A 72,089-nucleotide genomic window follows, 5' to 3' on the forward strand; every position below is an offset into this window, starting at 1 on the left:
ACACCATCATGTGGGGCGAGTAGAAGCCATCGCACTATCTTGTGAGGCGAGTAGAAGGCATCGCACCATCATGTGCGGCACGTAGAAGCCATCGCACCATCATGTACGACGAGTAGAAGCCACCTAGCCTTGGCCTTGGCCTGCCCTCACACTCACTAAACAAGCCCAACGCCCAAAACCGGTCAAAACACGAAAAATACAAAAACACTTCCATACTTAAAAAATAAACTAAGTTCTTGGGGCTCAGAATCTTCGGCAAATAAACCGCCCAACATTGGGCATAGCTCATCCAACGATCGACAAAATTGCCCTTACGGGTAGAAAACGGCAGCCATGCCCGTGACTCGCCCGTGCGCACCGCGCCATATCTCAGGCGAGCCTCATCAGCCCCCCTATGCACGGAGACCAACCGCCTAGCCCGACCTACCGTGCTACGCAAACTCTCCACGCATAACAATCACTCAAGTATTGGGCTTGACCACCAACATGTGCGGCCAAGAGAAGCCACACGCGTCCATATATAGCCCGCGAGACACTGTCCCTCTTTACCCGAGCTAGAGCAGCCCGCGCGCCCCGTGTGCGATAAACCCCAGCCAACCTGAACGATGCGAGGCCTAACAGCCACGCCCTAGGCATACTGGGTACAGCAAACACCAACGCACCCCTCATAGCTCGCCTGGCACGCCGCACAGCCTCACGCTGGCTCACCCCCGTGCGCAGGCATCAAGGGCGGCAAACAAACAGCCACGCCTATCATACCATCACCAATTTTATCTAACTCTAAAGATAATTATCATCAGCCATATCCACGTGACGAGGCATGGCTCGGTTGGCGGGTGATACACGCACAACTTGGAACTAAACGTGGCTGTTGTTTTAATGCCACTAAATGCCAAAGCAAGTGGAGTATTATAAGTGGAGTGAGTGGATGTTGTTTTAATGACCCTAAATTCCAACGGTAACTTTTTGCCCATTTTATTTTACCAACTCCAAACTAAAGGGTGACATCATCACTCATCACCATAAAACAAAAGCCAAGCCTCACTCAATTAATTTGATACACAAAACAAACGCCCAGCCTCACTAAAAAACAACCGCCATCTTCTATAACCCACAAATAATACCCTCAAAACAACCGCCATATTTTTATAAACCCACAAAGGTGCAAATACTTAGAATATTTTTCACCTATTTTATCAACTCTAAGAAGTATTATCATTAGCCACATGTTACCCCATCAATTACTACTTTTTATTCCACCAAACACACAAGCCTCGAGACAGCCAGTCTCGTATATTTGGCGTGGGGCTAATGTTCGGGCCCCCTTGTGGGACCCACTTTTACATAAATTGCCAAAATACCCCTTCCATGGGAGATTACTCAAATACCCTCAAACACAAACCCCTTGATGGACTCAGACCTTAATTTCGGGGCCCATATCTCAGCCTCCTGCAGGCCCATGATTTCATACCCCTACAATTGGTCATATTTACTAATAATGCCCTTCGGTATTACTATAAATATGACCCACCTAATCATTACTCAGGTATGCAATTATGATTCCCAAACTCCCTCTCTGACTACTTTCTCTCTCTAACTAGGACTGACTTGAGCGTCGGAGAGGGTTTTCTCGGGAACCCCCCCGAGCCAGTTTACGTTTGCTCCCTTTTGTAGGAAAACGACAGCCGATTGGAGGAAAATAACAGCCAGGTTGACGAGGCTTCCCCTATTTTCACACTTAGCAATTTCTTCGCAGAAACACTAGGTACGTATAATGAGAATGTCAACCAGTTTTCCCCCCTAAAAATAAAGCAAGCACACATAAAAGTAAATTCTATTGACTTAAAGTAAATAAAAAAAATGTGCAACTTCTTATAGTTAACTAGCTTTTGAGCCCGTTCAAAGAACGGGCAATTATACATATAAGGATTATTTAACCGTCTTTAAAGTTCTAATTTATCAAGGGTGTGTTATTTTAGTGGGAATACATGATTTAAGTAAATGTAGAATTTGAAGGTTGAAATATTATATAAATAAATTTAATGGTAAATTTATATCGAGTGTTAAAAAGGGAGATGAGGTGAAAATGTTGATGAATAAATGTATTAAATAGTAAATTGATGTTGAATGACAATAGTAAAGTGGAAGAGACGTTAGAGTTGTAAAAGCAACAACAAAAGGGAAATTGAAAAAACTAAATTGATTGATGAAAGAAGAAGATGCCACGTGGCATCTAATAAGCTATGGTTATGTTTTTAAAATACTACGTATAGATTTTTCAACTTTAAAGGAAGAAACCACAACAATAATCATAAAGTACAACATTGATAGCTAACATTTTAATCTTTTTTTTTATTATTAAAATATCATTTTGGATAAGTTTATATTAATTTTATAGTAAAAGTAAATGAAAAACTAGTAAAAGTAAATAAAATTAGTCAAAACGTAAATGAAATTCTTTAAAAGTAAAGAAAATGGGAATTCATTTGAAAAGTACATAATTATGAAAATGTCATTAATGATACATGAATTATTTGGATCATTGAATTTTGTTGATCTAAAGGCCTAGATTGATTCTTAGTTCTCATTTTAGGGTATGGTTCTATCTATTTGTACGAGGATCGTGATTTAGGTTTTAATTGACCACGTTAGAGTTATCTTATACTAAATATGTTTTATCAAGTTCTTTACACTTATTATTGCACGTACTCCAATGCAATATTTGACCGTAAATATGTATGAGAAAAATTGAAGTTGATATTTTGAAAATAAATACTCCCTCCGTCATGGAATACTCGAAACACTTTCCTTATAAGGCCGTCCCAAATTACTTGCAACGTTTCTAAAAATGGAAACTTTTATTTATATTATATCAATTTCTTACTTACCCAAGGACCCACTTACATCCCTACTCCCTGAAAATAAACATTAAAAAAAACTCCACTATCTCACTATCTATATTATAAAAAATAAAAATAAAAACTTCACTACCAACTACCATCTAATTAAATAATAAGTCAGTTACAATGCATTAAACTTTGTGTCGGTCAAAATATTTCGAGTATTCCGGGACAAAGGGAGTATTAAGAAGACTCCAACAACATCTCATAAGATAATACTTTATTATATGTAATAGCGCGGACAAAGGGAGTATCAATGTATTTCAATTTTGGACACATTTTTCAAATCGTAAAGAACTTAATGAAACAAATGTAATACTTTGTACGTAGCATATGGGTAAGTGATGTTAAAAAGTGTATAATTAACATGGAAATGCTAATACTACATACTTCCTCCATTTCAAAATAATAGAAACACTTTGATTTTTTACACTATTCACAAATTTCTATTTGACTATCATTTGTGATTTATGGGTATGGAAAAATAAAGTTGTGTAAGGGTCTTGTTTGATTCGTGATATGTACTTTCAGAATATCAACTTTTTATAATTTTTACGAATACAAAATTAGGGATATTAATGTCCAAACATTTACATTGGCAAACATAAAAAGGTAAATTGTCCCTATTATTTCGAAACTTGGAGAGCATGTACTTAAAATACTTTTCCATTTCCCCTTTAATTGATACTAGTTGTTGGACTGTGCTATGGCACGCACAGTCCCCCAAGTTATATAAAACTTTCTTGTAAAAAAGTTAAGTAAAACACGACCACCTACAAATTTATATTAATGCTTTATATAGAAATTACGATTAGCAAATAAACTCATAATACAAGTAAAAAACGTTTAGGTCTTTTAACTTAATATTTATATTTTTATTGCGCAAGTTAGACAAGACTAACAAACAAAATTGACTGAGTGAGAACACAATAAATCTTTAGTCGCACACATGCCTATTTTAGTTGCCTAAAAACCATATTCTGCACTTGAGCATCAAACTATGTCATGCCACTCTTGCAGTCCGGCCACATTCATAAATATATCCGCCATACAGTCTCTCACCTGGTAATAAAAATAAGAACTTACAAATCATATAGAGTAGCAAGATTACAAGAGTCTGTATATTGAGACCTACACTACTTTCCAACTACGAGTTCAACCCGATATACAACTGTCCGAGAAACCTTACAAAATCTTACGAGCCACTTGTACTTTGGTTGTGTCTGTTCAACAGGTAGCCAAGTATGAACAACACGTAACCGGTGCTCTAGCAGAGCATGAAACGGCATCACATATTCGCCGAATGGAATTTGCAAAAACTGTTCTCTAATTAGTGTCGCATGAAATTTCACGTACGCCATCACAGTAAAAATTAATTTACATAGTTTTAAAAACTACACCAAGCTACAACATGATGAAACTCCAAATGCCCCTTCTTTCAGTCATTTCTAAAAAATTTTGTCTGGTTACTTCTCTTATGAGACCTACAAATAGGAACGCAAGGCAGGGCAGGGAGGGGAGTGAACAATCGTAAATTGTTTAGGCTCTAACCTGTATACATTCAAGATTTCTCTATCCTAAGTTGTTGTAGTGAATCTGGTCCAAAAAGGAAGACACGCTTTGAAGCTGGTATCTGAAAACTACTACTCCCTTGTATGCCGCCCTGGGGACACCATCCTGATCCAACAAAATATTATAATCATGTACAAGAAGTATAATTTTCAATCTGTCTCGATTAAAGGAAAAAGCCATAAGCTTGCATTTACGGGGATCAACGGGAACTGCTCGGCATGCAAAACTTATTCATAGCAGGAGAAACAACTTCAAATTACAGCAAACACAAACAAGCTACCAAGATTATGAAAGAAAAGTAAGTAGCAACGACTCTTCCCAATGATCATACCAGGAACATACCTAACAAATATCCTTATTGGCAGGCTACTACTATGAACAATGTCAGAATTTTGACACGAGGCAAAAAGGTAATTGGAGCAAACAAAAGATAATCTAGAATTGAGAATGTTTTTTCTACATCAAATAACCCAAAGCCTATATTAGCTGAAAGAAAATTAAAGACTGGTAGGGGGGAGGAGGGCACTGAATAATGCCTGCAACGTTGTAGCCTTACCTTTATTGTAACAGAGAAAATTGTTCCCAATTGACCCTTACTCGAAAGCAATAGTCTGATACTTCTAAGAATAAAAGGTGCAAGCAGTTAAATGAGCCCTTTATCCCATTATATAACCCAAATGCCAAAGAAGAGAACCCTTAGAAGCAAACAAGTTGATTAAAATAGTATACAGAGATAACAAGCACTTAAATACATATTAGTTTAACTAATAAAATGTTATCCTTATTGTGACGAGAACACCGAGGCATGGCCCTGAACGGAAATTAAAGACTAATTTTAATTGGAGGCATGGAACAAAAAGTAAGAGATCTAATTGCTAAAGAAAGTATGAGCGTTAACATACCTTCCATTCTTCAAAAATACTAAATTGCCTGGCTATGCTTTCAAACTCTGGATGATGCGAATACTTGATGCGTACATCGCCACCTACACCATTGGCCTTCACTACAGCATCAACACCATGTATTGGTCTAGCCTTTTTCACAAGGCTGGAAAAGTATTCCAAATAGTTGTCCTAAACATCAATTAATGAGAGTACATGAAAACTGAAACAACATTGGCCTTCATAATAGTTGCAAAATCTACTGAGCCAAGAACTCAAATGCAAGAACATCAGTATTAATGACCTCGTTGCTGTAAGCTAACTGAGTGACTTTTACACCATACAACTGCAGAGGAGACAAATCATAAGACGATTTAAACAACTATTTACTTGCGTTTGGTGAATTTAAGGAAAAGGAAAGAGGACATACAAAAAAAATAATAGGTATTTTGGCATCTGAAATTAAATAAATATGCACCAGAAATGTCTCCCCTTTTAAAACCTCAACTTCATTGTTGTGATGAATGGAATTGCAAATTCATGTTGAAATTAAGACTTGATAGACTCCACTGTGAGGTGCAACAGATGTTAAAGACTATAAACATCATGGAAGCTGAAATCTAGGACACTCTTAATGGACAATATACCCCTCCTCATTTCTTACGTGTGTAAAGACTGTCATAGAGGCTGCAAAAGCACGCTTCGACCTTCTAGATGCCTCAATTGCAAGATTTAAAAATATTTTTTCTTAACTCTTAAAGAAGCTGAGTCATGCAAGCCATTTAACAGTTTGTTTAACAGGCTGCAAGCCATTCCGAAGATATATGATTTAAAAGAGGATGAGATTAGGGAGCAATTTAGAGCTTCCCCTTATTTTCAGACAGGTAATTGTGCAAATAAGAAATGTCATATCATTTCATTTACAAATGGGGAGTAAGGCCATCCTAGACCTCACCTGTGTCTTCCCATGACAAGAACTGAGCTATAATACCTAGAAGGTGGGAGGGGAGTCATCATTCTGACATCTGAAATAAGATGTCTGTAGCAACTTGTTTAATATGTTAAAAGTATTTTTCTCACACTGATTCAAATACTAAACAACAAAAATCACTTCATATTCCCTAGAATCCATCTTATGTCGTTTATTCACACTATATGCTCTATTTTTAGGGTTCTCCGATGTTGGGCGAGCAATCAACTCTGTGGAATATATCTGTTTCAGATTTTCAAACTACAATCTCCAAGTATATTAGTAGAGTTTCCTAAGAAGCCCGACAATGCCTTATGGTAACAGTATAACTATGCAAAATATGCCAGTCAGCACTATCACTTGTATTCAAAGAAACTGTAGGTACAAACCTCGCCTCTAAGATGAAGAAGACTTCTCCAAATCCACCTGCACTAATCCTAGTAACCGTTGTTGACAGCTCTTCGTAAAGAGAACTCCATAGAAATGGGCATATATATACCTGAATCACCAGCTATATGTCCAGCTTGACTAAAGGAACCTGCATGTTTAGATAAGAACCCACATATTCAATAAGAGTTGCATCTCCACCAAGTTTGGTTTCTTACTTCAACAACTTTTGTTATATAAATATGGGTTGAATACAAAAAATGTAACACAAAACTTACTTCTATAGATTGTAATCTGGTATCACTGTAAGAAAAATTATAATTGTCAAATATCAAAATTATCATACATACGGATTATGAAGAAATCGGAGTTCTAGGAAGGATAAAGATAATTACCAGGGCCATAAATGAAGAATGCATCACGAAGCATAGCTACAACAACACGAAGCAAACGAATTCTTAGGGAACAACTAAGTTTTGCAGAACAGAGCTACAGCAACACGAAGCAAAAGTACCTTGGGGGGAACAACAGTAGCAGTTTTAACAACAAGAGGGCGGAAAGACCTCTGTCTTAGCCCTTGTCTAGATGGCACAAAAGCAAAAACCTTGAACGATGAAGACCTAAGCCCTTCAAAAGTGGGTAAACATCTGCTCGATACGGTTGCTGCTGTAAGCTGAGCTGCTGCCATTTTCCTACTTACACAATTCAAAAATTAGCTACCTATAATTTGTTTTCCATCTTATATTCTTATCCCATTAATCCACGAACAAAAATGAATAGCAGATACTATACAAAACTACCAAAAACTCAAAATTAGCTCAAAATCAGCTCAAAGTCTCATTCAAACCAATTATGCCGTTAGCAAAAATGAAGAGCATTTACTGTACATTACTCCCCACAATTACAAATTATATTTTAAAATCCCATTAATCCATTAGCAAGAATAAACAAATAAGATTAAAATTTAGCAAAAAAAACCAAATTTACAAACCGGCAAAGATGAAGGGATTATTCTACGTAATACAACCCATAATTCAAAATTACCGGACAAAAAAACACCCATTTACCAATCAACAAGGTTGGATATATAAAATTGATGAACACACATGAAAACCCAGATAATTGAAATGTAAGGGATGATCAATTACCTCTTCAATTGATGAGTAGAAATGTGAGGAGAGTGTGAAGACTGTAAGATTGGCCTAACAAAAAACTTCCACGAATTATTATCGAACCCTAAACTAATTAGTATCATGAAAACATCCAATTAGAAGAGGAGGAACATAGGCTGAAGTCGCAAAACCGAAATTGCAAATGAAAAGAAAAATTACCTCATGTGTAACTCATTGAAATCATATCCCGCCATTGAAGCTTGGTTCTGCAAACGTAAAACCTAAATTGGTTATGGATCTAGAATTTTCAGCTGCCATTGTTGTGATGTTGGAGGAGAGAGAAGGAAATGTCGACTGGAGGAGAAGAAGAGAGAAAATGAGGCATTTTTGTTAAAAAAAATAATAGAGGGAGGTAATATCGAAGAAGAAAAAGGTAGCCATAGCAGATCTTGTTACTACCATGAGAGAAGAGGAGAGGGGAGGAAGTAAAAACACATATCTGATATGTGTGTCCAAATACATATCAGAACACAAGACAAAATAGGAAAAAGGACAAAAAAAAAATTAAATGGTACTTTTCTAAACATAAATGGTACTTTTTTTTACAGAATGGTATTAGAATGGTACTTTTTTTACATGAATGGTACTTCCTTTTTTGTCTTTTAGCTGTTTGTCTTTTAGTTGATATGTGTTTGTTGTTGCATGCCCGGTATCCGCCTCGACGCACTCGAGGAGAGGGAGAGCTGATGGCAAGGCGAACGTGGCAATAGATTGGGGCAAGGGCAGAATGTAAAACAAAGAAGAATTAAGGGTATTATAGTAATTAACTGTTACAGGAATAGTAAATCAAGTTCAAGCCTTTATATGTGTTAGGATAGGTCTCACATTTCCTTTTTACTTTGTTTTCTATACCAAGAGTTAAATAATATTTCAAACCCACTTCATAATTCCATATTTCTTAGGTCACTAAAATAGAAAGAATGAGTCAACCTTTAAGAGATGAGGAGGGTACTCCCTAATTCCTATGTTCTCGGATACTTATAAAAGTGTGACTTTTGCACTATTTATATGTTAACTTTGACCAATTTCTTTTACTACTCCCTCCATTCCCTTTTGTTCTTCCCCTAAAAAATGTTGGGTGTGGTTTAAGAAAACTGAATCTTAGTTTGTATTGGAATATGAGTAATGATTGGGTGTAAGAATAATGATTGTGTGTAAGAGATTGAATAAAGTAAAGAGAGAGAAAATATTAAATTAATTGGGGGAAAAGTAGATATTTATTAAAGTATTGAATAAATCAACAAACAATTTCAGTCACATGGGCTGGGGGACCCAACAGAAAAGATATGGACCAATCAAATTACAATGAGTCACGTTTTTTTTGGGTGAAAAATTTGCCCAAATTTCTGACTCCCAATTTTCCCTCCAAAAGTTCCATGAAAATTTCCCAAAAAATTAAACAATGACTTTGTTTTTCCCTCCAAAATTTTGAGGGATTGAAAAAGTGATTTGCCTTTATAAATAGGGTCACTTTCCCCACAAAAGACCAAAATTTTGATCCAACTCATGTTCAATAAATACAAGGACACACCAAAAATTCTTCCTCAATTCAGCATTAAAGAGCTAAAAAACAGGGGACTTAATGGCTTCAGATCAAGAGGATGATGATTTCCTCGGTTTTTCTGATGATGAAGGCGACGACATTAACTCCGATTCTGACTCGGAGGAAGGTGATGATGCTGCTGACTTGGTACAAGCTTTTGAAAATACTGATGCTGATTTTGGGGACTTTGAGTTTAATGAAGATGTACCAAACAGCACTGAAGATGTACAACAGGTACCAGAAGTAGAAGGGGAAGTGCAGCAGCAAAATACCAACTTTCAAGAGGTACCATTTCTTTTTTATTTGAACTTTCCACCACCATCAGAAAATGCATCACCTCATCATCATCAAACAGCAACACACAGAACAGATCATCATAAGCCTAGGACTCCTAGAATAAATAATGAATTGAGGCTTGAAATTTTGGTGTTCCTACTGAATAGAAAAATTCCAGATTCAGAAACTCTCTTGTATGGGACAATAAGGGATGCATCCATAGAATTTGATTACAACAGAAAACCCATAGGATCAATATGGGACAAAGCAAAGAAGCAGAAGAAAGCAATGAATTCATATGTGGTGGAAAGTAAGTATCACAAGTGTGGCAGGAAAAGGGTTGAAGTCACATATGACTCTATTGCACAAATAGCCATGGGGGACAGAACATGCATTGTAGATCTTGCAAGAATACTCAATTTGGGACCAACAACAGTATGGAGGCTCATAAAGAGGAAAATTATTAAGCCACACTCAAGTCCCTTGCATCCAGGCATTTCAGAAGCATGCAAAATGGCAAGGATGAGGTGGGTACTCAGACTAATAATGGATTACACTATACCACAAGAACCAACATATTGCAGCATGTATGACTTCATTCATATTGATGAGAAGTGGTTTTATTTGACTCAAAAAAACCAGAGAGTTTATCTTGCAAACAATGAACCCTATCCACATAGAAGTGCAAGTTCAAGAACCAAGATACCAAAATTCATGTTCATGGCAGCAGTAGCCAGACCAAGGTGGGGTGAAAATGGGAATTGTGAATTTGATGGTAAAATAGGCATATTTCCATTCGCAAATGCAGTTGCAGCTAAAGATGGCTGTGGGCCGGGCCAGCCCGAAACCCGACCCGACCCGGCACGAAAAAAGCACGGCCCGGCACGGGCACAAAGTCGTGGGCCGTGGGCCGGGCCTGGGCTTTACTTTTTTGGAAAAAGCACGACAAGGCACGGCACGACTCGACCCGGCACGACAAAGCACGTTAAATTTAGTCAAATTAGCCTTAGGCACGACGGGCCGGCCCGGCACGACACGAAAGCACGTGGGCTTAGGCTGGGCCTGGGCCTTATTTTTAACTTTTCGGCCAGGCACGGCACGGCACGAAACAACGTGGGCCTGGCGTGGGCCCGTCACGGTTAGGCCCACGGCCCGTGGGCTCGGCACGAAGCACGGCCCGGCCCGGCCCGGTGGACGGTGGTCGGAGTTTGAGCTAGAAGTGCCCACAGCCATCTTTAGTTGCAGCCAAGAGGACATCAAAAAACAGAGTAAAGGGGACCATTGAAACAAAGCCAGTGAAGTCTGTAAATCAAATTGAAACAAGGGCAATGATGATCAACATGCTAATTCCAGCAATCAAGGCAAAGTGGCCACCACATGAAGGGGAAAAGGTCATCTATATTGTTCAAGAGAATGCAAAGGCACATATATTGCAAGATGATCCTGAATGGCAACTACATTACAAACAAGATGGGTTCACTTTTGTGTTGACTCAACAGCCAGCAAACAGTCTAGATTGCAACATCTCGGACTTGGGATTTTTCAGGTCCATACAATCACTTATGCACAAGAAAATGCCTAAAACTGTGGAGGACTTAAGTGGAGCAGTGTATGATTCTTTTAATGAATTGCATCCTAAGACATTGTCTAATGTGTGGATGACATTACAGTTTGTTTCTAATGAGATTCTAAAACACAAGGGCAACAATGATTACCAACTTCCACACAACAAGAAGAAGATACTAGAAGATGAAGGCAGACTGCCAGAGCAAGTCAAGGCACCTATATGGGTAGTTAATGAATGCATACAACTCTATGATGAATGGAAAGCAAACCAGTGAAGCAAAGAGCAAACAAGTAGATAACTTTTTGTGTTTTGGGGACATGTTTTGAAATTGACAAGTAGGACCAATGTGTCACTTTTGTAAGCTTAAATGCAAGCATAACATGTAGGCAAAACATTTTGTAAGCATATCTTTTGAAAGCATCAATGAATGAATCTCATGTTTAAGTTTAGTAAAGTTTTTTTTCATCATTCTTATTCACATCAATATAGACTAATCAACGCAAGGCAATAAACAAGGCAGAAGTGGCAAAACAAGAACAAGGCAGCATTGGCAAAACAAGAACAAGACAGCATTGGCAAAACAAGAACAAGGCAGCATTGGCAAAACATGAACAAGGCGGCAATGGCAGAACAAGAACAAGGCAGAAGAGGTAAGGCAGCATTGGCAAAACAAGAACAAGGCAGCATTGGCAAAACAAGAACAAGGCAGCATTGGCAAAACGAGAACAAGGCAGCATTGGCAAACCATGAACAAGGCAGCAGAGGCAAGGCAACAAATAGGCAGCAGAGGCAAGGGGACATGCAAACATAAAGACAAGTCAATCTAATTGTTATTCTCAGTTACAAGTTGGTTTTCATCATTGAATCTTATGACATTAATACCCTCTTGCCTAATGGAGCAAATTACTAACACAATTTAAAAAGGTTAAGGAAACTGACTCCATTAAGCAAAGGATACTAAGGGCCTAAGAAACTCAGGACATACAAATTCACAACTATAAACACATCGGCTTCGAAGTGGAAAGAAAGAATAAAATGAAGGAAATAGTGCCCTTGGTCCAAGTATGCATATAATATTAAGTCTAATAAATGCGGTTCAGTATTAATTAACAAGTTAATAATTCAGTGAGATCAAGTGAGCTCAATGCCTGACTAGAGGCCGCTTCAGTTCAAGTGGAATTAATTATATTAATCCACAGCTTACTCTTGACTGAACCCGTAGGGTCACACAAATAGTACGTAAACGGATCAAGTATTTAATGGCATTAAATACTCCATCTATGGATATTCGGAATCGACGGATCTTGGTTTCAGTGGGAGCTGAGATCGTCACAGGCAAGAAATGAATACTCCGGAAACGATGATATTGCCGGAAACGGAAATATGGATCGTATCGGAAATATAAATATTATCCAAGTCGTAGATGTTGCCGGAAACGGAAACATGGTACGTATCGGAAAATATTATCGGAAATGGAAATATTGCCGGAATCGGAAATATTGCCGGAAACGGAAATATTGTCAGAATCGGAAATATTATCGGAATCGGAAAATAATTCCGGAAACGGAAATATTAAATATTTGTTCAAAACGGAAATTAATTCCAGAATCGGAAATATTAAATGTTGTTCGTATCGGAAATGAATTCCGGAATCGGGAATTTAATCGGAAGCGTATCGTACGAATTAGCATCGGACGAGGCCCGCTAGACGAAGGCCCAGCACGAAGCCAGACCATCGCCCAGCGAGCCGCACGCAGCAACGCACGCCTCGACCAGGCCCAGCGCATGGCCAGGCCCAGCCAAGGGCGCGCGCGCGCGCAGCACCGCACATGGGCTGTGCGCTTGTCGTGGGCCGCAAGGCCTGCGCGGGTGCACGGCTTGTACGATGCGTGTGCGGGAAATCTTAATCCTATTAGGATTCGTGCGAAGATTAAAATCCTAATCCTATTAGATTTGCTTTGTTATTTAGAGTCCTAATAAAGTTCTAATTAACAAATCCACATCCTAGTAGGATTACAATTCCTTTTCCATACCTCTATAAATAAGGGCCTATGGTCATTATTTTTATATACGATTCAAGTATTCAAAGTGATTTTTGAGACCAAAAATTCAGTCATATAATTGCCTACAATAGCCGAAAATTCTAAGTACCTTAAGGGCGATTCTAGTTGGTCAAGCCTAACTATGACTTTTCGGAGGTTTTAGTTTTTCGAATGCAAAATTTCGTAAATTTAAGATGTTAAATTAAATATTTGCGATTCTTGTTGATAAATCTTGAATTTTTGATTGACCTACTGTATATGTTTAACAAGTTTGAATGCCTAGCCTTGTTAATTATGCAATCTAATTTGTAATTATGATTAATTTGTTGAAAATTAGAATAATTTAGAATTAATTCTATTTTCATAATTAGTTATAATTTAATTAGATACCTATGATTAAAAACCACCATAAAAATTGTAAATTTATGTTAAATTTTAAATTTTTATGACCTAGACTTGAATCCATGTTATTCGGAAATCAATTAAATAATAAATTTTCGATTTTTCGCCCTAAAATTATGAAATTAATATTATTTATTAATTTGTCATTAATTTTGAATATAAATTTTTAATTTTATGCGACTCGCTCATATAACTTGCACGCACAAAGCAATGGACGCTACGTGTTACCCTTAAGGGGTGTTGTATAGTGCGGGCATGCGACGACGAGCAAGGGAGCTCGTCGCCCATGCGGTACGAATGCAGCAAGCAAAGGCATGGTGCACGAGCACAAGGCAGCAGCCCTGCCTTGTGTCGTGGGCTGTGAGCCATGGGCGTGTGGGCAGGGGCGAGAGCAAGGCACGAGCAGTCGCGTGTGGGCAGAAAGCGTGCTGCGCCACAGCGCGCACTGCCTCGCGCAAGCATGCGGAGCCTCGCGCGCAGCGAGCGCAAGCTCGCGTGCCACGAGCGCTACGCACAGCGTCGATGGCTCGCGCACAGCGATCGCCAGCTCGCATACTGCTGCCTCGTGCGATGAGCGCAAGCTCGCGTGCGGGAAAGGCAGGCGCGCAGCGAGCGATGGCTCGCATGGATCGAGCGCTGGCGAGCGAGCGCAGCGAGCGATGGCTCGCGTGCATCGAGCGCTGGCGCGCGCAGCGAGCACCAGCTCGCGTGTTCGATTGATGCCTTGCGATGGTGAGCAGCAACGATGCGACGCAGCGCATGGGCTGCGCGCACATGGCCAGCGATGGTTGTGTGCGTGTGGCCCATGGGCGTGCGTTGCGTGGGATTGTTGCGTTGCGATTAGATCGTTTTGAAATTTTAATTTGAAATTTTCAGTTTACGTAATTTTAATTAATTTTAAAATTAATAATTTAAATTATTTTCTTGGATTTTAATTTTGAATATTGTAATTATAATAAATTTTATTTATTCTAATTATTTTACTAAAATTAAAATCATGAATTAATTTAAATACGACTGAAATTAAATTAAACTTTTTGGATTCAATTATAAATTTATATGAGCTTTAAATTTTAATTAAATTTGTATGTTTCCGGTTAGACTAGAAATACATTTTTATGTTTAAAATTAGTAAAGCATATGAATTTATTGGTTTAAGTGGGAGCCCTTTTTAGTCATAAACTCTTGATTAAGTCTACAAATCCTTAAGGTTAAAACAACTTGATTAGAATTAATAAGGACTGAATAATTTGTAGATTATTGGTGCCCTTGATTAATTGCTGCAAATGTTTATGTGATGCATAATGTGTTTTACTAACCAGCTATGTGGGCCATTCATGATAATGAATGGGTGAATGGTATATATTGTATATGTACTGTTTTGCAGGTTATGAAGTGACTAGTATGGCCCAAATAGGATATAAAATATGGTCTGCGTACCATTAATTTGAATGTAATTGGTCTAAAGTACCAAAGTTGTTTTTCAATTCAAATATGGTCTGCGTACCATCAAATAGTTGTAATTAGTTTTAATTATAGCTTATCCTATTTGAAGAAAATGGTGCCTCCCACGGAGATTTTCAAGACGGACTTTGAAGTTAAAGCTTCAAGATGAAGTCGGGCCATACTAGATCACATTTATCTTATGCATGTTTTAAGTTATTTATTGATTTTAAATATGTCTTAAAATGCATGAGATCAAAAGCTTGATTATGTTGCATGATTAAGGATTTTAGTTCACTTAAAATCTAACCAACATAGTAAGAGCCTTAAGTTCCAAACTTAAAAACTGAGTTAAAAGGTGCCATGCCAAAATATACACTTGCTTGGATATCCTTTACATCAATCTAGTAATAGTTTTCGCTCAGCGAGGTGTTACTTATTGGTCCTAAAGGGGCAAGGTACACAAATAATTGTGAGTACATGTTAGTTTTAGTGAAACTCAACGATATAAGTAAGGAGTCCTTTTATGTCGTGGCAAAATCGATAGGTTTACCTAATAAGTTCTTAGACGTACCTATCAACCAAGAATAGTTTCTAGACTATTAGCAAAAGGCTTTTGCTTACCTAAGATGTTTTAGGACTAAGTCGACAAACTGTGCTTAGTTCTTCAATGATTTTAGGATCTTGGAATCATTTTATTAACACCTGCCGGAACACATAACTTGAATAAAATGCTTAATGAACATTGAATTATGCATGTATGCTAGAATTTAAGTTTATTAAGAGAAACTGTGAATGGTTATTTATTTGTTTATTCTTTTCAATTGTAGTTTTAAATATGGCAAACAACAATTCATTCAACATTCGATCAATTCTCGAAAAGGAGAAGTTGAGCGGGAAAAACTTCCTTGACTGGCAAAGGAACTTGCAAATAGTTCTTATGCAGGAAGAAAAGGAGTATGTCCTAGAAGAGGCGATGCCCGAAGCCGCAGGCGACGGGGTCACTCAGGCAGCCCTCAATCGTTGGATTGATGCCGACAAGGATGTGAAATGTCTAATGCTCGCCACCATGAGTGCAGATCTGCAGAAAACGTTCATCAACTCAGATGCTTTCACAATCATCAGTGAGTTGAAGAACATGTTCCAAGATCTGGCTCGAGTCGAAAGATTCGAGACTCATAGGCAAATTCTTGAGACCAAGCTTAAGAAAGGCGAGCCCGTAAGTCCATATGTTCTCAAAATGATTGGACTCATTGAGAATATGAGTCGGCTGGATCAGCAATTTTCTCAGGAAATGGCTATAGACACCATCCTCCATTCTCTTCATAGCGGGTATGATCAGTTCAAACTGAACTACAGTATGAATAGTCTGGACAAAACGCTCACTGAGCTTCACGGTATGCTGAAGACCGCTGAAAAGACGCTCAAAAGTGATAAACATGATGTGCTTATGGTGCGTGGGGGCAAGTTCAAGAAATCTGGAAAGAAGAGGAATGCTAAGAAAGGTGGCAACAAGGCCAGCCCAACTAAGCAAACTGGCGCCAAATCTGTAAAGAGGAAGGTCAGTCAACCCACTTCTGAATCCGAATGCTTCTACTGCAAGAAGAAGGGGCATTGGAAGAGAGATTGATTGAAGCTAAAGGAAGATCAGAAGAACGGAACAGTCGTTCCATCTTCAGGTATTTTCGTTATAGACTGTATACTTGCTAATTCAACTTCTTGGGTATTAGATACAGGTTGTGGCTCACACTTATGTTCCAATCCACAGGGACTAAGAAGAAGTAGAAAGTTAAGCAAGGGTGAAGTCGACCTACGAGTGGGAAATGGAGCACGGATTGCTGCATTAGCTGTAGGAACTTATTATTTGTCGTTGCCCTCCGGGCTAGTTTTGGAACTGGAAGAGTGTTTCCATGTTCCAAGTCTTACTAAAAACATCATTTCAGTTTCTTGCTTAGATGCAAAGGGATTTTCCTTTTTAATAAAAGACAACAGTTGTTCGTTTTATTTTAAAGAGATGTTTTATGGATCTGCTAGATTAGTCAATGGACTTTATTTATTAGATCACGACAAACAAGTATATAACATAAATACCAAAAAGGCCAAAAAGGATGATTCAGATCTCACCTATCTGTGGCATTGTCGATTAGGCCATATAAACTTGAAACGCTTAGAAAGACTTCAAAAGGAAGGAATTCTAGAACCATTTGACTTAGAAGATTATGGTAAATGCGAATCATGTTTACTTGGAAAAATGACAAAGCAACCTTTCTCTAAAGTTGGAGAAAGAGCAATTGAACTATTGGGTTTAATCCATACAGATGTATGTGGACCAATGAGTACAAATGCTAGAGGTGGTTTCAGCTACTTTATCACTTTCACTGATGACTTCAGTAGATATGGTTATGTCTACCTAATGAAGCATAAGTCTGAATCCTTTGACAAATTCAAGGAATTTCAGAGTGAAGTAGAGAATCAATTAGGCAAGAAGATTAAGGCACTGCGGTCTGATAGAGGCGGTGAATATCTGAGCTATGAATTTGATGACCATCTGAAAGAATGTGGAATTCTATCAGAATTGACTCCTCCTGGAACACCACAATGGAACGGTGTGTCGGAACGGAGGAACAGAACCTTGCTAGACATGGTCAGGTCAATGATGGGTCAGGCCAAACTTCCATTAGAATTTTGGGGACATGCACTAAATACAGCTGCACTCACTATAAATAGAGCTCCATCTAAAGCTGTCGAAAAGACTCCATACGAATTATGGTTTGGAAAGCCTCCAAATGTGTCTTTTCTTAAGATTTGGGGATGTGAAGTATACGTCAAACGATTAATTTCAGACAAAATTCATCCAAAATCTGACAAATGTATCTTTGTGGGCTATCCAAAGGAAACAAAGGGGTATTACTTCTACAATACATCTGAGAACAAAGTGTTTGTTGCTCGAGATGGTGTCTTTTTGGAGAAAGATCACATTTCCAAAATGACAAGTGGGAGAAAAGTAGACCTCGAAGAAATTCGAGTCGAACAACAAACTCTAGAGAATGCTCAAGATGACATTCAGGATGAAACTCAGAGATCTTTAGAAGAATCTGGTGAGAATCATGGTCAATCTAGAAATGTTACCCCGCGTAGATCGCAAAGATATAGATCTCAACCGGAAAGGTACTTAGGTATTTTGACGAACGAGAGCTATGACGTTCTATTACTTGAAAGTGATGAACCTGCGACTTACAAACAAGCTATGACGAGCCCTAGCTCCAAGCAATGGCAAGAAGCCATGCAATCTGAATTAGACTCCATGTCTGAAAACCAAGTATGGGATTTGGTCGATTTGCCAGATGGCTACCAAGCCATTGGAAGCAAATGGGTTTTCAAACTGAAAAAGGACAAGGATGGGAAACTTGAAGTTTTCAAAGCTAGATTGGTTGCAAAAGGTTACAGGCAAGTCCACGGTGTGGATTACGATGAAACCTTTTCACCAGTTGCAATGCTAAAGTCTATTCGGATAATGTTAGCAATCGCTGCATATTACGATTACGAAATATGGCAGATGGATGTCAAAACTGCTTTCTTAAACGGCGTTTTAACAGAAACTGTGTTTATGACACAGCCTGAAGGTTTTGAGGATCCAAAGAATGCTAAAAAGGTATGCAAGCTAAAGAAGTCAATCTACGGATTGAAGCAGGCATCTAGGAGCTGGAATATACGTTTTGATGAAGCAGTCAGTGACTTTGGTTTCATCAAGAACGCAGACGAATCTTGTGTATACAAGAAGGTCAGTGGGAGCAAAATTGCTTTCCTAGTATTATATGTCGACGACATATTACTTATCGGAAATGACATTCCTATGTTGAACTCTGTCAAGATTTGGCTTGGGAAATGTTTTTCGATGAAAGATCTAGGAGAAGCACAGTACATATTGGGCATCAAGATTTACAGAGATAGATCTAAAAAGATGATTGGACTCAGTCAAAGCACTTATATCAATAAGGTGCTTGATAGGTTCAAGATGGCAGACTCCAAGAGAGGCTACCTACCCATGTCTCATGGAATAACTCTAAGCAAGACTCAGTGCCCAAAAACACTTGATGAGCGTAGACGAATGAATGGGATTCCATATGAATCATTGATTGGTTCAATAATGTATGCTATGATATGTACACGCCCGGATGTTGCGTACGCACTCAGTGCTACGAGCAGATACCAGTCAGACCCAGGAGAGGCGCATTGGACTGCTGCCAAGAATATTCTGAAGTACCTGAAAAGGCACAAAGATGACTTCCTGGTCTATGGTGGAGATGATAAATTAATTGTTAAAGTCTATACGGACGCAAGTTTCCAAACCGACAAAGATGATTTCAGATCACAGTCTGGGTTTGTCTTCTGCCATAACGGAGGTGCAGTAAGCTGGAAAAGTGCTAAGCAAAGCACCATTGCGGATTCTACAACTGAAGCGGAGTACATTGCTGCACATGAAGCAGCAAAGGAAGCTATATGGCTAAGGAAGTTCATAGGTGAACTTGGTGTAGTCCCCTCCATTAAAGGACCAATAGCCCTGTATTGTGATAATAACGGAGCTATTGCACAGGCAAAGGAGCCTAGACACCACCAGAGCGTCAAGCATGTACTTCGTAGATTTCACCTTCTACGAGAGTTCGTTGAAAGAAAAGAAGTCGAGATAAACAAGATTGGAACTGATGACAACATATCAGATCCATTGACTAAACCTCTGCCGCAGGCGAAGCACAACTCGCACACTGCAGCTATGGGAATCAAGCATATTGGAGAATGGCTTTGATATTCCTGTTTAATGTTTTAAAGATTTAGAGTTTAAATCTTTGTAAAATATTATTGGTTAATCATTCACAATAAATGAAAAGAATTCATTTTTCCATTTAATTTGTGGTTTGTTAAATGATGAGTCCCTTCAATTTGACGATATATTCAAGATAGACTGTCAGGACCAGTCCTGTGACTAAGAAATGTCTATCAAGTGAACTTGAATGTCAAAAGTTGAAAATGGTCCCTAGTCGGAGTTTTCTATAAAATTGGACGCATAGAAAACGTTAGACGATTAGAATGCAAGATGACTAGTAGTTCTGTTTATTGAACTATGTGGACATGGCAATGTCATAATCATTTGCATAGATACTTACTTTGGGAAGACTAGTATCGGACAAGACCTATGAAACTTTACTGTAAGAGATGAAAATCTGTCATAAGTAAATTTCATTAAAATTATTAGACACTAAATCCTCAATACCCGAGTGATTTGAGATTACTTGTTTGAGAACTGGTTACTTTGACGTTGACCAACCGTCGCACCGTAAAAGGAGGCTATAAAGGCAACGCTCAGGTAATCACCTATCAAACGAAGTCTAATCTCAAGATCACAAGATTGGGACTGTCCTCCCATAAATCGGGATGAGATGCTTAAAAGTTGTACAAGGCCACTCGGAGAGCTAGAAACTGTAAAATGCATGTAAAATGTAAAATGCTAAATGAGCACGGCCATGCATTTCACAGTTTCTAGCTCTCCGAGTGGCCATGTACAACTTTTAAGCATCTCATCCCGATTTATGGGAGGACAATCACAATCTTGCGATCTTGAGATTAGACTTCGTTTGATAGGTGATTACCTGAGCGTTGCCTTTATAGCCTCCTTTTACGGTGCGACGGTTGGTCAACGTCAAAGCAACCAGTTCTCAAACAAGTAATCTCAAATCACTCAGGTATTGAGGATTTAGTGTCTAATAATTTTAATGAAATTTACTTATGACAGATTCTCATCTCTTACAGTAAAGTTTCATAGGTCTTGTCCGATACTAGTCTTCCCAAAGTAAGTATCTATGCAAATGATTATGACATTGCCATGTCCACATAGTTCAAGAAACAGAACTACTAGTCATCTTGCATTCTAGTCGTCTAACGTTTTCTATGCGTCCAATTTTATAGAAAACTCCGACTAGGGACCATTTTCAACTTTTGACATTCAAGTTCACTTGATAGACATTTCTTAGTCACAGGACTGGTCCTGACAGTCTATCTTGAATATATTGTCAAATTGAAGGGACTCATCATTTAATAAACCACAAATTAAATGGAAAAATGAATTCTTTTCATTTATTGTGAATGATTAACCAATAATGTTTTACAAAGATTTAAACTCTAAAGCTTTAAAACATTAAACAGGAATATCAAAGCCATTCTCCAATATGCTTGATTCCCATAGCAGCAGTGTGCGAGTTGTGCTTCGCCTGCGGCAGAGGTTTAGTCAATGGATCTGATATGTTGTCATCAGTTCCAATCTTGTTTATCTCGACTTCTTTTCTTTCAACGAACTCTCGTAGTAGGTGAAATCTACGAAGTACATGCTTGACTCTCTGGTGGTGTCTAGGCTCCTTTGCCTGTGCAATAGCTCCGTTATTATCACAATACAGGGCTATTGGTCCTTTAATGGAGGGGACTACACCAAGTTCACCAATGAACTTCCTTAGCCATATAGCTTCCTTTGCTGCTTCATGTGCAGCAATGTACTCCGCTTCAGTTGTAGAATCCGCAATGGTGCTTTGCTTAGCACTTTTCCAGCTTACTGCACCTCCGTTATGGCAGAAGACAAACCCAGACTGTGATCTGAAATCATCTTTGTCGGTTTGGAAACTTGCGTCCGTATAGCCTTTAACAATTAATTCATCATCTCCACCATAGACCAGGAAGTCATCTTTGTGCCTTTTCAGGTACTTCAGAATATTCTTGGCAGCAGTCCAATGCGCCTCTCCTGGGTCTGACTGGTATCTGCTCGTAGCACTGAGTGCGTACGCAACATCCGGGCGTGTACATATCATAGCATACATTATTGAACCAATCAATGATGCATATGGAATCACATTCATTCGTCTACGCTCATCAAGTGTTTTTGGGCACTGAGTCTTGCTTAGAGTTATTCCATGAGACATGGGTAGGTAGCCTCTCTTGGAGTCTGCCATCTTGAACCTATCAAGCACCTTATTGATATAAGTGCTTTGACTGAGTCCAATCATCTTTTTAGATCTATCTCTGTAAATCTTGATGCCCAATATGTACTGTGCTTCTCCTAGATCTTTCATCGAAAAACATTTCCCAAGCCAAATCTTGACAGAGTTCAACATAGGAATGTCATTTCCGATAAGTAATATGTCGTCGACATATAATACTAGGAAAGCAATTTTGCTCCCACTGACCTTCTTGTATACACAAGATTCGTCTGCGTTCTTGATGAAACCAAAGTCACTGACTGCTTCATCAAAACGTATATTCCAGCTCCTAGATGCCTGCTTCAATCCGTAGATTGACTTCTTTAGCTTGCATACCTTTTTAGCATTCTTTGGATCCTCAAAACCTTCAGGCTGTGTCATAAACACAGTTTCTGTTAAAACGCCGTTTAAGAAAGCAATTTTGACATCCATCTGCCATATTTCGTAATCGTAATATGCAGCGATTGCTAACATTATCCGAATAGACTTTAGCATTGCAACTGGTGAAAAGGTTTCATCGTAATCCACACCGTGGACTTGCCTGTAACCTTTTGCAACCAATCTAGCTTTGAAAACTTCAAGTTTCCCATCCTTGTCCTTTTTCAGTTTGAAAACCCATTTGCTTCCAATGGCTTGGTAGCCATCTGGCAAATCGACCAAATCCCATACTTGGTTTTCAGACATGGAGTCTAATTCAGATTGCATGGCTTCTTGCCATTGCTTGGAGCTAGGGCTCGTCATAGCTTGTTTGTAAGTCGCAGGTTCATCACTTTCAAGTAATAGAACGTCATAGCTCTCGTTCGTCAAAATACCTAAGTACCTTTCCGGTTGAGATCTATATCTTTGCGATCTACGCGGGGTAACATTTCTAGATTGACCATGATTCTCACCAGATTCTTCTAAAGATCTCTGAGTTTCATCCTGAATGTCATCTTGAGCATTCTCTAGAGTTTGTTGTTCGACTCGAATTTCTTCGAGGTCTACTTTTCTCCCACTTGTCATTTTGGAAATGTGATCTTTCTCCAAAAAGACACCATCTCGAGCAACAAACACTTTGTTCTCAGATGTATTGTAGAAGTAATACCCCTTTGTTTCCTTTGGATAGCCCACAAAGATACATTTGTCAGATTTTGGATGAATTTTGTCTGAAATTAATCGTTTGACGTATACTTCACATCCCCAAATCTTAAGAAAAGACACATTTGGAGGCTTTCCAAACCATAATTCGTATGGAGTCTTTTCGACAGCTTTAGATGGAGCTCTATTTATAGTGAGTGCAGCTGTATTTAGTGCATGTCCCCAAAATTCTAATGGAAGTTTGGCCTGACCCATCATTGACCTGACCATGTCTAGCAAGGTTCTGTTCCTCCGTTCCGACACACCGTTCCATTGTGGTGTTCCAGGAGGAGTCAATTCTGATAGAATTCCACATTCTTTCAGATGGTCATCAAATTCATAGCTCAGATATTCACCGCCTCTATCAGACCGCAGTGCCTTAATCTTCTTGCCTAATTGATTCTCTACTTCACTCTGAAATTCCTTGAATTTGTCAAAGGATTCAGACTTATGCTTCATTAGGTAGACATAACCATATCTACTGAAGTCATCAGTGAAAGTGATAAAGTAGCTGAAACCACCTCTGGCATTTGTACTCATTGGTCCACATACATCTGTATGGATTAAACCCAATAGTTCATTTGCTCTTTCTCCAACTTTAGAGAAAGGTTGCTTTGTCATTTTGCCAAGTAAACATGATTCGCATTTACCATAATCCTCTAAGTCAAATGGTTCTAGAATTCCTTCCTTTTGAAGTCTTTCTAAGCGTTTCAAGTTTATATGGCCTAGTCGACAATGCCACAGATAGGTGAGATCTGAATCATCGTTTTTGGCCTTTTTGGTATTTATGTTATATACTTGTTTGTCGTGATCTAATAAATAAAGTCCATTGACTAATCTAGCAGATCCATAAAACATCTCTTTAAAATAAAACGAACAACTGTTGTCTTTTATTAAAAAGGAAAATCCCTTTGCATCTAAGCAAGAAACTGAAATGATGTTTTTAGTAAGACTTGGAACATGGAAACACTCTTCCAGTTCCAAAACTAGCCCGGAGGGCAACGACAAATAATAAGTTCCTACAGCTAATGTAGCAATCCGTGCTCCATTTCCCACTCGTAGGTCGACTTCACCCTTGCTTAACTTTCTACTTCTTCTTAGTCCCTGTGGATTGGAACATAAGTGTGAGCCACAACCTGTATCTAATACCCAAGAAGTTGAATTAGCAAGTATACAGTCTATAACGAAAATACCTGAAGATGGAACGACTGTTCCGTTCTTCTGATCTTCCTTTAGCTTCAATCAATCTCTCTTCCAATGCCCCTTCTTCTTGCAGTAGAAGCATTCGGATTCAGAAGTGGGTTGACTGACCTTCCTCTTTACAGATTTGGCGCCAGTTTGCTTAGTTGGGCTGGCCTTGTTGCCACCTTTCTTAGCATTCCTCTTCTTTCCAGATTTCTTGAACTTGCCCCCACGCACCATAAACACATCTTGCTTATCACTTTTGAGCGTCTTTTCAGCGGTCTTCAGCATACCGTGAAGCTCAGTGAGCGTTTTGTCCAGACTATTCATACTGTAGTTCAGTTTGAACTGATCATACCCGCTATGAAGAGAATGGAGGATGGTGTCTATAGCCATTTCCTGAGAAAATTGCTGATCCAGCTGACTCATATTCTCAATGAGTCCAATCATTTTGAGAACATGTGGACTTACGGGCTCGCCTTTCTTAAGCTTGGTCTCAAGAATTTGCCTATGAGTCTCGAATCTTTCGACTCGAGCCAGATCTTGGAACATGTTCTTCAACTCACTGATGATTGTGAAAGCATCTGAGTTGATGAACGTTTTCTGCAGATCTGCACTCATGGTGGCGAGCATTAGACATTTCACATCCTTGTTGGCATCAATCCAACGATTGAGGGCTGCCTGAGTGACCCCGTCGCCTGCGGCTTCGGGCATCGCCTCTTCTAGGACATACTCCTTTTCTTCCTGCATAAGAACTATTTGCAAGTTCCTTTGCCAGTCAAGGAAGTTTTTCCCGTTCAACTTCTCCTTTTCGAGAATTGATCGAATGTTGAATGAATTGTTGTTTGCCATATTTAAAACTACAATTGAAAAGAATAAACAAATAAATAACCATTCACAGTTTCTCTTAATAAACTTAAATTCTAGCATACATGCATAATTCAATGTTCATTAAGCATTTTATTCAAGTTATGTGTTCCGGCAGGTGTGAATAAAATGATTCCAAGATCCTAAAATCATTGAAGAACTAAGCACAGTTTGTCGACTTAATCCTAAAACATCTTAGGTAAGCAAAAGTCTTTTGCTAATAGTCTAGAAACTATTCTTGGTTGATAGGTACGTCTAAGAACTTATTAGGTAAACCTATCGATTTTGCCACGACATAAAAGGACTCCTTACTTATATCGTTGAGTTTCACCAAAACTAACATGTACTCACAATTATTTGTGTACCTTGCCCCTTTAGGACCAATAAGTAACACCTCGCTGAGCGAAAACTATTACTAGATTGATGTAAAGGATATCCAAGCAAGTGTATATTTTGGCATGGCACCTTATAACTCAAATTTTAAGTTTGGAACTTAAGGCTCTTACTATGTTGGTTAGATTTTAAGTGAACTAAAATCCTTAATCATGCAACATAATCAAGCTTTTGATCTCATGCATTTTAAGACATATTTAAAGGCAATAAATAACTTAAAACATGCATAAGATAAATGTGATCTAGTATGGCCCGACTTCATCTTGAAGCTTTGACTTCAAAGTCCGTCTTGAAAATCTCCGTGGGAGACACCATTTTCTTCAAATAGAATAAGCTATAATTAAGACTAATTACAACTATTTGATGGTACGCAGACCATATTTGAATTGAAAAACAACTTTGGTACTTTAGACCAATTACATTCAAATTAATGGTACGCAGACCATATTTTCTATCCTATTTGGGCCATACTAGTCACTTCATAACCTGCAAAACAGTACATATACAATATATACCATTCACCCATTCATTATCATGAATGGCCCACATAGCTGGTTAGTAAAACACATTATGCATCACGTAAACATTTGCAGCAATTAATCAAGGGCACCAATAATCTACCAATTATTCAGTCCTTATTAATTCTAATCAAGTTGTTTTAACCTTAAGGATTTGTAGACCTAATCAAGAGTTTATGACTAAAAAGGGCTCCCACTTAAACCAATAAATTCATATGCTTTACTAATTTTAAACATAAAAATGTATTTCTAGTCTAACCGGAAACATACAAATTTAATTAAAATTTAAAGCTCATATAAATTTATAATTGAATCCATAAAGTTTAATTTAATTTCAGTCGTATTTAAATTAATTCATTATTTTAATTTTAGTAAAATAATTAGAATAAATAAAATTTATTATAATTACAATATTCAAAATTAAAATCCAAGAAAATAATTTAAATTATTAATTTTAAAATTAATTAAAATTACGTAAACTGAAAATTTCAAATTAAAATTTCAAAACGATCTAATCGCAACGCAACAACCTCACGCATCGCACGCCCTTGGGCCACACGCACACAGCCATCGCTGGCCATGTGCGCGCAGCCTATGCGCTGCCTTACATCGCTGCTGGTCACCATCGCAAGGCTTCACGCATGGTGCTCGCTGCGCGCGCCAGCGCTCGACGCACGAGCATGCTGCCGCAGCCCATCGCTGGGCGCAGCGCTCGTCGCACATCGCAACACGCACCCGCACACCATCGCTGGGCGCAGCGCTCGTCGCACGCACAACAAGCACTCGCACGCCATTGCTGGGCGCAGCGCTCGTCGCACGCACAATAGCGCTCGCACGCCATCGCTGGGCGCAGCGCTCGTCGCACGCACAATAGCGCTCGCACGCCATCGCTGGGCGCAGCGCTCGTCGTACGCACAACAGCGCTCGCTGCGCGCGAGCGATTGATGCTTGGCGCAGCACTCGTGACACGCGAGCTTACGCTCGCTGCGCGCGAGGCTCCGCACGCGTGCGCGAGGCAGTGCGCGCTGTGGCGCAGCTCGCTTGCTGCCCACACGCGACTGCTCGTGCCTTGCCCTCGCCCTCGCCCAGTCGCCCATCGCACACAGCCCACGACACAAGGCAGGGCTGCTGCCTTGTGCTCGTGCACCATGGCCTTGCTCATTGCTTTCGTGCCGCATGGGCGACGAGCTCCGTTGCTCGTCGTCACATGCCCGCACTATACAACACCCCTTAAGGGTAACACGTAGCGTCCATTGCTTTGTGCGTGCAAGTTATATGAGCGAATCGCATAAAAATTTAAAATTTATATTCAAAATTAATGACAAATTAATAAATAATATTAATTTCATAATTTTAGGGCGAAAAATCAAAAATTTATTATTCAATTGATTTCCGATTAACATGGATTCAAGTCTAGGTCATAAAAATTTAAAATTTAACATAAATTTACAATTTTTATGGTGGTTTTTAATCATAGGTATCTAATTAAATTATAATTAATTATGAAAATCAAATTAATTCTAAATTATTCTAATTTTCAACAAATTAATCATAATTACAAATTAGATTGCATAATTAAGAAGGCTAGGCATTCAAACTTGTTAAACATATACAGTAGGTCAATCAAAAATTCAAGATTTATCAACAAGAATCGCAAATATTTAATTTAACATCTTAAATTTACGAAATTTTGCATTCGAAAAACTAAAACCTCCGAAAAGTCATAGTTAGGCTTCGAATTTGAGAATTCTTGGTTCGGCCGAAAAAAACTCTTTTTTGTCAAAATTTTAGAATGCCTTTTACATGCGGAATTGACACAAAAATCACTCAATTTGGATGAGTAACGAAGAAACTGCCGAAAAACTGCGTACGTATAATTAAATAAACGCAATTTGCAATTAATTAACAATTACGAAAATTAATCACCCCTTTTAATTCTTGCAAATTTGTAATATTTAACCATGTTCATGCAATTTAGATTATGAAAATAATAAGAGGTTCGTGATACCACTGTTAGGTTATGATACATATGACAATTCATAAATCATGCGGAAACCATAAAGCCAGGAAAACATATTATTTACACATAATCATTTATCATAGTTTAGATGCATACTCTTTGTTGCGTGCCCTCCCTAGCTGCGCCCGAACCGAACAAGAACAAGTCTTTAGGACTCCAAGTGTCGTCCCTCCGTAGATAGTCCACAGCACGTCCGGATCCGCCTTAAGATTGACCAACTAGAATCGCCCTTAAGGTTCTACTTATTTTCGGCTAAATGGGCAAGAGTTATGGCTGATTTTGTGCTTAAAAATCCTAGCTTTGAATACTTGAAAACTTATGTATAAACAATGACCATAGGCCCTTATTTATAGAGGTATGGAAAGAGAATTGGAATCCTATTAGGATACTAATTTATTTAATTAGAATCCTGCTAGGACTCTATTTAAATAAACTTTATCTAATAGGTTTAGGATTTAATCTTTTATTGAATCCCGATAGCTTTAGGATTCGCACACGAGCATCGCACGAGCACCGTACACCCGCGCAGGCCTTGCGGCCCACGCTGAGCGCACAGCGCTCGGCCCATGCTTCTGTCCGCGCGCGCCCATGGCTTCGGCTGGGCCTGGCTTGCGCTGGGCCTGGTCGAGGCTTTGGCGTGTGTTGGTGATGCGTGTGGCTTGCTGGGCGATGGCTTGGCTTCGTGCTGGGCCTTCGTCTAGCGAGCCTCGTCCGATGCTAATTCGTACGATACGCTTTCGATTAAATTCCCGATTCCGGAATTTATTTCCGATACGAACAATATTTAATATTTCCGATTCCGGAATTAATTTCCGTTTCGAACAAATATTTAATATTTCCGTTTCCGGAATTATTTTCCGATTCCGATAATATTTCCGTTTCTGACAATATTTCCGTTTCCGGCAATATTTCCGATTCCGGCAATATTTCCATTTCCGATAATATTTTCCGATACGTACCATGTTTCCGTTTCCGGCAACATCTACGACTTGGATAATATTTATATTTCCGATACGATCCATATTTCCGTTTCCGGCAATATCATCGTTTCCGGAGTATTCATTTCTTGCATGTGACGATCTCAGCTCCCACTGAAACCAAGATCCGTCGATTCCGAATATCCATAGATGGAGTATTTAATGTCATTAAATGCTTGATCCGTTTACGTACTATTTGTGTGACCCTACGGGTTCAGTCAAGAGTAAGCTGTGGATTAATATCATTAATTCCAATTGAACTGAAGCGGCCTCTAGCTAGGCATTCAGCTCACTTGATCTCACTGAATTATTAACTTGTTAATTAATACTGAACCGCATTTATTAGACTTAACATTGAATGCATACTTGGACCAAGGGCATTATTTCCTTCAGTACGATGCGTGTGCGGGAAATCTTAATCCTATTAGGATTCGTGCGAAGATTAAAATCCTAATCCTATTAGATTTGCTTTGTTATTTAGAGTCCTAATAAAGTTCTAATTAACAAATCCACATCCTAGTAGGATTACAATTCCTTTTCCATACCTCTATAAATAAGGGCCTAGGGTCATTATTTGTATATACGATTCAAGTATTCAAAGTGATTTTTGAGAGCAAAAATTCAGTCATATAATTGCCTACAATAGCCGAAAATTCTAAGTACCTTAAGGGCGATTCTAGTTGGTCAAGCTTAAGGCGGATCCGGACGTGCTGTGGACTATCTACGGAGGGACGACATTTGGAGTCCTAAAGACTTGTTCTTGTTCGGTTCGGGCGCAGCTAGGGAAGGCACGCAACAAAGTGTATGCATATAAACTATGCTAAATGATTATGTGTAAATAATATGCTTTCCTGGCTTTATGGTTTTTCCGCATGATTTATGAATTGTCATATGTATCATAACCTAACATAAAATCACATCATTTTCAGATGGAAATTCTTCCCACTCCGAAACCGATGCGTCAAAAGAAGTAAAATTTGACTTAAACAACCATTTCATCATTGATAACACATGAAAGACAAGGCAAGAACAAGGCAGCAGAGGCAAGGTAGTGAATTACAACATGAATTATCAAGGGGACATAATTTAATCCTAGTTGTTATTCTCAGTTTTAAGTTGTTTTTCATCATTGAATCTTATGACATTAATATCCTACTCCCAAATTGAGCAAATTACTAACACAATTTAAAAAGGTTAAGGAAACTGACTCCATTTGACAGAGGATACTAAGGGCCCAAGAAACTCAGGACATACAAAATCACAACTCTAAACACATCGGCTTCTAAATGGAAATAAATAATAATATCACATCATTTTCAGATGGAAATTCTTTCCACTTAGAAACCGATGCGTCGAAAGAAGTAATTTTGACAAAAACAATCATTTCATCATTGATAACACATGGAATATGCCTCACATAAACAAAGTGTTCTTAAAGAATCATAAATATCTCAGAATGTCCCCAAAAATCATTGAATCAAACCCAACTTAGCTCCTGAAAAACATCATGGATGCTAATGGTGCATGAGTTTGATTGAAAAACATAGGGTTTGACACTCATAAAATGAAGACTCATCACAGATCACAAGGCATAAGTACATAACTTTATCACATCACATCTCTAAACACATCGGCATCCAAATGGAAAGAATGCATATCACATCATTTTCAGATGGAAAATCTTCCCATTTGGATGCCGATGTGCCAAAAGATGTAATGGACAAGGAAACAAGAACAAAGCAGCAAAAACAAGGAAGCAATGAACAAGGCAACAATGCACAAGGCAAGAATGCACAAGGTTTGAATCTCAGTTAAGTTGATTTACATCATTGACCATTTTGTTTCTAAATGATTAACAACCTCATCACCCTTTTACAAAAGGGGATACATGATCACTCAATGATGTGAAATGATCTGTATTCCCTTTTGTAAAAGGTGATGAAGGACATGTTTAGAAACAAATATCTGAGTTATCAACACATACATCACAGAATATCAACACTAACATCATTGAATATCATTAACCCCACAATCATACATGTTGTTTTGCAAGACATGAATTGCCTCTCCCGTCTAATGCCAGTTTATATGTGAAGGATTCAATTTCATTGTATCCTAACACATTAAAACTGGCAAAAGGCCGGAAAGCCAAAATAAATCACTAACACAACATATATAACATGACATAAGATCTCAGAATGTCCCCAAGCATCATTGACACAAACCCTATCCCCTAACACTTAGCTCCGGAAGAGCATCAATGATGCTAATGGTGCACAAGTGTTATTGGAACATTGGGTTTGAGTCTCAGCAAATGATGACTCATCACAGATCAAGCATAACAATAACAATCAACACTGCATCAAATGAAACATGAACTGATCAAAACATAGGGTTTGAACCTCATCAAATGAAAGACTCATCACAGACCTCCACTGATTCATGGGACATGAAGCATTAAACAGATCATTAACATGTAGGGTTTCATTTCTCAGACATATTGACACACATCATTGATCAACTAGTTTCAATATTATCATATCTTTAACGTTCTTCTGCCCAATGAAATGATTGATATTCACATTTGATTGTGTGAAATGACATTCACTCCGTTGGACAAAAGAAGTTAAAGGACAATTATTAAAACATAGATCTCAGAATATCAACAATTACATCATTGAACATCGCAAACCTCCTAATATTGATCTCAGAATGTCCCCAAGCATCATTGAAATAAATCTAAACTACAAACACTTAGCGCCCGAGAAATATCATTAATGATACTAATGGCAGCACGAGTATTTGTGGTTAATAAGACTTGTTTCTCAGCATTAAAAAGACTCATCATCGATTATAAACAACAACGGGACATACCACATTGAGAGGTCTTAAATAAGTAGTCCCCCAAATTATATTCATTTCATGCCTTTACTAATCCAAATCATAGTTATACTGATCCAATCTCATACTCACCAAAGCAACATATTCATCAGACAGACAACATACCATAAAACAGGGGACATTAAGCCATCAAACCATGTTCATCACACAGACAACATACCACAGCATTATAAAAATATCCCAACATCATTATCCAAACATCATAATCCAAACATCAGACTCATCACAACACATTTTTTAAAACCAATATGACAACACCATCATCATATCATCATTATCAATATCATTATACCAACATCATTATCTAACATCAACATCCATACAACAAATCACAACATCATCATTCAAACAACAATACCCCTGGCCAACAACAGATCACAGTTGTTGGCATCCACCTTATGACTCCACAGCTAGCTAGCATTTAATAAAATTTAAAAGCAAGAAAGGAGACAGACTTATCTAAGCATCATCAGATGCCGAAGCCGATTTTTTTCCCTTTTTAACTTTTTTTGAGGAGGGATAACCAGATGAACATTGCCCAGGAGACCCAACAGCATCACCATTCTCATTTTCACACTCTCCGACATACACCAGGTCAAATGAGGCAGACCCACTTAGTTCCTTGCAATCAACAGGGGACAAACAACATGATTAGTGTCATCATATAATAAAAGGGGACCATATATAAAATCAGATCAATATTTCACACCAATATGAATCAAAAATTAATCCGATTTAATCCAACAAATCTCCAAATAAATCCAAATAAAGTTCCAAATAATTTCAGATCATCATGGTTACCACATGCAATGAGTTAAATGAGAGGAAATCACACTTTTTACCACATGCAATGAGAAACAGAGCAACATATCACATGACTATTCCGAGTTAATTCAAATAATCTCCAAATATATCCAAATAATCTCAGATCACATTTTTAACCACATGCAATGAGAAAAAAGAGCAACAAATCACATGAATAGTCCGATTTAATCCAACAAATCTCCAAAAAAATCCAAATAATCTCAAGAAAGCCATTTTTACCACATGCAATGAGAAAACAGAGCACCAAATAACATAAAAACACCGATTTATTCCAACAAATCTCCAAATAAACCCAAATTAATTTCCAACAATTTTAGATCACCATTTTTACCACATGCAATGCAAATATAGACCAACAACTCAAATATAAGGGGCGAATACATTCACCAAATCTCCAAAAAAAGTCCCAACAAATTCGAAATAATATCAGATCTGGTTTTTAAACACATGCAATGGGAAATCTAAGCAACATATCCAATAAATAATCCCAGTACAATGAACAATACTCCAAATATATCCCAAATTTATCAAATCCCGCATTTTTAGACATGCAAAAATTCAGAATCTCAAAAACCCTAAATAAATCGCAAAAAATCTAAAGTAATACCTCATCGGAATCTCCATTAGCGAAAAAACGCAGATCTGAGGGTGTGGGTTTCCGATCATCATATTTTGACTCAACCTCCTCCCCTGGCTCCACTTCCCTCTTCTCAAACCATTCTTTCAAATAGTTTCGAGTACTCGTATTTTCTTTTTGGGCCAAATATAGATTGTTTTTATACTCGCCGGAGTAGGAATGCTCGTTGTTGGGACAATTGCACTTGGATCCCCAATCACAGTTGGAATCGGGGATTCTTTGACCGGAAGTTCCCACCCCAGAATCACCTCGAGTTCTAGACAAAGAAGAACCCATCACGTACCAGAAAAACAAAGATAGACAACACAATCAGCGACGATTAGGGGCCAAAAAGGGGACAAAAATAGAGGGGATCTGCTCGGATTATGAATCCGAGTAATTTTTATGAAAGAATTTATGCGAAAATGTTTCAGATTTGAGAGATTTGGAGAGGAAAACCCAGAACAGAGGCGGAAAACCTAGGGTTTTCTCAAGAACAGGGGAGGGATTTTAAGAGAGAGAGAGAGAGAGTGAAATAAGAGAGAGAGAGAGAGAGATCCGAAGAGGTGAGAGAGAGAAATCAGAATGAGGGATGAGAGTGAAAAGTAAGAAAGGGACGGGTTATAAAGGGAGGTGGGGTGAGGTTAGGTTAAATAATTAAATAAGGTGGGTGGGGTAAAAGTGGGTGGGAATGGGTAGAATCTTAGGGTTTTTAGGTAAATAGTGGGGAATCTTAGGGTAAATTGGTAAAAAAACTATGGCCAAAAATAGTAAAGATTCAGTAGGGGAAGAACAAAAAGAAATGCTAAAATAGGAAATGGGAAGAACAAAAAGGAATGGAGGGAGTAATATATAAAATTAAATGTTATTGTGTAATATGTAGTTGGATTAGTCTTAATTTATAATTTTTAAATATTAATTTTTTTAAGCTTTTACTAATATGTAATTGTATATAATTACGGTCAAACTAGTGTCTTGACAAGTGTGTCAATCAAACTGTTGCAAATATTCAAGAATAGATAGAGTAACATGTGGACACGAGATTTCATGGTAAAATATACTCCCTCCGTATTTATTTAAGAGTCACATGTTGATCGGCACAAGTATTAAGGAAGTATAATTGAATTTGATATAAGAAGTAATAATAATGCAAGTGGGGAAACTGACAATAAAAAAAGATATAAAAAAAAAGTAAGTACGTGTAAAAGTTAAAAAAAATAAAATTATTCATGATTTATGTAGGGTCAAAAAAAAGTAAAAAATATTAAACAATTAAAAAGTAATTATAAAAATTAAAGTAATAATTATAACTCCTAAAGAAATACGGAGGGACCAAATATTACTTTAAATATGATAGAATACAGTCGTTCTCTCTCTCCCTCCTCTCCTTCTCTCAAACCCTAGCCTCCATTAGTGAATTTTGAAGGGGCTTCCATCGATTTTATCGGTGGAAAGCCCCGGTCTTTTTATTTTGTTGTTCTTTTTCTAATTTTGTTTGAGTTTTAGGGTTTTAATAATACTTCCTCCTTGTGCTAGGAATTGTTCTCCTTTTAGGGAGAATTTTCTTAGGTTAGAGGATCCTAAATTGCTGGTGTACGAGGGAGAATATTATTTAATTTCGCATGAGAAATTGATTCAGCGATAAAGATTTGTGCGGTGTCGCAGCAGATATCAGTTCTACATCTACAATCAATTGAATCTGATTTAATTCAATATCAAAATTACAACAGATCAAAAGACCCCCTCGTTGAAGGTTGTATCAAACAACGGTGTGTTAGAGGATATACAAGATGTTCGATGTGCGATGATCGTAATTTTGCAGAAAACGAGTTTTATTTGATTCGATTTGTTATGTGTTTTGATAGATTCAGATTTCTTTTGTAGATGTCGTATGACTTTTTATTAATGAATTAATTTTATTTAAAAAAAAATACGGAGGGACTAGTAGACAAAAAGTATCAAAAGAGATGTGACATTTTCAGTACTAGTGAGGAAAGCAAAGATGATGTTTACGTGCAATAATTAGTTGTAAATCAGCACACAACTGCGTGCACCGCGAGGGGAGTCCTCGACAGTCCATTATATTGTGCAATATTTTATTGAGTACAGTATTAAAACACATTACATAAACCTTTCTTTTTATGTTATCAATAAACTCTACATGCTCAATAACAATTCAATCATTCAAACATGAACACCTTTTGATTGAAATAGTATTACATAAATTAATCTTTCATTTTTAACTACTGCTTGTGATTTTGTAGGAAATAATGATGGGAAAACTTTGGAGTGATTACCTCAGAATCATATCTTCAGAATCATGGCTCACAACTCTCAAATGTTCAGCTTCAAACAATATAATTCAGCCTTCAGATACTTTCATGCAAGTTTTTCAATGGTTCAGATTCATTTTCTTCTCTCCTTGTCCTCAAAGACTTCTATTTTCATCCATTGATAGCCTTCTTTTATTGATTTTGATTTTGTTTCTTATTCATAGGGTCATTTCCAAGTTTATGTCTAGGAAGAATGATATTGGTCCTAGTTCCTCAATTAATAAACCTCTTTTGGAAAATCACCAATTTAAATTCAATGTCAAAATTAATCTAGGGTTTAAATTGACCTTGATTTCATCTGGTACACTTGCTGTTTTATATGTTGTTTTGAGCATATTAACTTTTGTGGGAAATGATAATAAAGGATTTAGCTCAAGTTCATGGGAAAAAGCAGAGGTTATGTTTAGGATAGTTCAAGCCTTAACCCAAGTTGCAATATTTGTTCTTGTTGTTCATGAACAAAGATTTCATGCTACTTGTCATCCTATGTCTCTTAGGTTTTACTGGATTGCCCAGTTTGTAGTTGTGTTAGTGTTCAGTATTTCGGGTTTAACTCGAATGTTGTCGGCTGGTGAGGAGTTAGATTCATTTATGAGGACGGATGATATGTTTTCTTTGGTTAGCCTTCCATTTTGTTTTTATCTGTTGATAGTTGCCTCTCAAACATCTTCTGGGATTGTAGTGATTAAAGAGGAAAATGGGTTAAGTGGAAGAACAGAAGTAAATGAAACTATTGTGGATGATCCTAATGTTAGTGATTATGCGAAAGCAAATTTGTTTTCTAAGACAATGTGGCTGTGGATGAACCCTGTGATAAATAAAGGATACAAGAACCCTTTAAAAATCGAAGACGTACCTTCGCTTCCTCCTGATCATCTGGCCGAGAGAATGTCCAAACTGTTTGAATCACAATGGCCTAAGTCTGGTGAGCATACGAAGCACCCAGTAGCAGTTACTTTGTTAAAGTGCTTTTGGAAGAACATTGTCTATACTGGTTGTCTAGCAGTGATAAAGCTTGGTGTAATGTATGTTGGTCCAGTACTTATCCAGAGCTTTGTTAATTTTACTTCTGGAATGGGAAGCTCGCCTTATGAAGGTTATTACCTAGTGATAACCCTTTTAATTGCGAAAGCAGCTGAAGTTTTAAGTGCCCATCACTTCAATTTCCATACTCAGAGAGTTGGGTTACTTATTAGGTCCACCCTTATAACTTCATTATATAGAAAAGGGTTGAAGCTTTCTTGCTCTTCGAGGCAGGCACACGGGATTGGTCAAATAGTTAATTACATGGCAGTTGATGCTCAGCAGCTAGGTGATCTGATGAATCAGTTGCATTCCATTTGGCTTATGCCACTGCAACTTTTTGCTGCCTTGGCCTTGCTATACTTTAATATGGGTGTTTCAGCAATAGCAACATTCATCGGAGTTATTGTGATACTAGGTTTTGTGTTTATACGTACAAAGAACTGCAATGTCTTCCAGTACCAAGTCATGAGAAACCGAGACTTGAGGCTTAAAGCGACAAATGAAATGATTAACAATATGAGGGTCATAAAGTTTCAAGCATGGGAAAACTATTTTCATAAAAGAATCCAATCCTATCGGGAACTTGAATATGGGTGGTTATCCAAGTTTTCATATACTGTAGCCGCAAATATGGGTGTGCTATGGAGCACTCCTGTTGCGCTTTCTGTGCTTGCATTTGGGGTTGCAATTTGGATGGGTATGTATCTTGATGCTGGCACCGTATTCACAGTAACTACAATAATGAAGATCCTGCAGGAGCCAGTGAGGAACTTCCCTCAATCTTTGATACAAATTTCCCAGGCAATGATTTCACTTGGAAGATTGGATGGTTACTTGATGAGCCTAGAATTAGATCAAGGGTTAGAGGAGAGAGAGGAAGGTTGTCAAGATGACATTGCCGTAGAGGTCAATAACGGGAGCTTCTCTTGGGAGGATGAAGCAACTGAACAAACCTTGAAAGGGTTGAATTTTCAGGTAAAGAAAGGAGAATTGTCTGCCATCGTTGGGACTGTTGGGTCAGGAAAATCTTCTTTATTAGCTGCCATTCTCGGTGAAATGCACAAAATCTCTGGAAAGGTATGTCAATGCTTTTTATTCTCTACTGCAGCTTCCTTTATCTGTGGTTATGTTACTGTTTAATTGCGCGCATTTTAGCATCAAGCAATGTTAGCCTCTAGGGAAGTCGTCATTGTTAGTAGGAAATATTTCTTAAGAAAGTATTTTTCATAAGCTATTATGTTGATTTGTTGATTTGCAGCTTGTTTTTACTAAGGTTGTTTTATTGAATCATGAAATATGCAAGCAATTTTCTGTCAGGAGAGCATCAAGAAATTTTGGCATTTATAAAAGAGTACCCTTTTTCTGTAGTATCTTAGTATTTGTCAATTAGGCATTTTTATGACAATTTTCTCTTCTGCAGCGTCTGTGTTCAATGGTTTACTGTTAATGCAGAGTACGCTTCTAGCAATGTTGGCCTTAAGGATAGAATCAATTAAGTAAAAATATTGTTGTATCTTTATAAATCGCCAACATTGTGTGGAAAATTATTCTGTTTTTCTTATCTCTTAAACGATATTAGATCATTGAAAAGGTTGGTTGTTGATTCCAGGAATAAAAGTATGATTTTCCTTTGTTTTCGTCAATTTGCAGGTTAAAGTGTGTGGTACCACTGCATATGTGGCACAGACATCGTGGATACAGAATGCAACCATTCAAGAAAACATTCTATTTGGTCTGCCAATGAATAAAGAAAAATACAAGGAAACTATTAGAGTTTGTAGCTTGGAGAAAGATTTGGAAATTATGGAATTCGGTGACAAGACTGAGATTGGAGAGCGTGGGATCAACCTGAGTGGTGGCCAGAAGCAAAGGATTCAACTTGCTAGAGCAGTATATCAAGATTGTGATGTATATCTTCTGGATGATATTTTCAGTGCTGTTGATGCACACACTGGTTCAGATATTTTCAAGGTACGTCAAATTATTATATATGCATGTGGTTAGACGAAATCATTTTTCCTATAAAAATTGGATTTTAGAATGAGTAAGATAATAGATATACATTGGAGTATCTTCAGTAAGTTGAATTTATTAATGCTCGCAGGAGTGTGTAAGGGGAGCTCTGAAAGACAAGACTATTCTTCTTGTAACCCATCAAGTTGACTTCTTGCACAATGTTGATCAGATATTTGTAAGTTTTACCCCTTTATGGTTGCGAGTTGCTGTGAAATAAATTTATCAATTTGAGCTGTATTTATAAGATTTATGGAATATTTAGGTGATGCGAGATGGAATGATTGTGCAATCTGGGAAATACAATGAGATTTTAGAAGCAGGCTTGGATTTTGGTGCTCTTGTGGCTGCCTATGAAAACTCCATGGAGCTTGTAGAGACGAGCTCACACGCAACGGAGGATGATACACCTAAATCTCCAATCAGCGAAAACAAAACAATAGAAAGAGTAAAGTCTGAGAAGAAAGCACTGACTAAAACCGATTCTCAAAAAGGTACTTCGAAGCTCATTGAAGACGAGGAAAGAGAAACTGGACGGGTTAGCCTAGAAGTGTACAAGAAGTACTCTACTGAAGCTTTTGGATGGTGGGGAGTGTCTGCAGTTGTAATAGTCTCTCTCTTTTGGATTGTATCATTGTTGGGTAGTGATTACTGGCTAGCATACGAGACTTCAGAAGAACGCACATTTACTCCTAGCTTGTTCATTATTGTGTATGCCATTGTTGGGATTATATCTTGTCTCCTTGTGACTGCGCGAGCCTTTGTTATTACATTTTTGGGACTTAAAACTGCCCAGGGCTTCTTCAACCAGATCCTTGACAGTATCCTCCATGCTCCAATGTCGTTTTTTGATACTACTCCTTCTGGAAGAATTCTGAATCGAGTAAGCTTAATTATCCAACATTTCATTATTTAGTATTTACTCTATGCTAAGTAATTTATGTTTTGTACTTGTATTTCAGGCATCAACAGATCAGACCAATATTGATCTAACAATACCGTTATTTTTGGGCATGACAATTGTAATGTATTTCAATTTGGTGAGCATCTTAGTGGTCACATGCGTGTACGCTTGGCCTACAGTTGTTCTCTTAGTTCCCTCGATATGGCTGAATCTTTGGTATCGGGTATGTCTTGCTATGAAGTTTGTGGGAATTCATATGAAGTTGATTTTTTCTTTGGAAAAACATAATATTAATTAAGATCGATCTATGGAAATTCATATGTGCAGGGATACTACATAGCCATCTCACGTGAGCTGACTCGTTTAGGTTCAATCACAAAATCCCCCGTGATCCATCATTTCTCGGAAACTGTTTCAGGTGTAATGACAATCCGATGCTTTAGGAGGCAGGCGTTGTTCTGTAAGCAGAATATTGAAAAGGTTGACACGAGCCTTAAGATGGATTTCTACACTAATGGAGCTAACGAGTGGTTAGGTTTCCGCTTAGAGTTCATTGGATGTGTAATCCTGTGTCTTTCCACTTTGTTCATGATAATCATGCCCAGCAATATTATCAAGCCAGGTAATACAAGGTAGCACTAATTAGTCAATTCAATATATTAAGCCATGAATTTTGAGTTTTATCTAACTTTTAAACTTGGATGATGTTACAGAATTTGTGGGTCTGTCTCTTTCCTATGGGCTCACCCTCAATGTTGTGCTGTTTTATACGATATATATGACTTGCTTTGTCGAGAATAAAATGGTATCGGTTGAGAGGATAAAGCAATTCATCAAAGTCCCATCTGAAGCAGCATGGGAGATCAAAGACTCCAAGCCTTCACCGAACTGGCCAACTCATGGCAACATTGAACTAAACAACTTGCAAGTAAGCTCCAACTTTTTTACGGCCTGAATATCAGAATTCCCTGTCCCAAAATATATGAAAAAAAGATCCTTTTTTTTTATGTATGTTTATTTGTTGACATGAATGAATGGTCTGCACCAATGATGTCTTGGCCTAATGGTTAAGACTGAGGGCCTGTTTACAATAGGTCTCAGATTCGAATCCCCCCGCCCCCATTTGTAATTTATATTGCCCTTGTGGCTCATTGGCACCAAAAAAAGAAATTTGAATGAATGGTCTGCAATGATGAGCAGGTGAGGTATCGGTCAAACACCCCACTAGTTCTAAAAGGTATCACACTTGGAATAAGAGGAGGTGAGAAAATTGGGGTTGTTGGTCGCACCGGGAGTGGGAAGTCTACCCTTATTCAAGTATTCTTCAGGCTTGTTGAACCTTATGGAGGGAACATAATAATTGACGGTGTCGATATTTGCAAGATTGGCCTTCATGATCTAAGGTCACGCTTCGGGATCATTCCTCAGGAGCCAGTACTATTTCAAGGAACAGTGAGAACCAATGTCGATCCTCTTGGTCTTTATTCTGAAGAAGACATATGGAAGGTATACATATATCTTTATCTTGTTTTATGTTTTAGTACACAAAATAGCTTATCAGTACAACATATCAATTTATTGTTGTTTTTTAAACAAACTGATCGATATAGCGTTTGTGTTCTTAGAGCCTGGAGCGTTGCCAACTTAAGGATATCGTTGCTGCAAAACCAGAAAAGCTTGATGCTCCAGGTTTCTTATTACTATCTCTTTCTTTAAGACATGCTATTGCTGAGGAACTTTTTGTAATATATTTTATATTTTGCAGTGACAGAAGAAGGAGAAAATTGGAGCGTTGGTCAAAGACAGCTGATGTGTTTAGGGAGAGTAATGCTGAAGAAAAGCCGTATCTTATTCATGGATGAAGCAACAGCTTCCGTTGATTCCCAAACAGATGCTACAATTCAAAAGATCATCAGAGAAGACTTTGAAAGCTGTACCATAATCACCATTGCTCATAGAATACCCACTGTTATGGACTGTGACAGGGTATTAGTCATTGATGCAGGTTATTCCCATGTCAAACACTGATATTCTTTCTCAGTTTCTCATGCTAACATCAGTCTCTCTCTAATATTACTATCTATTCTTGTTCTTTCTCTTCTGTTGGACAGGATTGGCAAAGGAATTCGATTCACCATCTAGTCTCCTCGACAGGACTTCACTCTTTGGGGCATTAGTTCAAGAATACTCAAATAGATCGTCTGAACTATAGAAACATGATCAATCTTAGCATCTTCTATTTCAACATCATACAAGTTACAACGCCCACTGATTTCTGGGTTCAGACACGCTGATTCAAAGTAGTGGGATCTCAAGGACAACCCTGGATATCGTGGTTTCGGACTTATGCTGACTCAAACTCGACATCCCTGGATATCGTAGTTTCGGACTTATGCTGACTCAAACTCGACATCCCTGAGAATCAATTTCGCCACAAGATAATGAAAGAAATTAGTTAAAATGTGTACTATTATTTTGAGAATTGAGTTCCCCCTTTCCTCTATTTTTTTCCTAGAGAGAAGAATAATAATGTGTTCATTTTGGTTGATGTTAGATTTGTGAAACTCTGTGAATTCGAGTGTGTTCCGTTGATTATATTTATAGGTGGTTACAACATTAGTTCTAGTTGTATTAGGAAAACTTAATGAGACTAGACGTCTACTTTACATAAATAACCTAAAGTCGTGTTTGGAAATTGTAATTTCGTTTGAAATACTGTATTTCAATTCTAGAAATTGAAGTTTTTGGTAAATTTTAAAAATTTAATTTTGGAATTACAAAAAAACTAAATCACATATATTTGAATTGAGATAGATATTCCCAACCTCCAACCACCCTCCGTCCACCACCTCCGCCCATCACTTTGACCTGGAATTTATTTGCAACCATTATAACATCAAGCCTTCAATCAATCAATGCAACACCCAAAATTCCCCAAAATAAAAAATCAAACTGCAAGAGTATTGGCAATGGACAAGTAATTACAGAAAATGTATCAGTTCCACAACAAATAAAGGTGTTAATTTATGAAATTATTTGATTAATTAAGTAATTAACAATGGACAAGTAATTACAGAAAATCAAAATCAGATTATAAAGAATAGTTAATCAATTTTTGGGGAAAAAAAATCTAACTCTAACTCTTCAAATCTTGACAATACTATTGATAGATTAAATCATCGTTTTCGTTTGATGCAGGTCAAATCTTCTCTTAACTATGTTTCCATTTTTCTCTCCTCAAACACTACTTTTCATTGCCTTCAATTATCATTCTCATCAATGATGTCCCGGCGAATCCGTTTCAAATTGGGATGATAATCACATACTTTGTATATCAAGACAGAAGAGAGACACTATAGCAGGCTCTATAATTGAAAAAAAAAACTCTGCAATTAGCTTTAACTAGTATAGGACCCGTGCGATGCACGGTTTACAAATTTTAACTTTAAGTGTGAAGTTAATTTTGTTTAGAATTTTTTTTTTTTGGATTTTTCATTCTCATTTGCACCCGTCACCCATAATTTCATGTTAGGTATAAAAATCAATTAACATCCTATACTATATTTTGTTTATTATTATTGTGTTACTCGTACCCATTTGATTACATGCCTCATTAGTCTTTATTAGAGATGGACAGTGAGTCGGGTCTGACATAGCCCATCCTGACACAACACATAGTGGGTTACGTGGGTCAGACCCACTTATGACCCATGACACAATGTGTCGTCGGTCGAGTTTTTTCGACACAACCTATTTCGACCGACCCCATCGAACTCGACACAACCCACCACGGTACACCCGACCAATCCAACTCAACACCCGAACCAAACCCACCCGATACACGAACTCAACCCACCGAACCATTTCTAATTTAAACTATTTTGTATGTTTAAAATGCTAAAAAAATCTAATTGTATTGGTTAAATATACATTAAACGCATTTATGTAAGTATGTGAATAATATATATATATTAATTCATTTAAATTTATATAAAATTTGTAACTTTTTAACACTTAAAAAATCGTCTAAACACACCTAACCCATACCAGTTCCTAAAACTCGTCTAAACCCACCTAATATGTACACCTGACCCAATACACCTGACCCATCGGAGTCACATCTGGCCTAAACCTGTCGTAACCCACCAAACCCATCGGACCCACTCGACACGCACAAATCACCACGACCCATGTAACCCACGACCCATCATGTATTTTGTCCATTTTTTGCGACACAACCCACGACTCGACCCACCCTGATTTAACTGCAGAGGTTTGTGTGTTAATTATCCCCGCCCCACGACCCACCAAACTCACTCATGAGCCATCCAACACGCCACGTTGGCCATCTCTAGTTATTATCCCACTACAAATGCATCTTATACAAAATTTCTTTTACTTACATAATAACTTTAAAATTTAAATATGAATCTATATAAAATGTGCAGTATATCTACTCACTTTTGAGAATGTTGAACTTATTTTATTAACAAAATATTTTATTAACTATAAAAATTATGGAAATATTCGGAACAAATGATTATAACTTATATTACATATGTGTTTTCTTCACCCTTCAAAAAAAATAGTTATATGTTCAGATATTATGTCATTTTTTTTATTGTGTTACCTGTATCATTTTGTTGCTCACCTCATTTTGTTACTTGCTCTATTTCAAGTTTACTCTTTTGAAATCAGTTATGATCAAATCCAATAAGGTTAATTAGGTCAATTAGATTTAATCAAGTCCAAATCCAATAAGTTTAGATAAATTTAAATTCGTTTTAAATAAGGTGAAAGAATGCACCCTACCGCCATTTTTTTTGTTCCATTTGTTTTTATGTGTTCAAAACGAATTTTAAAAAATTGGTTGTACTTTGTGGGTTGTATTTATGAAAAAAGAAACTACATTGGCTAAAACTCAAAACCAAACCCACCACTTCACCATGGAGAATATTATTTTATCTATATAAATGTTCATCACTTATCAAACCACTACTTATTCACGTCTAAACAGGGCGGAGACAGATGAATGTCCATTAAATATGTTCCACCGGCCGTTTTTTTATTTTAATTATGATTTAACATATTTATATATAGATATTGTAGATAATAATGTCATGCAATTGAGAATAATATTTCTCGTAAAGTCATAATATCTTAGGTATTAGTTACTTTATTTGGATATAGTGTTCGTATTTCATTGATATGTTTTCAATGTATACTTCGTAAAAAATAAAAAATAAAACAACCATTAACAAATTATAACTAACAGCTAATTGTTATATTGTCAAATTGGTTGTTGAGTATTCCACGATTTTGGTCAATATGAATAACATAGTAGCGTTCAAAAGAACGAAGAGTAGTATATACTAATATGCTTTCATTCCTTGATAGACAAAAATTGTTTTCATTCCTATATTATACAGGGAAGGCAGACTAATTTTATTAAAATTTAATTGTTTTTCTATAGTAGTACATTTTATCAAATATAAAAATAATTTAAGTTTAAGATTCATATCTTGTGTACTCTTACATAAATTATCCTCTCTAAGAAATTACTATGCAATTCATATTATAAGTAAAAATAATATGATGTTTGTTTATAATTATTATTTTAAAAATATGTATAGATATTCAGTTTCACTCTATAAAGACGTGAGAGTGTACCATAAAATTGTATAATGGATTAAATAAGTATTTATATATGTTAGTAATGTTGTCAATGATATTATTGTGTATAAAGATATTGCATAAAATTTTATTCCATAATAAAATATTCATGATATATTATTTAAGAAAAATATGCATGATAAGATACAATTTTATTAGGTAGTACTCCATATAACTAAGATATTAGGTGTCAATTTCCTACGTACGTAAAACATTGAATTTTTTTAAATTAATTTACCATATTGTTACCATGAAATACAATGCATTCAATCTAGTATGACTCTAATTTATCTATTAATGTGTAATATAATTTTCTATATTATAAAATGAGCAAATTAAAGAGACAGGTATACTTGTCATCACCATGTAGTCAGATTTTTAGTTTGAGGAAAATAACATACTTATTTATTTATACATAATTATATGAACTTTAAGAATGGAATCTTGATGATTTACATTTATATGTAAAGTTTTAAGATGTTCAATATCAAAAGAATATTTACGATTTATAACAACCAACAATATATTTCAGGTGCATATTTTTCCTTAAATACGACAAATAAATTTATATTTATGCACAATATATGCAATATTCACTTATCAAACCACTACTTATTCACGTCTAAACAGGGCGGAGACAGATGAATGTCCATTAAATATGTTCCACCGGCCGTTTTTTATTTTAATTATGATTTAACATATTTATATGGAGATATTGTAGATAATAATGTCATGCAATTGAGAATAATATTTCTCGTAAAGTCATAATATCTTAGATATTAGTTACTTTATTTGGATATAGTGTTCGTATTTCATTGATATGTTTTCAATGTATACTTCGTAAAAGGTTAATAATAAAAATTAAAACAACCATTAACAAATTATAACTAACAGCTAATTGTTATATTGTCAAATTGGTTGTTGAGTATTCCACGATTTTGGTCAATATGAATAACATAGTAGCGTTCAAAAGAACGAAGAGTAGCATATACTAAAATGCTTTCATTCCTTGATAGACAAAAATTGTTTTCATTCCTATATTATATAGGGAAGGTAGACTAATTTTATTAAAATTTAATTGTTTTTCTATAGTAGTACATTTTATCAAATATAAAAATAATTTAAGTTTAAGATTCATATCTTGTGTACTCTTACATAAATTATCCCCTCTAAGAAATTACTATGCAATTCATATTATTAGTAAAAATAATATGATGTTTGTTTATAATTATTATTTAAAAATATGTATAGATATTCAGTTTCACTCTATAGAGACGTGAGAGTGTACCATAAAATTGTATAATGGATTAAACAAGTAAACAGGCGTTATGCAACTATTAATAAGTAAACAGGCGTTATGTAGCTATTAATTATGAATTTCTATTAAACAGACGCTATTAAAAAGAAATAGTGTCTTATATAGTTGTTTGATTCTATTAAACAGGCGTTATGCAACTATTAATAAAAATAACCAACTTTTCTTTCAACTTGTTCGTTTGTTCCTCGTGTTGTTTAATGTTGAACAATGGAGCTCTTTTATGGATTATTGACATTGTTGGTATTGAATTACTTTTTTGTTTTTGATGTTATAGATCGATTTGCATTGGTTTGGGTGGTGGTCTTACAGTGGGAAGAGTTTGAGAATTGTTTCTTTAAATTGTAGAGAATAATTCCATAAACCGTACTTTGAAAACATACTTCGTAATGATATTGAAATATAAGCTAAAATATATTTCGTAATATGATAATGAACTGAAATATATATTCCGTATATATAACTGATTTGTTTGCCGAAAAATATTTTTAAAATGTATATTATCAACAGAATCTTTAGGATTTGTAATCAAAATAAATAATACACTTCCTTAAATAAATTATTCTAATTCCCTCAAAAAAAAATTAAATAAAATTTTTTAATTAAAAAGAGAGGCGAATCAATGAGTGACATTTGTCATCACCACATTGATTTCCTCTCTTTTAGTACAGTATATAGATTCTGTATAAATCTAAGTTTTAATTTCTGCATATTACGAGTAATCCTTAATTCCTAAGTCGTTGGTATTACGTTACTAAGATATATTGCATTCCATGTCCCAATTATTTTGATTCTTTATACTTTCTTTTTTTATAATTATTGTTTCTATTCAATATATTGTTTCCTTTGAATGTATAATCTACGCCTAAATGGTTTAATATGGAATGGATACGCTGATTTTTTTTCTACACTTCAATTAGTATGCACTTTGTATATTTAGTAATAAAGTCCTAGATATTATTTTGTTTTAATTATTTATTTATATTAAAAGAGAGGTCAATCAATGAGTGACAAATGTCATCACCACATTGATTTGCTCTCTTTTAGTATATTATATAGTCTTATATGCACGCGATGCGTGCGAGATTATACACGCGATGGATATATTGTCACAAACCTCTTTAAATTGATTGCGAGTACAAAAAAATACTACAACAAACAAAATGCTACGATTATGAGACTTGATTGTGAGTAAAAAAAAGAAATTGAGTATAAAAATAAGACTTGATTGCGAGTACAACAACTATTCTGTCTCTTTAGCTTCGACTTGTCACTCGACATTTTGACATCTCTTATTCTGTTCATTTTCGACAGTGTCGCAGCTACAATAATGCTAGGATTATGAGGTCCACTGCAATAGAAAAAGAAAAAAGAACGTCGTTCAATAGAAGGGAAAAAAAAGAAATTGAGTATAAAAATAATGCTTGATTCACAGGAAGATATCAACCAAAGGGATATCAATAGATTGTTACTACTTAATACATATTTCAGAATCGATATGATCAAACATGAATGGTTTAAGTTTAATTAAAACAAAAGATGACATCACGAAATTTTAGAAGACCAACTCTAGCACTAAAACAACAAATAATCAATTGAACCAGTGAGCTTAACCATGTTAAAATTGCATTACTCAAACCTAGCCTAATACACTGTCTTCTCATGAACAAAACCACCACCTACGTTTCCTCAAGCTCTAGAATTAAAAGAACAAATTGCCCGAATACTTACTCAATCAAACATTCGTAAATTACACGAAGTATATAAAAATTAGCAATCAAACTAAGCTTGATCGAGCCCATAAAGTAATTTCATCATATTGTAATCTGCTGGTGCATTGTACCAAATTGAAACAAAAAAGGTGCAAAAATAAATGACCAACAATCAATTTTGCAAGTTCAGTCAATTTTGCTAGTCTGATCACAGTATAATAACACAAAATTCAATTAAAAAAAAGTAATTGACCTCCCATCATCAGAAGAAGAATACTGCAGCAACTGCTCCAACAACCTTTTCGCCGACCGCAAGTTCGCTTCCCCGAACAAAGCTCACCGACAAAACCACGCCAGAGGCAGCCGTCTCCATGATGTCTGGAGCTGGGAAGGCCCAAGGCAGCAGTCGTGTGGGCAAGGAGCCGCTGGCTCTCATTCAAGGTTCGACCTATAAATGACCAACAATCAATTTTGCAAGTTCAATCAATTTGTAATAACTGACACTTCATAATCACAGCACGAAAGAAATTAAGATCCTTATAAATCAAATCGAAATCATTATTTTTCGAAAAATCGAAAATAAAAAGAAAATCAACCTTAATAAAAACGTTTGGTAGACGGTCATCAATTACTACTGTCACCATACATTATGACCTATCAAACAGGCGGTAAAAGTCAGTTAAATGCCGGAAAGTCAGTTGTTAACTTGTAACATTGTCAAGCTAATTCTTTTAGCTTGTGTGATTGTTGGTGTATAACACCCTTTCAGAATAAAAGGCGCTATTCTTGTATAGGTGTATGTATCTTTGTATGTTTCATATCGTGTTACGGTATTATTTCTTATTTCACAAAGCAGTACAGACTATATATAGAGGTCTGTAGTTTGTACTATTATTTCAGCGCAATTAGGCGCAAATGAAATGCAAGTAAAAATGCCAGTAAAATTCTTACAGGTATAGCAGCATCTCGGAAATCTTTAGAAGTGAATTCCACAATAGGGCTGATTGTTCCCAGAAGATGGTGCGACACTCTTTCAACACAAAAACTCCATCTCAGAAAAATAGGAGAGAGAAATTAAAGCGGGAGAATAGAGAGAGGAAGAGATAGAAATTGCCTTTTTGCTCAGGGAGAATGACTTTGTTAGTGATAACATCCAAGCTATGGTAGACTTGCTATGCCCCACCGTAAGCCCACCGGTACAGTGATCGGCCTGATTGCCCATTGGCATATAAGCATTAAGCTAAGTTAGTTAGAAATTTTGGAAAATTCATAGAGAATTAGAGACTGTTATCAACTCATCAATTCATCATCAGCCCTTGGCTGGGCTACAACTTCACCATTATTGTTCTCATACTTTTAATCAACTATCCATAACAAATTAACAATACATAATCTCAAATACCAAACCCAGTTTCTCTAATTTATCAAACAACATTGCACAAAACTTCTACAAAACCATTTTCAATGAGTATCAAAGCCATGGCTAAAGAGCTCTATTTAAACCATTTTCAATAATCATGAGACATAATTTCAATCACCCATTAATTTCCTAAATTTGCACAAAAAATTAAGTCACCCATTTGTACAAAACCTTCACTTGACTAAAATTCAGTAAAATTCCAGACAAATTTGGAGAAAAAATTCACGATAACTTCAATTATCCCACATTAGGCAAATTCCAATAAATCAAGTTACAGCATAACCCAGAAAACCAAATGTAAGCCAATAAATCAGGTTCCAACTTACAAAACTCGCATTGATAATGAGTTGCAAAATTAATCAATCATCCTTCACATGCCTAATATGCATCCAAAAAACACCACATCTCTGGCACAAACAAATTCCGTAGTGAAAAACTACTCAAAGAAATTAACATCGATGTTCAAAAAATTAACCTCAATAAACAGAATTTTCATCCAGAATTCTCAGAATTACAAAGTCCATCGTTCATAAATTCACAGATAACCTCAATTTCTTATTAAGAACCCACAAATTTCTTGAGCAAAATTCAAAATTGCAGTTGTGCAATTTTAACAAATAACCTCTATTTAACAAATATGGAAAAAATAAGAAATTAACAAATTAAGAATCTGGAAAAATCTGGAAAAATTAACAAATTAAGAACCCACAGATAACCTCGATTTAACAAAATCTGGAAAAAAAATAGCAAAAATTCAGAATATAAAATCAGTGTTTGTAAGGAAACTTACAATGACTTCCCGGAAGTTCGAAGAACATGGCCAAGAACATGGCCTTATCACCGAGGTCTTTGGCGACAGAAGTGTCGGGGGAAATGCCGCTAAATGAATTGAAGCCGAGAGCCGCTTGATCCTCGAAAATCTTGGGTAAGGATTTGAATTGATTGTAAAGATACTGCAATTCAGACTCATAGCTTTCTGGATCGCATTTCATTTTTTATTGTAGGGTTTGGAGGGTCAATTTGTCGGCTGAGAGCCCGGGGAGAAGCCCTCTGCTGTCATCTCCGCTGCGAGAATCGATATGCCATCTTGATTTGGAACCCTAATTTGCAATCCGTACTTTGTGCGCCCGCATCGTTGTTTTTCCACAATGAGGAATCCAGATCTTCGAAATTTATTAGGGTTCTTCATTGAATTTCTAGAGTTTCGATGGTGACCGGAGATGAAGAAATGGATGTTTGGGAGTTGCAGAATTACCATGGAGTTGAGAGGAGAGAGAAAAGGCGTGAGTTAAGAGGAGGGAGAGATCGTGGGTCAGTGAATCTCTAGGGTTTGGAAGGATGGGGTTAGTGAGGCTATTATCGTCAATTCACAGGGGGACACGAAAAGTTATTTTACTCTTATGCCCTCAGCTGTTCCTTTATATAATAGAGATAGATAGATAGATGGTGGATGTCAACATGAAGGTGAAGAAGAAGGGAGAGATAAAAGGAAGGCCGTGAATTCCTTTGGCCTTTTGGGTGGTTTTCTTTTCTGCAAAGCTTGCTTTCGGTTTCAGCGACCTTACGACTCTCTTTACGTCTATCTTAATTATTGACATGAGTTTATATTCTCTCTGTATTCAAAACCTCTGCTAAAACCGGTCTCGAATATTTGTCTTCTTATATATTTCTAAGTCTGCCTGTTAGTCTATTCTCTAGCCTAAAGTGGGGATCTATGGGTATCTAGGCTAATAGTAAGGTTACTCTTGAGGAATCAAGACTAAACTCAGGATCATTCAGGCAGCCACCAGGGAGCTCCAAACCTAAAAGGAGATCTAGCAAGGACAAGAGGTAAGTTCTTGAGAACCGCAACACAACCTGAATTGTGTTGTAAAGTACGTATCTTTTAATTGCTTTCATCACCTCTATAAATTGCTAACATAATCTGGTCAATTATCACGCTGATAAGATAATCTTTGGATAAATAGGGTCTTGCTAGGTACCTTAAATTAATATAAATAATCTCTTGACATATTGTTTAGTTAATTACTTGTGCATTAAAATCCACCCAGATTAGAAATGCAGTATAACGCATGTCCCTAAATTTGTTCGTGACACGAAGTTTTAGACTAGTAAAAACCACCGAGGGCTAATATTAGGCACTCCCATATTAGTAACTTTACCCTCGAACCCAATCTCTACTCTACGGAGAGGTATGTTGGGGCGATTTTCATTCGAGATCACAAGGGAACTAATTAATTGCTACTGTGAACAAATATTGAAGCCTTGGTAGATCAATCTATGGTACTCTTGTATCACAAAGACATGATTTTGTCAGTTTTTTCCAATATGCACGCTAAAACTGCCTGACAGCTCCATTGAACTAGTTAAGGCAGAATAAGCTATAGATGTTCCTTAATCGATTGCCACAACATATGAGGGAATATATGGGAATCAACTAAAGTACGCATCCCATTCTTGATAAAAGAAACGTTGTGCATCTGGAAATTGCATCACTTTTCGACCCCCTTATAGCGGGTCAGGTGTACGGAGGGTACAGGTTATAACTCATAGGATAGCGACCCGTTGACCCCTAATTGACGGCTTTATCATGCCATACCGATAGGACCGCCGCTGGTAGGGATGATCATCTATAGCTAATAAGGATGTTGTGAGGAATCTCCTTGGGTTCCTATCATCATGTTGATAGGTATCCTTTTACATGTATTTTTTCAGATGCTTTTGGATTGTTCTCACACTAAATACCCACTTAACCTTTATTATTACCTAACATTTATATCACTTTTGTGAGCGATTTCAGACAAAAACGTTGGAAGATGATGAAATTTCCCAAATATGCTCCATTTTCTGTTAATTCCCACTCTACAGTCCACGCAAGCAAGAAAATCGATCTATTTTTTTTTTGCAAATCGCAACCAAATCGCCAATTGAATTGGCAACTTCCATGATTCAAGTGTTACTCGTTAATTCAAGCGATTGTTTTCCAAGCTTCCACAGTTCCTCCAACATTAGTATGCTTCAGAGCTTCACTGCAATCTTGCTCATGAATGAAAATAATACCAACAACAAGCCTTAAAGTTGTGGTGTTTCCCATAGTAGAATCCGCCAACCATTCCTTCAAACTCGAAATCACCGATTCCTGAAATTAATGTGACTGAATGAAACCCAATTTGACCATGTACTACAGAAATAGCTTTTAATAGCGTTTCTTTAATAGCGCTTTTGCCTCTTTCGCTATCAAAAGATTAAAAAATAGCATATTATAGCGCTTAGTAGAAAAACGCTATCATATTTCAACATATTATAGCGGTTTAATAGGGCGCACTGTCATATGATAGACATTTTTTATAGGGATTTCAAACTTGAAACGTATTTTGTTTTTTAAAAGAAAAAAAAACTAAAACTAAAAATATGAACCGCTTAAAACATTTTCTTACCCACGTTTCTTTACTCTGCAAAAACCAAAAACCTCAAACCTAAGACTCTCCATAGACGGAAAAACCTACCACAATCCTTTACGCGACGGCGATTTACGGTGGTGGCGGCGTTTTTTTTTTTCCTGTGGTGGTTCTTCCGACAGAATTTCGAATTCCATGGTAATCTCCCTTTCTTTTGCGAAATTCTGTTAATTTATGGTGAGTTGTTCTTATTTTGCATTTGAAGGGTGGGATTATTGTTAATTATTTTTATTGAATTGGTTTTGTGGGGACGGGGTTTGGATTCAGTTAGGGTTGGTTTAATTATGGGTTTTGTGTTTTGTTCCTCTGAATTGGTAGACGTAAGTAGCACATATTTGGTTTGGATTTGGGTTCTGATTCTTTATTTTGATAATGGGTTGATTCATTATTTGATTTCATGATTACACTGGAATTACGGTTTTGTTGAATTTTCTCAATATATATACATTTTACAACATTTTGGTTGATAGATCGCATAGTTTCAATGGAAAATACAAGAGTGCCGATTTTTTTATTTTAAAAAAATCTCCGTTGATGTAAACCATGTAGTCATGGTGTCATTCTTGAGAGGTAGTTTATCTTCTTGAGTGTACAATGTAGTATCAACTGGCAATGTCACAAGCAATATGGGTGAACAATGTTTTCTTTGGGATAACCTTGTCTTTCAGATTCATTCCAATTTATCTATCTCCTTAGTGGGAAATCTGATATGAGGCAGTAACCATCAATGCCTCCATAGACCTTTGGGGCATGCAACTAACAAATTTTACTGTTGCATATACTTAACCATTCTAGGTAATACGTGCTTAGGTTCATTCTTTGCGTCTAAGTTTGGTGATGCTTTCTCCCTGGTTGCTTGAATTCAGGTGACGCGACACTTTAGATTTTCTTTGTCAGTGTCTTGCGAATATGGTATGATGGAAACGAGATATATCTGTTGAGTATCGAAATTAGTATGATCTATTAGCTGACTCTTTTATGTTTTCCTACTATGTACATCTCGGTGTTTACCCATTTTAAGTTGTTGGATGGGTCTGTTTAGGTTAGTTTGTGTGCAGGTCAGTTTTACACAGCCAATTTGAGTTGTGTTGGCAGGTTTATTCAGTCTTTTGCCTTAAATGTTTGGTCGGATTTGTGTTAGTCAAGGAGGGCCTTCTTAAGTTCCTTAATTTACTGAGAATATGAGCGTGGAAACTGGCAGTCTCATATAGGACCGAAATATGAGATATAAATTGATGATGTGCATAAATAAATGAATTGGACTTGGGCAGTTGTTGCCTTTTGGAAAGAGCTTATAATTCAATTTCAGAAAACGTGTTCATCATGTAATTAGAGTCGAGGACTTTTGGTTGGTTGTTGATGAAATTTATGCCATGACCTGTATAATATCTTTTTCCCTTAAGTGTGAGTTTTGATTCTTTTCTTGTCTTACTGTAATGAAGTTGACAGGGCTGGACCATGAAGTTCTTAACTTGGTTTTTGCGGTTCTGTTTCTGTATGTGACTATGTATCAATAGTGGATACTATCTTACCTTCTACTCCTGGCTGCTCTTAATATTGATCTACTAATTTGCTGCTAATTTATTGCTTTCTGTGCATAATGGTCTACTGATATGCTGCTTTAATTTGAATACTGATCCACTGATATGCTGCTTCGAATACTAATCTACTAATATACTGCTGTGAATGATGATATGTTGTGAATGCTGATATGCTGTGAATACTGATCTGCTGATCTTGCTACTGATCCTGCACATTCTGACCACTGATACGATGTGAACTGATATGTTGTGATTTTTCACCGTCATTTGTTCCTTGAACTACTGTCATACATATATACTATTACCTGTGTTACTCTGAAACGGTGGCTTGCATTCTTACAAGCAGGTAGCTACTGTCAAGACCTCAAAACTTGGGGTTTCAAGCTTGTAAGTATATCAGTAACACAGGTACAAGACCTTAATTGCATTTGGAACAAGTTAAACTTCGTTATTTATGCTAAAATTTGGTGTTATGTTGAAAAATATATTTTCTGGTTACCAAGTCAGAAATGAATACACTGAAGTATTGAATACATCTGTTGTTTTTTCACTATCAAGTTTGCTTTGCATACCAGTCCTATTCGGTATCTTTGCTTGATTTGCTTCTTGGTTCATATTTTTTATCCTTTTTCTTCCTCTCCTTCTCCTTTGCCTTTCCCTTTGATGTACCCTTGCTATCAGCTTGAATATCCTTCACAAGAGCGTTTTTAATGTCAGAAACTCTATTCTCATCAAGAATCACTTTTTCCTTTCCTTTAACTTTGTCAGTACTCTTTTCAACTTTACTAGATAACACCGTATCATCGTGCTTCTGAGAACCTTCTACTCCAGGGGTTGTTGTAGGAGCACATTTCACTAAGTTTCCACCTACATTTGCCTTGTCTTCATCCACCTTATCATCACCTACGTTATCACTTAACTTTCCAGAAGTGTTCATGTTTCCATCCTGGCTCTGTATAACAGTCTTGTTCTCACTATTGGCTACTACTCCACCAGTGCCCTTCTTTTTTGGTACCCTCTTGATGATTTTCCTTTTAACTAGTCTTTTTACAGGACCATCCCGCACCACGTTAACACCCGTTGCATCTGATTTCACCTCCGGTTTATGTTCAGTAGAGTTTGAATTCTTATCACTTTTCACACCAGATTCTTTGTCCAATTCTTTCACATCATCATCAGTTTCGGACAACTTCTTTGCTACTTTCTTTCTGGTAAAAGTTTTGACACTAGTGACATCTGCAGGTAATGCGTCTTGCTGACCAGCAATTTCTGAGTTTACACTGGTATTGGCTCAATAACCTTATCCTCCAACTTATTACTATCTTTACCTCCATTTTCACCATTGACTATTTTATCAGCAACCTTTTGCTTGACAATTTTCGAGTTAAGCTCTAGAATTTAGCTTGGTTAAGATATAATAGTGCTTGAGTTAATGCTTGACAAATCATTTATCTTTTGACCTTTAATCATATCTCAAATTCTGTATCAGCTTTTGCTAAATTTGGTCTATATCGCTCCCTTAAATTTGGTCACTCCTTATCTTAAGAAGTGCATTATAACTATCTGTATCGTAAAGATGATACTTCATAGAAAGTGAAATAAGCAAGATTCTGCTTTATCAAGATTATTTTATGTACAATACACAAATACCAAAGCACTGCAAATATTGTTGTCAGGTTTAAGGTCAAATAAGTCAATGTCTTGCATCAGAAATTCTACCTCTAAGCATCTTCTCAATCTGCACGAGCAGCTTATTAGGTTTTGATAAATGGCTAAACATGGTATAACCCTCCTTTCTAGCATTGTTATTTTTTTCCTGAGTTGTTATGGTCAACTTATGCTATTCCGGAACAATATCTGCAGACCATGAGCTTTTAGATGAATAAAATTTATATATTTTTACTTCTATCATGCACTCTTTGTGCTGTTATGGACTCTCTTCTGCTGTGAACGTATGTTGGGACTTTCATCCATCGTTAGTGCAAAGAACTCACAAATTCACTTAATGTATGGCACTTAATGTTTATGGTAATACTAATTCTTTCGGGTTTTTTCCCTTTTATATATGTATGAATTCTTATACCCCATTGTTTCGCAGTACTTTTCAGTTTGTCAGTTTTCAAGTTATGACAAAGAGCAGATTGACGAAGTAAGAACCGAATGGGTGCGCCATGTTGTTCAACAATTGTATAATTGCTCGGTTTTGTTGAAGGAATTAACAAACATAAGACTCGATTGATTAATGTATTTTACGTAGTTTAATGTTTAGAATTTTAGTATAGATCTATGTAATTTGTTTTATTAGGGTGACAATTGCAAAAATTCTTTTAATTGAGGTTTGAAAATTAATTTTCAACTATTTACTATTCTTCAATATATGGTGTTATTTGTGGTAAAAAATGAAATATTTTTCAGCTATACTATAAATATATATATAAAAAAAACCCTTTGATATCGCTTCATATACATCCGCTATAGAAAATAATTTAAAAATGGCGCCAAATTTTTAATAGTGTTTCTTTAATAGCGCTTATAATGTGCTATAAAAGAAAAATTTGAATTATCCCAATATTACATATGACAGCGCTTTTGAAAAGCGTTATTAAAGGTACCTTTTACTTTTAATAGCGGAGCCATTGAAGCGCTGTTAAAAGCATTATTAAGCGCTATTAAAAGCATTTTTTAACTACGAATTCCACAGAGTAGTATTCTAGTAACTTCAAATTCGGTTATACATAACAAAATTGAGATCCAAATACTATATAATAAAAAAAAAAAATAGAAATAAAATCCATAGCTATTAAAATCCGACAGAACAAAAGCTTAAGCTTCCTAACGACTTCGTATTCAAGCCGTACTTTCAAAATAAATAGAAAATAAAAACAGAGGTGGAAGAAATCTCAGCCGCTCAGTCGACCGCCTACCCCTCGTTTATCCTAGTTGTCTACCCCTCGTTGTCAGGCGCCTCCGAATATCTCCTGCAATGGTGGGTCTGGTGTCTGCAACTTTAAACTTCTTGAATCTTGATATTATGAGCTTATGACGATGAATATAGTTGAAATGTGTTTGGTAATTATAATGGTAGAATTTGTTTTAGGTGGATTTGCAACAACTTATATTGTAACATAGATTCTTTTGAGTGTGGATTTGTAACCGCTTGTATTGCGACAGAGATTCCTTGAGTGGAGGGTCGCCACTTTTACATGGGGTAAAGTCGCTAATTGAATTGGTTATTTACGTAAATCGTCAATTTAATTGGCGGTTTGTAGGTGAACCAGATGCATACACATCGGTGCTGATTTAGACGGTAGTTTGGGAATTTAATGAAAAATGGGTGTATTTCGAGAATTTTAAACTTCTTAACATTATTGTCAGAAGTTGGTCCACTTTGGTTTGTTATTATATGGGCAATTTTGATATTTATATGCTTTTATAATTTTTTGCACAATTAATGCAAATAAAAATAAAATAAAGGAAGTTTTTTTTTATATAAGGAGAAGAAACTAGATTACACCCTTACATAAGTGTAACCTAAAGCATCCTTACGGATGATGAGAGAGAGGGTGTTATCCCACGAAGAGAGCCAATACTTCATGATTTGCAGATTAGTCCATTTAGCCGCCATGAAGTCCGCCGCTTGGTTAGCTTCTCTAAAACAGTGATTGACCGAGAAAGAGCCAAAACGAGCAAGGTCCATCTCTGCATCACAAATAATAGTGTTAATCTCCCAAGGAATTTTCCATGTACGTTTCAAACCATTGATTACTAGGAGATTACCCCCTTCAATGATTAGATTTTTTATACCAAGGAAAATAGCTCCTTTAATACCCTCCCGCATACCCACTGCTTCCGCTTGGATAACAGAGTAACTACTTGGGAGGGCTTTGGCTCCGGCTAACACAAGTTCGCCTGAATCATTTCTAATAACAAAACCGAAAGATGCTTGACCACTGGACAATTTTGACCCATCAAAATTTAACTTATGAAAACCTGAAGGCGGCTTGTGACAGGCTAAAGTCGTATTACCTAATCAAAAATAACCTAAGGTCCACTAGCTATGTAGCAAGGGAAGTCAAGATCGAATCCACAGGGAAACAATGTTCTTTCTACTATTAATCAACTAAGCTAGACTATTGGGAAACAAGAATTGGTTGGTTTGTATGCTTAGACTACGAACGATAATTAAACAATTAAGAATTCAGGAATTAAAAGATCTAGGGCATAGGTTCACCAACAAATAACAATCCAGGACGATAAACAATCACATTAATCAACAAAGCAGTTAATTAGATTAGCATGCTCTCTCGAATCGATACTAATCATAGACTTAGAATTAACGGGCTCTCGCTACGTATTAACTCTAATTCCACCTATTGACACAAGCCTAAACATCAAATTGCATCTCTCGAATCTTAACTTGATATTGCCAAACTACCACAATTAAACCTGCGCAAATCTAATTGTATAGTAATAATAACCAATCAATAGGAATTAATTACAATGCCAACAATCACAATTATTCAATGTCCCTTCATGTTATTCATGGATTCCCAAACCCTAGAAATTAGACTACTCAAGCATATTAACAATAAACAAAGCAATTGGCATGATTGAAAACATGATTAAAGCTTAAACAAAGAATTGAAATAAAGAATAATACCTAATTGAAGAACAATGGCAAATGAAAGCTTGAATTTTTTATTGAAAATAAACTAAGTGTTTAGAACAAATTAGAGAGAAAAATTTTGCTTAGAGAAATAAAACTAAGTGTTTAATACTAGAGTATGAGATAATAATTGTTTCACTAAATTAACAAAGGCTATATTTATAGTTTAGCCCAAAAAGCATTAAGAAAAACCGGAAAAACTAAGTAAACCGCGCGCAAAAACGCTTCCTAGGTTGTCGTCGCCCGGTCGGGCGGCCTTCCGCCCATCGGGCGACCAGCTCGTAACCCGCCCGTCGGGCGCAGGTCTGCCCGTCGGGCGGAGGGAGACTTCTGGAAATCTTCTGCGCGCGCCCGGTTGGGCGGCTCTCGCCCGTCGGGCGGAGAGCGATTTCTGCTGCTGCTGCTTCTGATGGGCGCCCGGTGGGCACCGGGCGAAACTCCGCCCGTCGGGCGCCCTCTGACGAACTGATCCTCTGCTTTCTCGCCCGATGGGCGAGAGGCAATCCACCGGGCGGAGGGCTAAGTGATCCGCCCTTCGTCCACAACACCGAGTCTAACTTCCGGGGCTCGATCATGAACATCTAGGGCTCCCGTAAGTCGACAAAAGTCGTCCCGAACTCCCTCGGGATCCTGTAGTGGCCTAAATCGTCAAGAAACGGGCCTAAAAAGACCAATTTCTCACTAAGTATTCCTGAAACTCAAGGCACACTAAAATACACAGATTAGTACTAAAATGGCTCCTAGGAGCTCATTTGACGCATAAAAGTACTAAGGGACGGGGGTGAAAACAATATATAAAACGCACATATCAAACTCCCCCAAGCTAGATCTTTGCTTGTCCCTAAGCAAAGAAATCATCGATGAACACAAAATCAACTTCACCCCCAACATATTTCAAAATGAACACATAATCCAAGGTAAAATCTAACAAGTATGCATCGATGTCAACCAATCAAGTCCATTCAATTGCTAATCCTCCTTAACAATCGTCACGCAAAGCGAGCCACAAATGCACAATGGAATTCAAGACTAGTGCTCACACACTCGTCACTCATTTATGTGGCGGATAAAAGATGTACCCGTTCGCTCTCCTCCCAACATATAAGTGAACAATGCCCTCCCAAACTTACACACTCGTGTGTCTAGAAAAACATACACTCAACCTAGTAGTCGACTCGGAATTTGTCATGTCATAACTTGCATTGATAAACAACTACTTTCACATTAATACAACTCTATGCACAAAGGTCGGAAGGTCTTTCAAGCTTGTAATGATAGGCTTAGGTAAGGGTGCGGTAAGTTTGGGTAAAATGTGAGCTTAAAGCCTTGGCTTTGGGGAGCATAAATCCTAAAAACAACCGCGATCAATCAACACAATGACCATAATCTCCCACTCAACACATGAATAAAAACAACAAACAACCACACTATACTTTCTTGCCTTGATTTCACAATTGTAACCAATCACTCATGAAGATAAGAAATTGTAATACCGGAGTGACAAAAGCTTGATTCAACTTGAGAATAACGATTTTTTTCTTTCCTTTTTTTTTCTTGCTCAATCTCATTTTTTTTTTCTTTTGGAACCTTCACACAATTTTTTTTTTATTCTCCTCATCTCATTCATTTTTCATTTCATTTTTTTTTCAACAACAATCATGATAAGAAGAACTTCCCTTTTCAATACTCAATATGCTCAAAATGTATCACACTACAACTCCCTCACCTCACTACTATTAGCTCCCCCAAGCTAGGCTTGGGACTAGTAACCAATGGGGAATTTACGGGCTTGTAATGTGGTTAGTCACCGAATAAATGGCACAAGCACAACATGGGTAGAAAAAAGAGGGAACAAATGTATCTAATTTCATCTGAAGGCTACCTAAATAGAAAAATGCCTTCGTCCTTCACAATGTGCATGTATATGAGTCATAAAACATTACTAATAGTTGCAAACCAATACTCAAAATCGACGACACACCAGGAAGCTAACACACATCCTAACCAAGTCAACTAGTCAAGCACCAAGTCCACAAGCAGTTAGTCGGAGTTGACTCATGTTTAGGCATCAAAGCAATCGAATATCAAATCATGGCTAACACATCTACATTGCCCATCATCAAATACCAAGAATCAAAACAATTTCCGCTCAAGGGGCACAGGGAAGCATGATATTGTATTCATCGGAACGTATTTTTGTATTTTTTTTTTCAAAGCAATAAACTAATCTAGAAAGAATTAAACACACCAAAGAAACACACCAAAATAAAGAAATACGAAAAGAAAAGAAAAACATACCTAATATATACAGGTAATGTGAACCCCCCCCCCAAACCAAATCAGATAATGTCCTCATTGGCTCAAGGGTACCGAACCATCATCATCATCAACAACATCACTGATGACCTTGGCCATCATCAGCATCATCACCATGGCTACCTTGGCCACCTTGGCCACCATAGCCGCTGCTGCCCGCTCCAAACCCCCCGTAGTGGGTGGGCGTGAAGGTGCCCATGGAACCGGGGGCTCCGTACCCCTCTGTGGGGTAAGTAAACCAGGAAGGGTGCTGATGATCTGGGGCAATGTAGCCCTGCCTGGCGTACTGATCATAGAAAGGGAACATAGTCCTCTGGTGATCCGCGGCAAACTCGTGGAAACCGAGCTCAAGTCTGCCCAGCCTCTCATGAATGGCCCCTAACTCCTCTGAAGACCCATGCTCCTCCTGTGGAGCCGGACTACCTCTCTGTCCCGACCCCCTCTCTCTACGCCCTCCCCTCCTGTGGTGGGTGCGAGGCGCGGCCTCGGGCTGTGGCTGGGGCTGGGCTAAGGGTGCTGCCTGCTCACCTACATATATGTAATGTGGCTGACCCCTAGTAAAACTGGTGAGCCCGGTGGTGTCCGGGAGAGTAAAGAGAGCGTTCCTTTGGAACATCCATGACATCTGACCGGGGAGAAGTCCCCCGTACTCAGAGTGCACCCTGTAAAGGCTCCCAAAATACTCAATATCCAACAGATTGTTTCCCCGGACCGCAACATGGTCCCTCTCAACAAAGTTTGCCACCGCTACGGCAATGTGGGTGATCAGACCACCCAAAGCAATATTGGTCGAGTAGCGGTGAATGGCGGTAGTAAGAAGCTGCATGGCCAAGTGATGGGCCAAATTCATCCTATAACTGTCATCACCATCCAACAAATACCCTCCGAGCACCTCCAACTCCGTGCTCCTCACATTCTCCTTTTGGTCCCTCCCAAAGATTGTAAAAGCCATAAATCTGAACCAAACAAAGGGGACGGGGTGTTGCACGCTAGATGCGTGCAAATGTTGCATGCTACCGGGATCAAAATCCCCAGTCAATTTCCCCCATACCTCACTATTGTTATGCCCCTCCCCGGGGAACCTGTTATACTCCACATTCAAACAAAAAATGGCACCAAAATCCTTGATAGGCATATCATAATCATTATTCAACAATCTAAAAGAAACTCTAGTGACATCTTTGTAACCATTCTTTCGGACATTAAACGAGCTAAGGAATTCAAGAGTAAGATCCCTAAATGTCAACCTAGTCATGGAAAACATATGTTTCATGCCCACCCCATGAAATAATCTCCTAACATCCCTCTCAATACCCATATCATTCAAAGTTTTCTGACAAATAAATCAAGTAGGGACTACCTTCCGTAGCTTGAGGTGCGCAATGCGGGTTTGTTGCTCCTCACTAGCGAGAATCATGTTCGGGAAAGCCGAATCCGGTGCAAATTGAGGTGGTGGTGGTGGACGGCTTGTGGAAGCCTCCTCTTGTCTCCTTGTTGCTCCCGTGCAAGTTCTTTTTGGCCTTGAACCCATTGTTGAAGATGATTTCGAGTTTTCAAATGTTTTTGGTGAAATTGGGTTTTTTGTGGAGAGTGAGGAAGAGTGAAAATTGTTTGGTGGAGGTTGAAGAGGATGTGATGAGGATGATTTTGGGGTGTAGCTTGATGAATTTGAGTGAGAGATGAGGGAGATATGGAGAGTTGAAGTTCTTAGGGTTTGGGGTTTAATGGAGTTTGTGAGAGAATGAAGAAGATGATTGAGATGTGAAGTGAAGGGAATAGAAGGAACCCGTGCGTTTTAATCTGATTTTTCTCCCTTCGCCCGCCGGGCCAACGCCCGCCCGACGGGCCAGCAGCTCGAAAGACGCCCGACGGGCACAGGTCCGCCCGTCGGGCGCAGGGAGACACTTGTGAATTTTTCCGCGCGCGCCCGGTCGGGCGCTCCTCGCCCGTCGGGCGTATGACGACACTTCCAAATCTCTGCGCACGCGCCCGGTCGGGCGCTCCTCGCCCGTCGGGCGTATGGCGACACTTCCAGCAGCTCCGTAGTGAGCCGCCCGTCGGGCGAAAAAAAGGCTTTCTGATTCTTTCTCCGCACGGTCCCGACCTTACCAGCACCGAAGGTTCGTAATGTTGACCCCACGGAGCGGTAGCGAAGGAGGCAGCGAAGCCGGGGCCGCTTCTCGAAAAAGAGGGAGCACTGATCCCTATTGCTTTTCTCAAGGGCTTGAGTCAGTTAGGCGCTTTTTTCTTTTCTTTGATGATTCCTCTCAATGAAATTTTCCATGTTCGCGCGCCCGGTCAGGCGGCTCTCGCCCGTCGGGCGGAGGGAGATTTTTGCTCCTACGGATTTTTTTCTATCTTTTCGTGCTTAGGAGCTGAACCTGTACATCATTAAACACCCAAGGACCGTAAAATTCTCTCTCCTCACCACTCATGAACAAAGAAACTAGACTACAAAACAGACAAAACAAAACTTAAACTATCGAAAGCAATGAAATACGGGTTGCCTCCCGCAAAGCGCTGGTTTATTCATAGGTCCCGCTCGACCTTGTTACCTTGAATATGCCGTCTATGAGATGGAGGGGTTGAGGTGATGGACCTCAACCACTCCTACAGTAGCCCCATCATGGTACAACTTCAGACGTTGCCCGTTGACCTTGAATCGTTCACCATTCTCATTCTCTACTTCAATAGACCCAAATTTGCTTACCATAGTCACGGTGAACGGCCCAGACCACCTAGACTTAAGTTTTCCAGGAAATAACTTAAGCCTAGAGTTAAAAAGTAAAACCTTGTCGCCCACCGTGAACTCTCTATACAAAATGTGATTGTCGTGCCACTTCTTGGTCTTTTCCTTGTAAATCCGGGCACTATCATAAGCTTGTAGTCGGAATTCATCGAGCTCACCAATTGGAGTAACCGCTTCTCACCGGCTAGCTTTGCGTCCATGTTGAGCTGTTTGATTGCCCAATAAGCCTTGTACTCCATTTCTACTGGTAAGTGACACGCCTTGCCATACACCAACCGATACGGGGAGGTACCAATAGGTGTCTTAAAGGCGGTTCTGTATGCCCATAGAGTATCATCTAGCTTATCGCTCCAATCCTTCCTAGACTTCGCCACCACTTTCTCAAGGATAGATTTGATCTCTCGGTTGGAGACCTCAACTTGACCACTCGTCTGAGGGTGGTAGGCTAGCCCAGTGCGGTGATAAACCCCATACTTGCGCAGGAGCGCATCCAGATGCCTCTCATGGAAATGTGACCCTCCATCACTGATCAAAGCGCGCGGAACCCCAAATCTAGGAAAAATGATCTTCTTGAACAGGGAGATGACTGTCTTAGCATCGTTAGTAGGTGAGGCAACGGCTTCCACCCACTTTGACACATAATCTATAGCTAACAAGGATATATAAGTTACCCTTGGACGACGGGAATGGTCCCATGTAATCAATTCCCCATACATCAAAAATCTCAACCTCAAGGATCCCGTTCTGTGGCATCTCATACCTCCTCGAAATAGTGCCGGCCCTCTGGCACGCATCACAAGCCATAATAAAAGCCTGTGCATCCTTGAACATAGTAGGCCAGTAAAAACCACATTGTGACAACTTAGCGTTTGCTTTAGACGGTCCATGGTGACCACCATAAGGTGAAGAATGAGACCTACTGATAACACCTTGAACTTCCCATTCTGGAATACAACGCTTGTACAACCCTTCAGCAGTCTCACGAAACAAATAAGGGTCGTCCCAAAAGTAAAACCGGACATCATGTAGGAATTTCTTCTTCTGTTGATATGACAGATCGGCCGGAAGAATTCTTCCTACAATGTAGTTAGCAAAATCTGCGAACCATGGTGACTGACTGGCAAGTGCAAGTAAATGATCATCCGGAAATGAATCATCAATCGGTGTAGATCCCTTACCATCGTCATACCTCAATCTAGACAAGTGATCTACAACCACATTCTCAGCCCCTTTCTTGTCGCGGATCTCTAGATCGAACTCCTGTAGCAGTAGTATCCATCGAATAAGCCTAGGCTTGGCTTCCTTCTTAGAGAGCAGATACTTAAGGGCCGCATGGTCAGTATAGACTATCACCTTGGATCCAATTAGATAGGTGCGGAATTTATCCAAGGCATAGACTATAGCTAGAAGCTCCTTCTCAGTAGTAGCATAATTAACTTGAGCTTCATCTAAGGTCTTACTTGCATAATAGATGGCATGTAAAACCTTCTCCTTTCTCTGACCCAGGACTGCCCCAACTGCATAATCACTTGCATCACACATTATCTCAAACGGAAGATCACATTCGGGAGAACGAATGATGGGAGCCGAAATCAGTGCCTGTTTAATCCTGTCAAAGGCTTCAAGACAAGCATCAGTAAACACAAACGGGGCATCCTTGAGGAGGAGCTGGGTAAGTGGTTTAACAATTTTAGAAAAATCCTTGATAAAGCGGCGATAAAACCCCGCATGACCAATAAAACTTCTAACACCCTTCACATTGACTGGAGGGGGTAATTGTTCAATCACTTGGACCTTAGCTCGATCCACCTGAATGCCCTTATCAGATATCAAATGTCCCAAGACCACCCCTTCAGTAACCATGAAATGACACTTTTCCCAGTTCAAGACTAAATTGCACTCTTCACATCTCTTCAAAACTTTAGTCAAATTTAGCAAGCAAGAATCAAAAGAAGTACCATAGACGCTAAAATCATCCATAAACACTTCCATGATAGACTCAATAAAATCAGAAAAGATACTCATCATGCAACGTTGGAAAGTAGCAGGTGGATTACACAGACCAAAAGGCATTCTACGATATGCAAAGGTACCATAGGGACAAGTGAAGGTGGTCTTTTCCTGGTCGTCTGGATGTATGGGAATTTGAAAGAAACCAGAATAACCATCCAGATAACAGAAAAACTTGTGACAGGCTAGCCTTTCTAACATTTGATCAATGAAGGGAAGGGGAAAATGGTCCTTTTTAGTAGCAACATTAAGACGCCTATAATCAATGCACATGCGCCAACCTGTGACTACCCTAGTTGGTATCAACTCATTTTTTTCATTTCTCACCACAGTTGTCCCCCCTTTCTTGGGCACTACCTGAACGGGACTCACCCACTTAGAATCAGACACAGCATACACTATACCCGCATCAAGCAATTTCATAACTTCAGCTTTTACAACATCTTGCATGACAGGGTTCAAACGACGCTGGGGTTGGATGCATGGTTTATGATTCTCGTCTAGATGTATCTTATGCATACAAAAGTCAGGGCTAATACCCTTTAAATCATCAATACTGTACCCAATGGCCTTTTTGTGCCTTTTTAACACAATAAGAAGTTGGGATAACTGGTCTGCATCAAGTGCAGTACTGACGATCACAGGGCAAAGTTGTTCATTATCTAAAAACGCATACTTAAGGTTAGAAGGAAGAGGCTTAAGTTCGGGTTTCTTTACCTCTTTAACAGAACAAACCGGCCGAACTAACCTCTTCAATTTGATGCTCTCCGGCTCGAATTCTCCACCATTAAGAGCCAACTCCAGAGCATCCACTTCAGCACTCCATGAACTGCTATCACCTGCAGAAGATTCACAACAAAGCACTGCCTCCAAAGGGTCTCTTTCGAGAACTTGGGAGACGTTATCACGAGTAATAAAATCGACTACATCTATGCGATAACATTGTTCCTCCTCTAGCATGGGACTTTTTAAGGCACTATTCAGATTAAAAGTCACCTTATCATCCCCAACAGACAATGTCAATTTCCCACTTTTAACATCAATTACCGCCCCCGCCGTGTGAAGGAAGGGTCTACCTAAGATTATGGAAATTTGAGAATCCTCCTGCATGTCTAATACTACAAAGTCTATAGGTATATAGAATTTACCTACTCTAACAGGGACGTCCTCTAAAACACCTAAGGGGTATTTGACAGAACGGTCGGCCATTTGTAGAGTGATATTGGTAACCTTAAGCTCACCAATATTCAGTTTAGTACAGACAGACAAAGGCATGACAGACACACTAGCACCTAGATCACATAAAGCTTTATCAATAAATACGGTGCCAATGTTACATGGGATGGAAAAACTCCCGGGGTCCTTAAGTTTAGGTGGAGACTTGTTTTGCAAATAAGCACTACATTCCTCAGTAAAAGCTACAGTCTCTACCTCACAAAAAGCACGTTTCCTGGTCAAAATATCTTTCATGAATTTAGCATAAGAAGGAACCTGTAAAATTAATTCAGTAAAAGGAACCGTTACCTGCAAATTTTTGACCACATCCAAGAATCTGCCAAACTGCTTGTCTAGCTTATTCTTGAGTTGTCGGTTTGGGAAGGGGAGTGCAATAGGTGGTACTTGAATATCCGCCCCCTTCTTAACCTCAGTTGTAGCCTCATTCTCATTGACTACCTTTTCAGCTTCCTTTCCACCCATAACTATCTTCGGGATTTCCTCACTGACCAGGTCACTAGCAGACACCCCGGAATCAACCTCAACCGGCATAGAAGGACCATCATAATCCCTACCACTCCTCAATGTAATTGCATTAGCAGTCTCCCTATTTTCGGGCTGTGAAGGAAGTTGGCCTGGTGGCCTCCCTGCAATAGTAGTAGCCATCTGTGCCAACTGTGTATCAATGATCTTGTTGTGAGCAGTAAGAGCATCGATTTTTGCATCCTTTTCACTTAGAGATTTTTGCATTTGTAGCATCATGTTTCTCATCTCTACTAGCATAGGGTCGGGCTATGTGGCTTGAGGTTGTGGTTGTGGGGGTGATGTGTGTTGTCTAGAGAACCCAGGTGGCCCACTAGACTGCTGGTTGTAGTTGTTTCGGGGTTGGTAAGATTGTTGGTGTGGGGGTTGATATGGTTGTGGTGGTGGATGTTGAACTTGGTGAGGGTTTTGGATATTGTTGCTCCTGTAGGAAAGTAGAGGGTTATTTTTGTAGCCCTCATTGTAAGAGTTGGAGAATGGGTTGTTTTGTTTGTAGGATTGAAATGCATTACATTGTTCAATAGAGCTCCTACATTCTTGTGCATAATGACCAGACATTCCACAACTTTCACAAATAGTAGCAGGTTGGGCACTCATAGCAGCTACACTAACAGGTTGGGCATATTGAGCATTGGCCGCTTGCATATTATCAAACTTATAATGTAAAGCAGTCAATTGGGCAGTTAATTGTTCAATAGAATTTAAATCATGCTTACCACCCCTGTTAGATAGACCTCTAGGATTTCCATACTGGGCATTGTGAATGGCTATCTCCTCAATCACCTCCATAGCTCTAGGCACCTCAAGTTGCATGAACCTCCCACTTGCAGCTGAATCCAACAAACATCTAGACTCATTCCCCAAACCATTATAAAACTGCTGGATCAAGAACCAATCTTCCAAACCATGGTGCGGGCACTCTCTTTGCAAATCCTTGAATCTCTCCCAAACCTCGAACAAGCTCTCATCCGCTTGTTGTGAGATACCTAATATCTGACCCCTCAGACGAGCCGTTTTCTCAGGTGGAAAATATTTAACATAAAAAGCAAGAGCCAAGGATTCCCAATTATTGATTTTCAAAGCCGCCCGATTAAGCCCATTAATCCACAGTTTAGCTTTCCCACTCAAAGAGAACGGGAAAAGTATCTCCATAGTCTGCTCCGGAGTCAATCCCTTTTGCTTGATGGTGGAACAATATTGGATAAAGGACTGAATGTGAAGATTCGGATCTTCACCTGGTTCCCCACCGTACTGGCGTCTCTCGATCATGTTAATCAATGCAGGCTCAATCTTGAAGGTCTCAGCTGCAATAGAAGGCATGATCGCCTTCGGTAGCACGGACAGACTTGGCTTAGAATAATCTGTAAGCCGTGGGGTAGGTGGCGGTATCAGATTTTCGTCACTCATCTCTATCTCTGAAACTGAATCTGTATCTGAAGGAAAAAGATCGCCAATATTATGATCAGAATCAGAGTAATTCCCACACTGTGCAATGAAAGTTCTTCGTCTACGAAAGGTTCTTTCGGGCTCAGGATCGAATGGAGTAAGATTACTAGTACCTACGGTCCTGGGCATAGACAAAGACTAACAAAACAATGTGAGATCCAGTCTCAAGGAACGTGAGTTCCTTGAGTAGTAACAAACAATAATCTAGGATAAGCAATCAACAACAGAAAATAGAACCGTCTCCCCGGCAACGGCGCCAAATTTCGACAGGCTAAAGTCGTATTACCTAATCAAAAATAACCTAAGGTCCACTAGCTAGGTAGCAAGGGAAGTCAGGATCGAATCCACAGGGAAACAGTGTTCTTTCTACTATTAATCAACTAAGCTAGACTATTGGGAAACAAGAATTGGTTGGTTTGTATGCTAAGACTACGAACGATAATTAAACAATTAAGAATTCAGGAATTAAAGGATCTAAGGCATAGGTTCATCAACAAATAACAATCCAGGACGATAAACAATCACATTAATCAACAAAGCAGTTAATTAGTTTAGCATGCTCTCTCGAATCGATACTAATCATAGACTTAGAATTAACGGGCTCTCGCTACGTATTAACTCTAATTCCACCTATTGACACAAGCCTAAACATCAAATTGCATCTCTCGAATCTTAACTTGATATTGCCAAACTACCACAATTAAACCTGCGCAAATCTAATTGTATAGTAATAATAACCAATCAATAGGAATTAATTACAATGCCAACAATCACAATTATTCAATGTCCCTTCATGTTATTCATGGATTCCCAAACCCTAGAAATTAGACTACTCAAGCATATTAACAATAAACAAAGCAATTGGCATGATTGAAAACATGATTAAAGCTTAAACAAAGAATTGAAATAAAGAATAATACCTAATTGAAGAACAATGGCAAATGAAAGCTTGAATTTTTGATTGAAAATAAACTAAGTGTTTAGAACAAATTAGAGAGAAAATTTTTGCTTAGAGAAATAAAACTAAGTGTTTAATACTAGAGTATGAGATAATAATTGTTTCACTAAATTAACAAAGGCTATATTTATAGTTTAGCCCAAAAAGCATTAAGAAAAACCGGAAAAACTAAGTAAACCGCGCGCAAAAACGCTTCCTAGGTTGTCGTCGCCCGGTCGGGCGGCCTTCCACCCGTCGGGCGACCATCTCGTAACCCGCCCGTCGGGCGCAGGTCTGCCCGTCGGGCGGAGGGAGACTTCTGGAAATCTTCTGCGCGCGCCCGGTCGGGCGGCTCTCGCCCGTCGGGCGGAGAGCGATTTCTGCTGCTGCTGCTTCTGATGGGCGCCCGGTGGGCACCGGGCGAAACTCCGCCCGTCGGGCGCCCTCTGACGAACTGATCCTCTGCTTGCTTGCCCGATGGGCGAGAGGCAATCCACCGGGCGGAGGGCTAAGTGATCCGCCCTTCGTCCACAACACCGAGTCTAACTTCCGGGGCTCTATCATGAACATCTAGGGCTCCCGTAAGTCGACAAAAGTCGTCCCGAACTCCCTCGGGATCCTGTAGTGGCCTAAATCATCAAGAAACGGGCCTAAAAAGATCAATTTCTCACTAAGTATTCCTGAAACTCAAGGCACACTAAAATACACAGATTAGTACTAAAATGGCTCCTAGGAGCTCATTTGACGCATAAAAGTACTAAGGGACGGGGGTGAAAACAATATCTAGAAACTTCAATGTTCTTGGAAACTTTTTCTTCTGGTTATTAGTCTTTACAAGAGGATTGTTGTCCTCCAAGCTTATATCTTTGGAAGAGCTCTAATTTTTGTAAAAAGATCTAATAATGGTGCAAGCTTGGAATGCGGAGAAAGTTTTATTTTTGAAAATTAATGAGTTGCGTATGAACCATATATGCCACCAAATTATATTAAGTCTTTCAAACTCAATTAATCTTAAATTATCTTTAAGAGATTGAAGGGTCTGGACCATGTCAATGGAAGATAAGATAGGTAAAGGGGTCCAACCTTCATTTGCATATATACAAATAGTCATAGATATTCTTGCTAAATGGACAATAAAGAAAAATATGAGACGTATTTTCTATATGGTGGTCACAAAATGGGCATTGGGAAGGGACGAAAACATGACTTTTAGCTAATCTTTC

The 72,089-nt window shown here is 38.0% G+C and overlaps 2 protein-coding genes, 1 long non-coding RNA gene and 1 other non-coding gene across 12 annotated transcripts; 3 read left to right on the top strand and 1 right to left on the bottom strand.

Moving 5' to 3' along the window:
• Nucleotides 1-3,958: 3,958 nt before the first annotated feature.
• Nucleotides 3,959-8,317, bottom strand: LOC110801128 (uncharacterized). 9 transcript variants are annotated; one of them, XM_056828543.1, is made up of 8 exons: nucleotides 8,042-8,317; nucleotides 7,859-7,951; nucleotides 7,225-7,402; nucleotides 7,106-7,141; nucleotides 6,989-7,013; nucleotides 6,713-6,861; nucleotides 5,375-5,545; nucleotides 3,959-4,577 (listed from the first exon to the last, which is right to left on the bottom strand). In XM_056828543.1, the coding sequence occupies exons 1-5, from the start codon at nucleotides 8,074-8,076 to the stop codon at nucleotides 7,011-7,013; spliced, it is 345 nt and encodes a 114-aa protein (XP_056684521.1). In that variant the 5' UTR covers nucleotides 8,077-8,317; the 3' UTR covers nucleotides 3,959-4,577; nucleotides 5,375-5,545; nucleotides 6,713-6,861; nucleotides 6,989-7,010. The 9 variants fall into 9 exon arrangements, 6 of the variants coding, with proteins under 6 accessions (XP_056684521.1, XP_056684520.1, XP_056684518.1 ...); XR_002536834.2 differs by having other exon boundaries at nucleotides 6,989-7,141; nucleotides 7,859-7,912; nucleotides 8,042-8,304; XM_056828542.1 differs by having other exon boundaries at nucleotides 6,713-7,013.
• Nucleotides 8,318-35,696: 27,379 nt separating this feature from the next.
• LOC110801121 (ABC transporter C family member 4) lies at nucleotides 35,697-42,578 on the top strand. The gene is made up of 11 exons (XM_022006437.2): nucleotides 35,697-38,025; nucleotides 38,599-38,919; nucleotides 39,053-39,139; nucleotides 39,227-39,844; nucleotides 39,924-40,088; nucleotides 40,193-40,487; nucleotides 40,579-40,793; nucleotides 41,066-41,371; nucleotides 41,491-41,554; nucleotides 41,631-41,870; nucleotides 41,977-42,578. Exons 1-11 carry the CDS (start codon nucleotides 35,860-35,862, stop codon nucleotides 42,075-42,077), a joined length of 4,578 nt encoding a protein of 1,525 aa, XP_021862129.1. The 5' UTR covers nucleotides 35,697-35,859; the 3' UTR covers nucleotides 42,078-42,578.
• A 10,822-nt stretch (nucleotides 42,579-53,400) lies between these two features.
• LOC130460883 (uncharacterized) lies at nucleotides 53,401-57,358 on the top strand. Its single transcript, XR_008921079.1, has 4 exons — nucleotides 53,401-53,581; nucleotides 55,331-55,392; nucleotides 56,227-56,267; nucleotides 57,083-57,358. It is a non-coding gene; the product is annotated as an uncharacterized lncRNA (long non-coding RNA).
• Nucleotides 57,359-69,384: 12,026 nt separating this feature from the next.
• LOC130462341 (small nucleolar RNA R71) lies at nucleotides 69,385-69,491 on the top strand. Its single transcript, XR_008922437.1, has one exon. It is a non-coding gene; the product is annotated as a small nucleolar RNA R71 (small nucleolar RNA).
• The last annotated feature ends 2,598 nt before the right edge of the window (nucleotides 69,492-72,089 follow it).

Source organism: Spinacia oleracea, chromosome 5, assembly GCF_020520425.1.
Source record: "Spinacia oleracea cultivar Varoflay chromosome 5, BTI_SOV_V1, whole genome shotgun sequence".
Classification (NCBI taxonomy): Eukaryota; Viridiplantae; Streptophyta; class Magnoliopsida; order Caryophyllales; family Amaranthaceae; genus Spinacia; species Spinacia oleracea.

Bases quoted from the DNA above. Each gene is read 5' to 3' on its own strand.
- LOC110801121 (XM_022006437.2), top strand. From the start codon at position 35,860: ATGATGGGAAAACTTTGGAGTGATTACCTCAGAATCATATCTTCAGAA. The intron at 39,140-39,226 runs GTAAGTTTTACC...TGGAATATTTAG, and splicing joins ACAATGTTGATCAGATATTT to GTGATGCGAGATGGAATGAT. The intron at 40,089-40,192 runs GTATGTCTTGCT...TCATATGTGCAG, and splicing joins GGCTGAATCTTTGGTATCGG to GGATACTACATAGCCATCTC.
- LOC110801128 (XM_056828538.1), bottom strand. From the start codon at position 8,076: ATGGCGGGATATGATTTCAATGAGTTACACATGAG. The intron at 7,952-8,041 runs GTAATTTTTCTT...GATACTAATTAG, and splicing joins TTCAATGAGTTACACATGAG to TTTAGGGTTCGATAATAATT. The intron at 7,403-7,858 runs GTAATTGATCAT...TTGTGTAAGTAG, and splicing joins TCTACTCATCAATTGAAGAG to GAAAATGGCAGCAGCTCAGC.